This window comes from Silene latifolia, chromosome 1 (assembly GCF_048544455.1).
Source record: "Silene latifolia isolate original U9 population chromosome 1, ASM4854445v1, whole genome shotgun sequence".
Lineage (NCBI taxonomy): Eukaryota > Viridiplantae > Streptophyta > Magnoliopsida > Caryophyllales > Caryophyllaceae > Silene > Silene latifolia.
In genome coordinates, this window is record NC_133526.1 from 57,204,606 (window position 1) to 57,265,553 (window position 60,948).

General features: G+C 40.5%; 2 protein-coding genes and 1 non-coding gene across 4 annotated transcripts; 1 reads left to right on the forward strand and 2 right to left on the reverse strand.

Annotated features, from left to right (window-relative positions):
- Window positions 1-31,691: 31,691 nt before the first annotated feature.
- Window positions 31,692-31,800, reverse strand: LOC141620391 (small nucleolar RNA R71). The gene has a single exon (XR_012531953.1). It is a non-coding gene; the product is annotated as a small nucleolar RNA R71 (small nucleolar RNA).
- Window positions 31,801-42,173: 10,373 nt separating this feature from the next.
- LOC141605835 (small ribosomal subunit protein eS21-like) lies at window positions 42,174-44,248 on the forward strand. Of its 2 annotated transcripts, none has more exons than XM_074424747.1 (4): window positions 42,174-42,261; window positions 43,526-43,616; window positions 43,761-43,893; window positions 44,006-44,248. In XM_074424747.1, exons 2-4 carry the CDS (start codon window positions 43,567-43,569, stop codon window positions 44,066-44,068), a joined length of 246 nt encoding a protein of 81 aa, XP_074280848.1. In that variant the 5' UTR covers window positions 42,174-42,261; window positions 43,526-43,566; the 3' UTR covers window positions 44,069-44,248. The 2 variants fall into 2 exon arrangements, with proteins under 2 accessions (XP_074280848.1, XP_074280856.1); XM_074424755.1 differs by having other exon boundaries at window positions 42,208-42,637.
- A 940-nt stretch (window positions 44,249-45,188) lies between these two features.
- LOC141590241 (BTB/POZ domain-containing protein At3g56230) lies at window positions 45,189-48,176 on the reverse strand. The gene is made up of 3 exons (XM_074410863.1): window positions 47,861-48,176; window positions 45,928-46,110; window positions 45,189-45,840 (listed from the first exon to the last, which is right to left on the reverse strand). The coding sequence occupies exons 1-3, from the start codon at window positions 48,059-48,061 to the stop codon at window positions 45,382-45,384; spliced, it is 843 nt and encodes a 280-aa protein (XP_074266964.1). The 5' UTR covers window positions 48,062-48,176; the 3' UTR covers window positions 45,189-45,381.
- Window positions 48,177-60,948: the final 12,772 nt, after the last annotated feature.

Sequence of the window (60,948 nt, forward strand, 5' to 3'; positions counted from 1 at the left end):
GGTAAACCTTCAATCAAGAATCCCAATACCAAGCTCTAAACTCCAAGAGAAGGTTCCTCAAATATTCCACAAGGTTCTCATTTCAAAACAAGGTAGTATCATATCAACCCCAAAATCTGAAAAATCAATAGGATCTCAAGTTTCTCTATCCTTTTACTTATCAAGGATTCCAAAAAGCGGAACTACACTCAGCTACAACATCATCCCATCATCTCAAGTACTCAATGCGACCTCAAGGTCTATAAAACTATGGGGTTAACAAATTCTTCTCAATACTAAGACTCTCTCAACTCAAGAACTCTCAAGAGCCAACTAATACCAAATCACATCACCAATCCATTATGGTCATCAACATCCCAAGGAGTATTCTTTCAAATTTGACATCCTAAAACCGTAAATTGAAACTATGTTCTTTAACCTAACAATTGGTGTCAACCATACCGTTACCCTTTCTAGTTATTAAAACAAGTGCTAAAACTTCCCAATAATGTAGCTTACTCTCACTCGCATACCATACCTCAAGTAGTAATCAATATCACTCACTAAAACCAACTAATAATCCCACAATTAACATTTCTCCCACGGTAACTTATACATTATCAAACCCTCATATCCAAAGTGATTATGGAAGCCAATCACAAACTCGACTACTTAGTCAATCCTATATCCTCAAATTCACCATTCAGTTTCATCCATTTTAAGTCAAGCACTAAGCACTAGTATCCCAAACATAAACAACAATGCCATGTTCCATAACCTTAGTAACCAATGCAACTCACACTTGACACACAGAATCCACCAATCCAACGTACTCACTTTATCAAGGATCTATAGGTATAAGAACCATCAAGTATGTCTCATCACACTACCTAAGTCTTTCCAACATCAAATCTTCTCAAAACCAGGAAAGGGTCAAACACAAACAATCCCTTCAAAGGTCATAATTTCCAACCAAGGTCAACATTCCTCAAAAGAAAGAATACTGTCAAAAAGGCGTTAAGGAAGGATAAGCAAGGAACAAAGAACAAGTTAGGAGTACAAGAGTAGCTTTTAAAGTAAAACAGAAGGGAGTTTAGAAGGAGGATAAGCACCAAGAGATTAAGAATAAGGCGAGATAAAAAAAGAATGAGAAACATCTTCAAGGAAGTAGAAGCATTCTTCAAAGGTTGAACAAATCTTCAATCCTCAGCAATAGGCACTAAATCTTGATCTTCGTAAAATATAAGTGTCCTTTCAATGGAACGGAGATACTCTTGGCGATCACTCAAAAACATCAATATTCCAATTCAAAGACATAAAAATACATTTTTACACCAACAAATGATAAAACTAATTATCAGACGTCTCCAATAACAAGCTTTAACACTAATTGACGTTAAAACCAGTGAAAAACATTAAAATATTTTCAAAACCTTTAGTTCAAATTTTTTTTTTATAATAAGGGTAATAACTCCATTAGCTATAGATAAGCTCACGGTCATTGATCCAAGAACGCAACAATTATTAAATGACAATCAACAAACAGGTTAGTACCTAACAAAGAGCAAACACAAAGAGACTACAACATAAGGTCCTAAGTCTACCCATCTTACCCATCTCTCAAGTTTATTATTTTAAGGTCAAGTTATTTATATTGGGGTGCACAAACGTGCGTCGGGAGCAAATATGCTCCGATACCAACTGTGACACCCTCAATTATTGCGGAAAAGTAAACACGTAATTCTAGAATAAAACTGCATGGATATATTTGTAATAGGTTCATTATAGTAAAAACCTGTAATTTTTAAAACCTGAACCTGTTATAAAGATATCCAAAAGGAAAGGTGTCAAACATGCAAGGTCCAAAATAAACCTCATGAATGAAATATCGCTAAAGTCGCGAAACAAAGTCATACAAACCAAATATGAGAAAGGGAGTCATATGTCCCTAAAATGTATGTGACATAAAAAGGGTTAAGGGTCACAATAAAATAAAACCAGTCTAGGTCCCAAGGTTACTTTGCTCGCTAGCTCGTCCATGTACCCCATATATGCATCACCTACCTGTCATTCGCATTTTATACAAATACGAAAGCCACGGTCGGTGGGGAGTAACTCCGAGTTCTCCCGACCACGAAATGTCATAATTAATATAACATGTAAACATAAGAATATGAATATGAATAACACATAGCCTTAGCATATAGATGCTAGACAATCGTGCTTATCATGTGAACAACAATATAACAACACATAGTCCTAGCATGTGATTACTAGACCGACTCATACTACCCTATCATGTGAATCACATAACATCCAGGAATCCAAACTCTATCAACCATAGCCGGCTTGCATCTCACCTTCTATGATTCATAGAATCATCAAACAAGAAAGGGCAATATATCAAAGACAGGCATAAGTTCTTAGCACCGTCAATAGTCACTTTGTAACTCGAGTCTATACCACGAGGTAGGGAAGGTAATCGAACCGGTATCTTGGCTCGGATTACTATTAAGAAAACATGGCCAAGACACAACACAACCCTAGCCTAAAATCTGCAGAGACCTAGACATGCGGATACACACCACCGCACCCAAGACCCACAACTTTTTTAAAACAAAGTGAAGTGAGTACCCTAAGGACACCACCGAAGGGTTGGCTAGTACTTAAGCTGACCCCATACTATCAAAATAAGTACCTGAGGTCATGCCCCAACTTGGATATAAATCCACTAGTCAGGAACACAAAGGCTATCAAGCGGTGAACATATACTCGTCAGAGACTATAAAGACCTATCTATGATGAAGGCCGAAATACTCACCTAGGACCTAGTCCCACTAGTCCCACTTGAATACTTTAGCCCACACCACACAAGACAAGTAAGACACCCACTTAACCATAAGAGGGCAAAGAGTCCAACTAACCAAAGATAAATGCTAACATTCTATCATGTGAAAGGCTATATAAATGTCTATTCAAAGAGACAATCCAACAATATCCTCAATATCAATAATAATCCAAATTAACCGTTAATCTCATAATTCATGAGAACAAGCTAAAATGGCAAAGAGGCAACAAGACTGAAGTATAAGGCAACCAATTCATCCAACAACCAACATGTGAAATGATAATTACAAATATCAAGGCATAACATAAAACATCCAATCTCACCTCAAAGACAAACCCTCGACCCGAGTCCCGCGACGGGTCATCGGTTAAATCGAGGCTGACTGGTTTAAACCTAGCTTGACCAAACTCGTTCGGTCAATCTGGCCCAGCTCAGAGTCTTGGCCTACTTTGGCCCAAATTACAAAATTTATCGCAATATTATTCTCATGCTATTTTCAATTTCTATCATGTGAAAAACGAAAGTAACACATTATCAATCACCTAAACACTTAACAAACAACAAACACCACATCAACTACTAATGTGACATTAATTCGTCGAGTAACTCGGAATAGTTACCTTAAGCTAGAAAAAGGCAAGCAATAAGCTTGAGAAAGCTTCTAAAACCCAAAATTACTCTTCATCTTCAACCACATATGAGTCACCTAAAATAATTATGTGAAGGGACGATATTAACGAATTATCGTTATATAAAATATGAGACGGAAATTAATTTAAATCAAAACATGTAAACATATTCATTAGCTACTGTCTTATGTTCATAAACCATTATGACCCTCCCTTTTGACAGGCATACCAAGAAAATTGTCACAACTTTTACGCCCTAGAAACAGTCCCATAAAGCACCATTTTATCCGTCCCAAAACTGAGCCCAAACCAGCCTGTCACGGCTCCCAAAACCGAGGCCAAAACAGCCCACACGGCCTCCATTTCGATTTGTCCCAAAACAGTCAAGGTCGCACAAAACTGGTACCAAAACGAGTTCAATCAATCCTAAACCAGTCCTAAACCGAGTCAAAAACAGGATCCCAAAAATGTCCCAAAGTACTGCAAAGCGGACTCAAAAACAAATCCTAATTTCTTCGCACAATACCACAACTAAACAAGATCCCAAATAGCATCCCAAAACGATCTCTACAAGTCAGTATACACCGTCTCAAATATACCACTTACTAGCTAGCATCCCAAATGATCCCTAGAGGTCAGTATACACCGTCTCAATCATCTCCACATATCAGTATACACCGTCTCAACTATACAACTGACTAATTAACATCCATAATGATCCCTATATATAATTATACACCGTCTCAACTATAAAACAGACTAACCAGCTTTCAAAATACACATATTTAACAAGTAATATCGAGTAACCTATCATTATTACCTTTTTCCGATTGAACTAATCATTTATGACTAACAATTATTCTACCAGACTGTCTATTTTAGTACATACAACCGTCTTATAATAAATAAAGTTGAAAATATAAATGGGTTTGTAAAAATACATGACGAAAATGAATTTTACTTACAACGGATTGACAGAACGATGAAAGCGACTATGGAACAAAAATCATTGATAACGGATGACAAACGGAGTGGCAGGATCAATTTAAAACTTGATAAAAATTAGAACAGAACGCAAAGAAGAAAAAAAGAAGGAAGAAGAAGAAAAGAGGCGGGAGTTTGTGAAAATGAGACAAAGACACCTTAGCCTTGCTATTTATTATACGTACGTTTCTTCGTCGTTAAGAAACTTCGATCGTTATTAAAACCGTTTGAGTTAAATTTAACCGATTTAAGTAAAAGTTTCGAAATAAAACGGAATCAATAATAAATAAATTTAATGAGTGAAAATAAAATAAACTCAGCTAGTTAACGTAAATAATACAATATCAGCTTGAATCGGAATTATTAGCGATTTTTACAAAACTAACGGATATTAATAAAAATTGCTAATTTAGTGAAATAAGCTCAAAATAGCTAATTGGACGGTTTTGTTCCCAAAATCCATCTCGGGTTTACTTAAAACAACTTTCATAAGGACTCGTAAAGAAACGGAAATTATTAAATAAATAAACTCGAACTAATTTCAATAAACTCGAACTAACTTTAAATAAACTTATTAATGATTATTAAAATTAACGTATCGAATTATGATGAAATTAATTAATTAGCTAAGCATAAATATATAAATCGTTAAATGATGTAATTAAATTCAAAATAGCAATTAAAAGAATTTTATCCAACTTAATAAAATACGGGGTGTTACATTTTTGGTTCCCAATTGTTCTTCCTTGCAAGTTCCTAATTCAAGTTCCACTTCTATTTCGATAATTCTAAATTCTAGTTTATTTAGTTTGCATTTCTATTTTAGTTATCACATAGTTTTATCATTAGTATTTTAATTATATCACATAGTCCATTATCACATTTTATGATTCATCATTTAGTTTACATTATTTCTATAATCATGTCTAGCATTTCATACATCATAGTTGATAGTTTACGTTTCCATACGAGTAGCTAAATTTCCTTAGTCTAGGGATTATGGAAGCCATGCAATAACCAATATATGTAAAATGATAAATTAGATTGTTATAATATTGTCTAATTGTTTCTATCACATGTTTGTATCGTCACGATTAATCTTTGTTTAGAGACCTTATTCATTGATTAAGTTTGATAATTCGTTCTATAAGTCGAGAGGCACGGAATCGGATTAGACTAAACATGTGTTGTAGGAAGACCTAGTCATAAATAAGAGTTTCTCTAGGACCCGGTCTATGGTTGACACTAATATCGTGAGGTGGGTGTCTTTACGTCTAATCAATTGACAATGTTATCATTTCCAAGTTTAACATGAATATATTATACAATTGCATGTGTGACCCAATTCCCCTTTAATCATATATTGTTATATCATTTTATTTGTTAATCATCAACCCAAACAAACCAAACCAATCGTTATCGATCTTGATAGAGGTATATCCATAGCATTTAATAGCGCTGGGCAGCTTCTTCCAGACGCAGATTCCGAGCCACATCTGACTCGGCTTGGATCTTGAGCTTGTTGGGGTTGGTGTCCTTAACAGTTAGTGCAAGGACTTATAAATCTCTAAAAAAGATCAAAGGGTATACTTTGTATCATAATCAGTTGATCCACGTTTATCAATAACGGTTGGCTTGCTAGATAAGTTTGACGTTATTGTCATACAGATGACGGTGATCAACTGGTCCCTAAAAGTCACACCTATAGGATACGTTTTGAGTGATGTGACGGTATGAAAATACAATCATGTAGATGCCAAATTTGACTAACCGGTTAGTTCGAGTTATTTGACTAATAAATTAGTCAAAATGTGATGTTGAGATCTTATATTTAATACGGATTAAATATCATGGGCTAAAGGCGAATTAATCAGTTAATTCGTAATATTGAATATAAACGTTTTATATTTAATTAAATGTGTATTGAATATAATTATACAATACTGTTTTGTCGGACATGTATTAATAATTCAACTAACCCGTATTATTAGTTGATGCCTTAATTTCCGATAACCGATAACAGTTTATAATGAAACCGCGTCGTATACATTTAGTAAGCTATGGACCGGACCGCAAGTTTAAGTGAAGAGAAAATGAAAAGCCCATTTGGGCTCCTCTCACTCGGTTTGGCCGAGACACACAAGGACAAAAGGAGAGCTTCTCCTCTTTGTCTAAGCTAATATTCATTTGACAAAAATAATTAGGGTTTTGGGAATTGTGCCTCCCGAAACTCCGGATCTCTCATCCAACACAAACTCACAATACAATCCCCTCGATATTGCAAGGCAATTAGGGGATTATCTCTAGCACAAGGGCATTACTCGGACATCTTGGGTGCAACGATTAGGAGGAGATCTAACTTGATCTCTCATTGCCTTTTGCACTAGGACCGAAGGTTATTTCTACATCTTTATCGTTTTCATCATGTTTTTCGTTTTATGACTATAAACTACATATGAATTTTGCGTTATAATCCTACAATTAAAGGGTAGTATACGGATATTAACCCACAAGTGGTATCAGAGCGAGGCCACGCAAATTTTTCTATGTGATTTTCATCAAACGATATTTGAATCGATGATTTTGTTCAAAAAAAATTGTCTCGGCTGCAATTTTTTTCCTCTCGGCACATTTTTTTTGTGTTTTATCAAACCGTTTTGTTTTGATCTTGTATTGCTCACGTATTGAGCCGTGTAAAATTTTTTTTTTGCCTTTAGAGGCTCTCGGCATTTTTGCCCATTTAAAAAAAAAAAAAAAAAAAAAATTTTTGGCCCCTGGTACTGTTCACGTACAGCAGTACAGAAGAAAAAAAAAAAAAAATTTCTGTTTTTTTTCGGCCCTTTAATGCATAAAACGTTTTTTTTATGCTCTCGCTTGATTAGTGAAACGGTTCACCCACGTAAAATAAAGTTACTTTAAAACGATTTATTGTAACGGATTATCTCGGATTAAAATTAACTTGACTAAAGCGGTTTTGTCATGTAATTTTAATTATCTTTGGTGGTTTGGATAAAAATTTAACATAATTACGGAATTATGTCACGAATAAATTTAATTTAGTTGATGCATTTTATTTATCGTTAATTTTGAATGTTTTGAATGCCTTTTATTACGTATTTATTAAATTTTGCAAACGGTTGTAACTTAGTGTGGCCTTAGTAGAACGTGTTACCGAAATGATGGAACACGGTCTTGGTTGTATTTTGAGATCTCGCATCTCCATTTTATTTCTTTTAATTACAGTTTTTATTTAGAATGTAAATAGGTTTATATTTGTAAATTTTAATTGTAATTTTTGAGAAGACTAAAGATGGAGAACGGAGCTCACTCCCGCTACATGGACAAAGATGGAACACCAAGACAAGCTTTCGGGTCCAACGGTGGATTCCAAAGTTGTTTTATGTTTTACTTTACTAGGATAGGCCACACTAGGAATTTTATTTACGTATCGCATTCATTTATTTATTTTTCGTAACGATAACATGCATCATTTTCCGCCTAAAAACCAAACCACCTAATTATTGCATGAAAACTGACACATATAGAGGTCACGAGTTAGTTTTCATTGACATTCTCATGTCACACGATTTTAAGCCATCACCTAAATTGATTCATTCACGCAGACGCTAGTTATTCGTTCACTTAAAATGAATTATAATTAAGTTGATGGGATCTTCCTCGTATAAACAAAAATTGAGAACGGTCTTTATAGGTCAAACTCCAATGAGTCCCTTCTTCGTCGGTAGGCATACTATGACCCCTTCTACGTCGGGTAAATTGGAACCGATTGACTTATTTTATCTCAACACTATGGTCACTCGTACGATCCTGTGACTATGGTGGACTATAGATAGGATTTACGGAAATCTATCGACCAAGAGTTCTTCCGGAAGAATTAGCTAAACAGTTGGCTTATCAATTTACAGAAATTGAGTCTTGGGATCACTTGTATCATTCTTGAGGGAGATCAATTATGCAAGTGCAATGAGTCTACACGATTAAAATGTATTTTAATAGACTTAAATCACCTCGATGAGTTGCTTATTTCGTTTTGTTTTTCTTTCTTTTTCAGTGTAGATCACGAATTTTAAAACTGCTATAACAAATGGCTGGTCCAACTAACGACCCAATGCCAAGTGCCACATTGGACCGTGAGTCCTGGCTTCGGATCTTCATGAATCGGATGAATCATCCACTCGGCAAGAATGATGGATCCAACCGGAGACGGGAGGCGGCATTACGGAATGCTGCCGCTGCCGATGGGAAGCTCAAATATTTATTAGAGCCCCTCCCGGCAAACCCAGTCCCACGGCTAGAGTCAGCTTTGAAATCACCAAGTTTAATGATTTCCGTATGGAAGCGGGTGCGATTAAAAACGTACTCATTTTTGCAATGGAATCAAATTTGCGAAAACGCTTCATAGCCCATGGTGCGAACAAGATTTTCACCACGCTCACTAAGGAATTCTCGAAAGCACCGAGAATCGTGACTTATGAGCATACCACTCGCTTCTTTGATGCGAGACTCCGAAAGGGCCAACCGGTTAGCCCACACATTCTCAGCATGATTGAGAATGTCGAGAAGTTGGAGACCTTTGATTGTAACATCAGCGAGAACATTGTTATCGACCGCATGCTTCATTCACTCCACGATGGTTTTTCGCAATTCAGAGCGAATTACTATATGAATGATTTGAAGAAGACTCCCCATGAACCGCACTCCCTTCTCGTACAGACCGAGAAGGACATGAAGTTCAGTGGGAGCTTGAAACAAGATGTTCTCGTTGTGTCCAACAAAGGGAAAGGTAAGGGCAAAGCTCGAGCAAACCTAGCGAGGTAAACCCGAAGTTCAAGAAGTCGGGTTCGGGGTAAGAGTGGTCCTGGTGAGTCGAGCAACTCATCAGGCGCGACAAAGAGCAAGGATGGTAACATGGAGTGTCACCATTGCCACAAGACTGGGCATTGGAGGCGTACATGTCCCTTATACCATGAGGACTTAAAGGCGGTCGTGTTAAACCCGTTGGTATGTCTTCTTCCTCTTCTACTTTTATTCATATGATTGAGATTAACCACGCAAGTTACGGAACTTGGGTACTTGATACTGGTTGTGGTTCTCATCTGTGTAATCATGTGCGGGGGCTCAAAAACATCGAACCCCTCGTAAAGGGTGAGGTGGACCTGCGTGTTGGGAATGGAGCAAGAGTAGCCGCCATCTCAAAGGGGACATATGTGATCCAGACTTCCCGGTAGATTTGAGTTGTCATTATATGACTGCTATTATGTTCCTAGTCTTTCCAAAAACATTATTTCGGTTTACGCACTTGACAAACTTGGTTTTTCATTTGTAATAGAAAATAATGCTTGCATTTTCTCTTTACACGATATGATTTATGGCAAGGCGGTCTCCATGAACGGAATTTATGTTTTAGATCAGACCACGGAAATATTACACGTAATGAATAAAAAGTTAAAGGTTGGTGACAAAGATCAAACATATCTATGGCACTGTCGTATGGGACACATTAATGAGAAACGCGTAAAACAACTCATCAAAAATGGAGCTATCTCGGCCTTTGGTTTTCAATCATTTGGCACGTGTGAATCATGTCTCATCGGTAAAATGACTCGTATTTCCTTCAAAGGTGTTGGAATGCGCGCTGCTGACCTATTAGGACTCATACACACGGATGTATGTGGACCTATGTCAATCACCGCACGAGAAGGCTATAGGTATTTCATCACTTTCACGGACGATTTAAGTAGATATGGCTATGTCTACTTAATGAAGCATAAAAGTGAATCCTTTGAGAAATTCAAAGAATACCAGAATATGCGAACCTATTGGGTAGAAAGATTAAAACACTACGTTCGGATCGTGGTGGCGAGTATCTTTCTCACGAGTTTGATCATCACCTCAAAGACGTGGGATTGCCCTACGATTAACTCCACCGGAACACCTCAATTGAATGGTGTGTCCGAACGGAGAAATCGAACACTACTTGATATGGTTCGATCCATGATGAGTCACACGGTTTTACCCGATTCATTATGGGGTTATGCTCTTATGTCGGCCGCTCTAATACTTAACAAAGTCCGTCTAAAGATGTTGACAAGACTCCATATGAACTATGGAAGGGAACGGTCCCTAACTTGTCCTTTATACGGGTTTGGGGCTGCGAGGCTTATGTCAAGTGGAGACACGAGGATAAGCTCGGCCCGCGATCGGTCAAGACATTCTTTATAGGTTATCCTAAAGGAACCCTTGGTCATTACTTCTATTCGCCAACCGAACAACGTGTTTTTGTTGCGGCTAGTGCGACATTCTTAGAGAAGGAATTTCTCGAGAATGCAAAGAGTGATAGAACCTTCGAACTGTCGGAGATTCCAGAACCAAATACCGAGCAACTATTGGAGGAACCTATTCCTTCAATCCCGGCTGCATTAACATTCTGAGGAACCTAGGAGGTCGGGAAGAGTCTCTATTCCTCCGGACAGATACATCGGTATGGTCGAGGAACATGATATAGATGACGTTCTACTCTTAACGAGTAGTGAACCCGCAACCTATAAAGGTGCCATGACCAGTTCTGACTCAAAGCTATGGCTTGAGGCCATGCAATCCGAGATGGACTCCATGTATGAGAACAACGTGTGGGATCTTGTTGACTTACCTGCTAAGGTTCGTCCCCTTCAATGCAAATGGCTTTACAAGATAAAGCATTCCGTGGAAGGTCAACAAGATATCTACAAAGCACGACTAGTTGCTAAAGGTTTCACCCAAGTGCCAGGTTTGCACTACGATGAGATTTTTGCACCCGTAGTCATGCTGCGTTCCATTCGGATTATCTTAGCGATCGCCGCTTTTCATGACTATGAAATTTGGCAAATGGACGTGAAAACCGCCTTCTTAAACGGCTTTTTGGAGGAAGAGTTGTACATGGTACAACCCGAAGGTTTCATCGATCCAAAGACATCCTAAGAAAGTGTGCAAGCTTAAGCGTTCCATTTATGGACTTAAGCAAGCATCAAGGAGTTGGAATCATCGCTTCGACCAAGTGATAAAAGAGAATGGATTTACTCGATCGTCGAGGAACCATGTCTATATATCAAGTCGAGTGGGAGCAAGATTGTCTTCCTAATATTGTATGTTGACGACATACTCCGATTGGGAATGACATACCTCTCTTAACTTCGGTGAAAGTATGGTTGAAAAACCATTTCCGGATGAAAGATCCGGGTGAGGCACAAAGAATTCAGGCATCCGTATCTATCGAGATAGATCACGCCGGATGTTATCTCTCGATCAGAGTCTTACATAGACAAAGTCCTATAGAGATTCAGCATGACTAACTCCAAGAAGGGGTTCCTTCCTATGGCTCCGGGGTGCATTTGAGCGGTCTCGAGGCACCGGAGAGACACCGGAAGAGAAAGAGCGCATGGCACGGATTCCTTATGCCTCGGCAATAGGATCAATCATGTATGCCATGATTGTGGGTTAATATCCGTATACTACCCCTTTAATTGTAGGACTATAACGTAAAATTTACATGTGAATATCGTCATAAAACGAAAAACATAAAGAAACGATAAGGAACAAGAAATCAACCTCGGGTCCTTTAATTGCGGCGTAAAGAACAGAAATCAAAACAGATTTCCTCCTAATCGTTGCACCCAAGACTTTGTCCGAGATATGCCCTTGTGCTAGAACAGTGTTCTCCGATTGCCTTGCAATATAGGGAGAACTGTTGTGAGTTTTGTTGAGATGAGAGATCTCGGGTTTTTCGAGAAAGAATACTCTTAGAAACCCTAATTTTTGTTTCAAATGATGATTAGGTTTAACCGAAGGAGGAGGTCTCCTTTTGTTCTCCTATTTCGGCCAAAACCGTGACCCACAAGGGGAAGTGGGCTTCCACTTCCTCTTGGTTTTAACTCGAGGTCCGGTTCGTTAAATACTAAAATGTATATGACGGGTTTGTATTATAAACTGTTATCGGTTATCGGAAATTAAGGCATCAGCTAATAATACGGGTTAGCTGAATTATTAATACGTGTCCGACAAAACAGTATTGTATAATTATTTTTAATATACATTTAATTAAATATAAATCACGTATATTTAATTTTACGAATCAACTGGTTAATTCGCCTTAGCCCATGATATTTAATCCGTATTAAATATAATATCTCAACATCACATATTTGACTAATTACTAGTCAAATAACTCGGACTAACTGGTTAGTCAATTTTTGGCATCTACATGACAGTATTTTCATACCGTCACATCTCTCGAACGTATCCTATAGGTGTGACTTTTAGGGACCAGTTGATCACCGCCATCTGTATGACAATAACGTCAAACTTATCTAGCAAGCCAACCGTTATTGATAAACGTGGATCAACTGATAATAATACCAAAGTATGCCCTTTGATCCTTTTAGAGGTTTATAAGTCCTTGCACTATCTGTTAAGGACACCAACCCCAACAAGCTCCCACTTGTCCGTACAAGTGTATGTGCAATGACGTTATCCGCACTAACTGGAGGACACAAGCTCCAACAAACTCCCACTTGTCCGAACAAGTGTAGGTGCGATAACCGATTCTCATATTCATTTAAAATTTCTCCCACTCAATGTAAAACAATTTGCAGATCTGGATCCACAAAGGTCGTATTTTACAATCGATCTGTATCTAGAGTGGTTTCCCCGACTAGAGAGTAACTTAACCGATAAAACGAATCCGTATCCGAGCATGGCCATGCATTTCGATTCTGACTCCTCGAGTGGCCCCGAGAAATATCGAGTACCTGATAAAGGCTGAATATTTCCTTCAACTCGACTCCTTCCGATCTAAGCACAGCATGAAATGACCCAGAAAAAATCTACTTGGCCCCCTGTTACGGATGACCGTGAGAAAGAAACCAAAGTCACCCAAAATCTGCCGTAGTCTCAAGAGACAATCGATAGTCAAAGAATCGACTCTTAGGATCACCATGGCGAGTCCTATCCACGACAAGGCGTGAATGTTATAAAACATTTAGGACTCCACGTCGATGTCACAATTGTGTCCTACGAAATATCCGTATAAATCGCCTCTCGTGATTGGTCGTCAAACCGGTTGACTTATGGCTCGTTGAACCCACCATCAACCAACGTCACAAAATAATTGCCGAGTTATCGGCTCATGTGGGGCAATTAAGGACTAACAAAATATGATGTTTGTTCGATTCACTTTGTGGTGTTCAAAATTGTCGTACAATTCCACATGAAAAACAAAATATATAAAATATCAAAACGATGATGTCGTATAGAGTACAAAGGAGAATGAATCTGATCCATAAAAGAGTACTACAACTCAGGAACACGTTTAATTCCCATGGAATTAACGTGCCCTTCATGCTTATCTTGTCGTAATGCTTTAGTGAGAGGATCTGCTATGTTATCATCTGTAGCAATCTTTTCTATCACTACTGTCTTTTGCTCCACGTAATCCCGGATTAGATGAGCTTTCCGTTGTACATGTCTAGACTTGTTGCTAGACTTTGGCTCCTTAGCTTGGAAGATGGCACCACTATTGTCGCAATAGATGGTGATCGGGTCATTCGAACTAGGCACTACGATAGCCCATGTAAGAATTGACGCATCCATATCGCTTCCTTCGTAGCTTCGGACGCGGCATAGTACTCGGACTCGATCGTAGAATCTGCTTTAACAGTTTGTTTCGAACTCTTCCACTGATCAGCGCCATTAAGAGTAAAAACGAATCCAGACCGAGATTTCGAGTCATCTCGATCCGTTTGGAAGCTAGCATCTGCGAACCTTGTTGCGCATAGCGTTTGAGAGCCTCCATAAGTCAATGCCCAATCTTTAGTCCTCCGTAGGTACTTAAGAATGTTCTTGACAGCCAACCAATGTGGTTCACCTGGTTCTTTGTTGGAATCGACTTGTCATACTCAATGCATATGCCACGTCCGGACGTGTGCATATCATGGCATACATGATTGATCCTATAGCCGAAGCATAAGGAATCCGTGTCATGCGTTCTTTCTCTTCCGGTGTCTCTGGTGCCTGAGACTTGCTCAAATGCACCCCTGGAGCCATAGGAAGAAACCCCTTCTTGGAGTTAGTCATGCTTTGAATCTCTCTAGGACTTTGTCTATGTAAGACTCTGATCGAGAGATAGCATCCGTCGTGATCTATCTCGATAGATACGGATGCCTAGAATTCTTTGTGCCTCTCCCAGATCTTTCATCCGGAAATGGTTTTTCAACCATACTTTCACCGAAGTTAAGAGAGGTATGTCATTCCCAATCGGGAGTATGTCGTCAACATACAATATTAGGAAGACAATCTTGCTCCCACTCGACTTGATATATAGACATGGTTCCTCGACCGATCGAGTAAATCCATTTTCTTTTATCACTTGGTCGAAGCGATGATTCCAACTCCGTGATGCTTGCTTAAGTCCATAAATGGAACGCTTAAGCTTGCATACTTTCTTAGGATGTTCTAGATCGATGAAACCTTCGGGTTGTACCATGTACAACTCTTCCTCCAAAAAGCCGTTTAAGAAGGCGGTTTTCACATCCATTTGCCAAATTTCATAGTCATGAAAAGCGGCAATCGCTAAGATAATCCGAATGGAACGCAGCATAACTACGGGTGCAAAAATCTCATCGTAGTGCAAACCTGGCACTTGGGTGAAACCTTTAGCAACTAGTCGTGCTTTGTAGATATCTTGCTGACCTTCCACAGAATGCTTTATCTTGTAAAGCCATTTGCATTGAAGGGGACGAACCTTAGCAAGTAAGTCAACAAGATCCCACACGTTGTTCTCATACATGGAGTCCATCTCGGATTGCATGGCCTCAAGCCATAGCTTTGAGTCGAATCGGTCATGGCACCTTTATAGGTTGCGGGTTCACTACTCGTTAAGAGTAGAACGTCATCTATGTCATGTTCCTCGACCATACCAATGTATCTCATGTCGGAGGAATAGAGACTCTTCCCGACCTCCTAGGTTCCTCAGGAATATTCACCGCAGCCGGGATTGAAGGAACAGGTTCCTCCAATGGTTGCTCGGTGTTTGGTTCTGGAATCTCCGACAGGTCGAAGGTCCTATCACTCTTTGCATTCTCGAGAAATTCCTTCTCTAAGAATGTCGCACTGGCCGCAACAAAAACGCGTTGTTCGGTTGGCGAATAGAAGTAATGACCACGTGATCCTTTAGGATAACCTATAAAGTATGTCTTGACCGATCGCGGGCCGAGCTTATCTTCAGGTCTCCACTTGACATAAGCCTCGCAGCCCCAAACCCGTATAAAGGACAAGTTAGGGACCGTTCCCTTCCATAGTTCATATGGAGTCTTGTCAACAGCTTTAGACGGACTTCGGTTAAGTATTAGAGCGGCTGACAAAAGAGCATAACCCCATAATGAATCAGGTAAAACCGTGTGACTCATCATGGATCGAACCATATCAAGTAGTGTTCGATTTCTCCGTTCGGACACACCGTTCAGCTGAGGTGTTCCAGGTGGAGTTAACTGTAGGGCAATCCCACAGTCCTTTAGGTGTTGATCAAACTCGTGAGAAAGATACTCGCCACCACGATCCGAACGCAGTGTTTTTATCTTTCTACCCAACGGGTTACGTACCCTATTTTGGTATTCCTTGAATTTCTCAAAGGATTCACTTTTGTGCTTCATTAAGTAGACATAGCCATATCTACTCAAATCGTCCGTGAAAGTGATGAAATACCTATAGCCTTCTCGTGCGGTGATTGACATAGGGCCACATACATCCGTGTGTATGAGTCCTAATAGGTCAGCTGCGCGCATTCCAACACCTTTGAAGGAAATCCGAGTCATTTTACCGATGAGACATGATTCACACGTGCCAAATGATTGAAAATCAAAGGCCGAGATAGCTCCATGTTTGATGAGTCTGTTTCTACGCGTTTCTCATTAATGTGTCCCATACGGCAATGCCATAGATACGTTTGATCTTTGTCACCAACCTTTAACTTTTTATTCATTACGTGTAATATTTCCGTGGTCGATCTAAAACATAAATTCCGTTCATGGAGACGCCTTGCCAGTAAATCATATCGTGTAATGAGAAAATGCAAGCATTGTTTTCTATTACAAATGAAAAACCAAGTTTATCAAGCGCAAACCGAAATAATGTTTTTGGAAAGACTAGGAACATAATAGCGATCAAATAATGACAACTCAAATCCGCTAGGAAGCTGGATCACATATGTCCCCTTGGAGATGGCGGCTACTCTTGCTCCATTCCCGACACGCAGTCCACCTCACCCTTTACGAGGGGTTCGATGTTTCGGAGCCCCCGCACATGATTACACAGATGAGAACCACAACCAGTATCAAGTACCCAAGTTCCGTAACTTGCGTGGTTAATCTCAATCATATGAATAAAAGTAGAAGAGAGAGAAGACATACCAACAAAGTTTAACACGACCGCCTTTAAGTCCTCATGATAAACAGGACATGTGCGTCTCCAATGCCCAATCTTGTGGCAATGGTGGCATTCCATGTTTTCACTCTTGCTCTTTGTCATGCCTGATGAGTTACTCGACTCACCAGGACCACTCTTACCTGAACCTCGACTTCTTGAACTTCGCCTTACCTCTTTTGTTAGGTTTGCTTGAGCTTTGCCCTTACCTTTCCCTTTGTTTGACACAACGAGAACATCCTGTTTGAGCTCCCACTGCACTTCATGTCCTTCTCGGTCATACGAGGAGGGAGTGCAATTCATGGGGAGTTTTCTTCAAATCATTCATATAGTAATTCGCTCTAAATTGCGAAAAACCATCGTGGAGTGAGTGAAGCATACGGTCGATAACAATGTTCTCGCTGATGTTACAATTAAAGGTCTCCAGTTTCTCGACATTCTCAATCATGCTGAGAATGTGTGGGCTAACCGGTTGGCCCTTTCGAGTCTCGCATCGAAGAAGCGAGTGGTATGCTCATAGGTCACGATTCTCGGTGCTTTCGAGAATTCCTTAGTGAGCGTGGTGAAAATCTTGTTTGCACCTTGGGCTATGAAGCGTTTCTGCAAATTGGGTTCCATTGCAAAAATAAGTACGTTCTTTACCGCACCAGCTTCTAAAGCGAAATCGTTATACTTGTTGATTTCGTTAATTCCAACCGTGGGGCCTGGGTTTAACGGCATGGGCTCAAGCAGATATCCGAGCTTCCGTCGCGGCGGCGGCATTCCGTAATCTTTGCCTCCCGATCCAGCAGTTGGATCCGTCATTCTTGATCGAGTAGACGATTCATCCGACTCATGAAGATCCTAAGCCAGGACTCACGGTCCAATGTGGCACTTGGCATTGGGTTATCAGGAGAACCAGCCATTTGTTGTTTAGCAGTTAAAAACGTGATCTACACTGAAAAAGAAAGAAAATTAAAACGAAATAAGCAACTCATCGAGGTGATTTAAGTCTATTTTAAAATCCATTTTAAACATGTAGACTCTCGCACTTGCATAATTGATCTCCCTCAAGAATGATACAAGTGATCCCAAGACTCAATTTCAGTAAATTGATAAGCCAACTGTTTAGCTAATTCTTCCGGAAGAATTCTTGGTCGATAGATTTCCGTAAATCCTATCTATAGTCCACCATGATCACAGGATCGTACGAGTGACCATAGTGTTGAGATAAAATAGGTCAATCGGTTCCAACTTACCCGACGTAGAAGGGGTCATAGTATGCCTACCGACGAAGAAGGGACTCATTGGAGTTTGACCTATAAAGACCGTTCTCAATTTTGGTTTATACGAGGAAGATCCCATCAACTAAGTTTTAATTCATTTTAAGTGAACGAATAACTAGCGTCCTCGTGAATGAATTAATTTAGATGATGGCTTAAAACGTGTGACATGCGAATGTCAATGAAAACTAACTCGTGACCTCTATATGTGTCAGTTTTCATGCAATAATTAGGTGGTTTGGTTTTAGGCGGAAAATGATGCAAATTATCGTAACAATAAATAAATAAAGTAATGCAATACGTAAATAAAAATTTCCTAGTGTGGCCTATCCTAGTAAAAGAACATAATACAACTTTGGAATCCACCGTTGGACCCGAAAAGCTTGTCTTGATGTTCCATCTTGATCCAGGTAGCGGGAGTGAGCATCCGGTCTCCATCTTTGGTCTTCTCAAAAATTACAATTAAAATTACAAAATATAAACCTATTTACATTCTAATTAAAACTGTAATTACAAGTGAAAAATCCAAAACGGAGATACAAGATCTCAAAATACAACCAAGACCGTGTTCCATCATTACGGTAACACGTTCTACTAAGGCCACACTAAGTTACAACCGCTTGTAAAATTAAATACGTAATTAAAAGGCATTCACGGCATTCATAAATTACGATAAATAAAATTGCATCAACTAAAAAAAAACAAATTCATTCGTGACATAATTCCGTAATTATGTTAAATTTATCCAAACCACCTTTTAATGATTAAAATTCATGTGATAAAACCGCTTCTATCATTCAATTTTAATCCATTATAATCCGTCATTTTAAAGACGCTTTAAAACAACTATATGGTACGTGAGTGAACCGATTCACTATTAAGCGAGTGTACTATATCCGTATAAAGTACATATTGAAGCCAAATGAAAATTTAAATCAAAAGAAAACAAATTTTCAAAGCTGTTAAAGACGAAATCCCTCGATCCAGGGACATAAGTGCTCGATCGAGGGACAGGAGGGCTCGATCGACTGAACTGCAAGTCGATCGAGAGGTATGCTAATCTGGAGGTGCTCGATCGACTAAACTGGTGGTCGATCAAGTGCCTATATCAGCAAAACTACTCGATCGAATACGAGGACAACTCGATCGAGCAGAGGGGTTTTGAAAGCGTGTCGATCGAGTACAAAGAAGGACTCGATCGAGCAAAAAGTTTAGGAACAGGTCGATCGAGTCAAAGCGGGGACTCGATCGAGCAAAAATTTTACAGAAAAGCCACTCGATCGATTAAAAACATGGTCGATCGAGTGCAAAAGTCTCTGGAAAACGCAAAACCCTCGTGAAAACATATTTCGAGACAAAATCAATTGCAAATATGATCAAAAAACGCATTAAAACAAATTTGACAATTGACAAAACATGACATATTGTTATAATCTCTGTATAAAACAACAATATGCAAAAACCAAATCGAAAAAGATGAAATTACCGTGTAATACATGACACGGTTTTTAAAAATTTCTGCCGTGTATACAAGGCACGGAATTCGAAGCACAAAATCATCGTTTCAAAAACGTTTTATGAAAAACACATATAAAAATTTACGTGGCCTCGCTCTGATACCACTTGTGGGTTAATATCCGTATACTACCCCTTTAATTGTAGGACTATAACGTAAAATTTACATGTGAATATCGTCATAAAACGAAAAACATAAAGAAACGATAAGGAACAAGAAATCAACCTCGGGTCCTTTAATTGCGGCGTAAAGAACAGAAATCAAAACAGATTTCCTCCTAATCGTTGCACCCAAGACTTTGTCCGAGATATGCCCTTGTGCTAGAACAGTGTTCTCCGATTGCCTTGCAATATAGGGAGAACTGTTGTGAGTTTTGTTGAGATGAGAGATCTCAGGTTTTTCAGAGAAGAATACTCTTAGAAACCCTAATTTTTGTTTCAAATGATGATTAGGTTTAACAGAAGGAGGAGGTCTCCTTTTGTTCTCCTATTTCGGCCAAAACCGTGACCCACAAGGGGAAGTGGGCTTCCACTTCCTCTTGGTTTTAACTCGAGGTCCGGTTCGTTAAATACTAAAATGTATATGACGGGTTTGTATTATAAACTGTTATCGGTTATCGGAAATTAAGGCATCAGCTAATAATACGGGTTAGCTGAATTATTAATACGTGTCCGACAAAACAGTATTGTATAATTATTTTTAATATACATTTAATTAAATATAAATCACGTATATTTAATTTTACGAATCAACTGGTTAATTCGCCTTAGCCCATGATATTTAATCCGTATTAAATATAATATCTCAACATCACATATTTGACTAATTACTAGTCAAATAACTCGGACTAACTGGTTAGTCAATTTTTGGCATCTACATGACAGTATTTTCATACCGTCACATCTCTCGAACGTATCCTATAGGTGTGACTTTTAGGGACCAGTTGATCACCGCCATCTGTATGACAATAACGTCAAACTTATCTAGCAAGCCAACCGTTATTGATAAACGTGGATCAACTGATAATAATACCAAAGTATGCCCTTTGATCCTTTTAGAGGTTTATAAGTCCTTGCACTAACTGTTAAGGACACCAACCCCAACAATGATATGCACACGTCCGGACGTGGCATATGCATTGAGTATGACAAGTCGATTCCAACAGCATCCAGGTGAATCACACTGGTTAGCTGTCAAGAACATTCTTAAGTACCTCCGGAGGACTAAAGATTGGGCATTGACTTATGGAGGCTCTCAAAAGCTATGCGCAACCGGTTCTGCAGATGCTAGCTTCCAAACGGATCGAGATGACTCGAAATCTCGGTCTGGATTCGTTTTTACTCTTAATGGCGCTGATCAATCACCGAAGAGTTCCAAGCAAACGATTCTGAGCAGATTCTACGATCAATCCGAGTACTATGCCGCGTCTGAAGCTACAAAGGAAGCGATATGGATGCGTCAATTCTTACATGGACTATCCGTAGTGCCTAGTTCGAATGACCCGATCACCATCTATTGCGACAATAGTGGTGCCATCTTCCAAGCTAAGGAGCCCAAGTCTAGCAACAAGTCTAGACATGTACAACGGAAAGCTCATCTAATCCGAGATTACGTGGAGCAAAAGGAAGTAGTGATAGAAAAGATTGCTACTGATGATAACATAGCAGATCCTCTCACTAAACCATTACGACAAGATAAGCATGAAGGGCATGTTAATTCCATGGGAATTAAACGTGTTCCTGAGTTGTAGTACTCTTTTATGGATTAGATTCATTCGCTTTTGTACTCTATACGACGTCATCGTTTTGATATTTTATATATATATTTTGTTTTTCATGTGGATTTGTACGACAAATTTTGAACACCACAAAGTGAACTGAATGAACATTATATTTTTCAGTCCTTAATTGCCCACATGAGCTGATAACTCTGGCAATTATTTTGTGACGTTGGTTGATGGTGGGTTCAACGAGCCATAAGTCAACCAGTTGACTTGGTGACCAATCACGAGAGGCGATTTATACGGATATTTCGTAGGACACCATTGTGACATCGACGTGGAGTCCTAAATGTTCTATAACATTCGCTGCCCGGTCGTGGATAGGACTTCCATGGTGATCCTAAGAGTCGATTCTTTGACTATCGACTGTCTCTTGAGACTAAGGCAGATTTTGGGTGACTTTGGTTTCTTTCTCACGGTCATCCGTAACAGGGGGCCAAGTAGATTTTTTCTGGTCATTTCATGTCTGTGCTTAGTTCGGAAGGAGTCGAGTTGAAGGAAATATTCACCTTTATCGGTACTCGATATTTCTCGGGGCCACTCGAGGAGTCAGAATCGAAATGCATGGCCATGCTCGAATACGATTCGTCTTATCGGTTAAGTTACTCTCTAGTCGGGAAACCACTCTAGATACAGATCGATTGTAAAATACGACCTTTGCGGATCCGGATCCGCAAATTGTTTTACATTGAGTGGGAGAAATTTTAAATGAATATGAGAATCGGTTATCGCACATACACTTGTACGGACAAGTGGGAGTTTGTTGGAGCTTGTGTCCTCCAGTTAGTGCGGATAACGTCATTGCACATACACTTGTACGGACAAGTGGGAGCTTGTTGGGGTTGGTGTCCTTAACAGTTAGTGCAAGGACTTATAAATCTCTAAAAAGATCAAAGGGTATACTTTGTATCATAATCAGTTGATCCACGTTTATCAATAACGGTTGGCTTGCTAGATAAGTTTGACGTTATTGTCATACAGATGGCGGTGATCAACTGGTCCCTAAAAGTCACACCTATAGGATACGTCTTGAGTGATGTGACGGTATGAAAATACAATCATGTAGATGCCAAATTTGACTAACCGGTTAGTTCGAGTTATTTGACTAATAAATTAGTCAAAATGTGATGTTGAGATCTTATATTTAATACGGATTAAATATCATGGGCTAAAGGCGAATTAATCGATTAATTCGTAATATTGAATATAAACGTTTTATATTTAATTAAATGTGTATTGAATATAATTATACAATACTGTTTTGTCGGACATGTATTAATAATTCAACTAACCCGTATTATTAGTTGATGCCTTAATTTCCGATAACCGATAACAGTTTATAATGAAACCGCGTCGTATACATTTAGTAAGCTATGGACCGGACCGCAAGTTTAAGTGAAGAGAAAATGAAAAGCCCATTTGGGCTCCTCTCACTCGGTTTGGCCGAGACACACAAGGACAAAAGGAGAGCTTCTCCTCTTTGTCTAAGCTAATATTCATTTGACAAAAATAATTAGGGTTTTGGGAATTGTGCCTCCCGAAACTCCGGATCTCTCATCCAACACAAACTCACAATACAATCCCCTCGATATTGCAAGGCAATTAGGGGATTATCTCTAGCACAAGGGCATTACTCGGACATCTTGGGTGCAACGATTAGGAGGAGATCTAACTTGATCTCTCATTGCCTTTTGCACTAGGACCGAAGGTTATTTCTACATCTTTATCGTTTTCATCATGTTTTTCGTTTTATGACTATAAACTACATATGAATTTTGCGTTATAATCCTACAATTAAAGGGTAGTATACGGATATTAACCCACAGAGCTTGCCCTCCCTAGCTACATTCGCCTGCTCCAGAAGCTCAGCCTTTTCAGTTTGCAAATTTGCAGACGCTGCCTTCCAAGGAAGAAATCTTCTCCCGTAGGAACAGAGCCACCTGCAGAGACGGCCAATCACAAGCAAGGAAACTCAAAAAAAAAAAAGTTACCTCGAAGGTATGCTTGGCAGCACGGTCCACTAAGTCACTCAAAGGCCTTTTTTCCAATACAGACCTAGGAGCAGAAAACAACATCCAGCCAAGCAGACCCAGGTCTCGTGTAGATCTCGACCTGCCAAAATCTCCTGGGAATCTAAGTGCTACTTTAGAGAGACCCCCAGGAGTAGGGGACCTAGAAACAAGAGACTCAGAAGCAGGGTTGGACTCAGAAGCAGAGGTAAAGTCACGAGGAGGAACATATCCAGGGATATGAGGCTTCATAGAAAGAGGAGTGAACTCAATGGGAACTTGCTTCTTGACTGAACCAGAGGCAGATCTCCTTTTTGCACGGGTACCAGAAGCAGAGGCAGGGACAACTTTTCTCTTTCCGGCTGGCTTGGAAGCATCTCCGGCTCGTTTCTTCTCCCTTAGAGCCAGAACCGCAGCAAGTGTAGCCGTGGGTTTGCCAGAACCTGGGGGCAAAAGCTTGGTCAGAGGCAGAAAGTCCCAGCAGTAATTATGGGGAGTTGGGAACATAAAGTGATGGTAGGAGAAGATTAATTTAGGGGAAGTTCAAAGTCGGCAACACTGTCAAATCCCGTCAGTTTATCGCGTCTCGAAGCAGAAATTCCCGCCTAAAATATTTTGAGACGGAAATTTGGGGGCAATTGTTGGGGATAAAAATTACATGTTTTTATCATTAATGACGTGGCAAGCATCTATTGGTTGAAAGCAAGTGAGAGAGATCGATGACGTGGCAGACTAAGGACCATTGGATTAAAGCAACTAACAAACACACTTTTGTTTGTTTTCTCACGCAAAAGGGGATGGAAAAGTCAACTAACAACTTCCTATTATCAAGCAACTACCTCCTACTTTACAGGAGCAGATGCAGGAATCTAGCAGCAGAGGCAGGAAGAAGTTGTAAAGTCCAACCCTAGCAAAACAACAACTATATAAAAAGGAGCAAGTCACAATTAGAAGATCATTCCACACCAACACTCATACACTCGCAATTCCGTCGATCGTTTAGCAATATTCCAATAGCAAATTAACCCTTATATTTCCTTACTTGCATATCTCTGTCTCGATTATAGTGCCAAATTGGTGGGATTATGACTACCCCACGGTTGTTCCCGCATCGGGTTTTCCGCGTCACCAAAACTTCGCGTGTCAGTCTTTTGTTTCGTCGTTCTTACGTTCGATATACTCGTTGCATTCGTTCCGTCTTAGGCCATAGATTGGTTATTATTACCCACTAATTAAATTATTAATTCGGTAAATTATTACCAAAACAATTAGAATTGTGACAAATCTATACAATATTATTAAAAGGCTACTTAAAACATCAATTTTAATGTCACATAGACAATGCCACGTAGACACCGATAAATGTCACCTAACTTTTTCATAATGTCCACATCATCTCCTACACATATTGATATACTTTGCGCTCTATATTTGTGATTGATTATTTGGTTATTTTAGAGCTTTTCTTTTCCATTTATATTCTTTGTGAGAGTATTTAAATTAATGTAAAAAAAATAATTGGGACGGAGTGAGTATATAAATCTATATAATATAATTAAAAAGCTACTTAAAGCATCAAATTTTGTTATATATACCTATACATATAGTTAAAAGGCTACCTACTAAAGCATCAAATTTTATTATATATACCTATACATATAGTTAAAAGGCTACCTACTAAAGCATCAAATTTTATTTCATGTGTCATTTTTCCAACTAATTTATATATTTAGTCTTTGAATTATAATAAATAAATATAATTAAAAAAAGACTTTGAAGTATACTTGACATCTTAAGAAAATCATATTGTTTAGGTGGTAATCTATATAATCTATCTATAAAATAACATAAAAAGCCTAGATTGAGTAGTTAGTAGAATGACACGTGGCGCGCAACATTTACATGTTAGATCAATTTTTTATTTAAAAAAAAAGTAAAAATAGAAAATGGAAAGGCAAAGTAATAATCAATAGACTAATTACTCATCTTATTTAAACACTTTCATTTATCATGCATTATTCCACTTAATAAACATAGTGCTAATCTTTTTATATTCAATCGTTATGAAAAAATCACCTATAAAAGAAAATAAAATGATAAATATTCTAGCATATTCCTAGAAAAAAAATTAATGAAAGGTAACATAAAAAGCCTAGATTGAGTAGTTATTTTTTATTTAAAAAAAAAAAGTAAAAGTAGAAAATGAAAAGGTAAAGTAGTAATAATAGACTAGTTACTCATCTTATTTAAACACTTTCATTTATCATGCATTATTCTACTTAATAATAACAATAATAATAATAATAATAATAATAATAATAATAATAATAATAATAATAATAATAATAATAATAATAATAATGATGATGATGATGATAATAATAATAATAATAATAATAATAATAATAATAATAATAATAATTTAGTGCTAATCTTTTTATATTACCGTTATGGTAAAAGAAAATAAATTGATAAAAATTATAGCACATTCCTAGCAAAAACAAATTAATGAAAAAGTTTGTTTATTTTCACCTAGTTATTTTATTTGATTTATTTTTCAACAATTCTCATATCTTTACTTTGTGGTGTGTAGGAATAAAATGGACAAGAAATGAAGAGATAAGTATAAGAAAAGTGGAGAATTCGACAAGCATTTGCATTATATAGTTTGTTTTAGGCATTGTCGAATGTATATAAAGACACTTGAGATCGTCGACGATTGAATACATCAACGAATGGTGGTCAAACTTTGGTGAAGGAAATCATCAACGAATTACTGACGGAAAAGGCTATTAATGATGGATTTTGCCCGCCAGTAACCTGCGTTTTCGTAGTAATATAACTTGATTAAATTGTAACTTTAGTTTTTTTAATCTCTTTTCAATAGTGATAGATTGTTTTGCGGATTTTTTTAATATATTTATCATTGTTAATGTGTAATAAATTTATTAAGATTGATATTAACAACAAACTACAAATATGACTAAGGCAAGATAGTGTAAATATAGTATTTTCTATATATTTAATTAAGTTGGTTAGATGGGCAAATTTATATTTTCTTTATGATTTGAATACTAATGAGATGAGATAGGATACATTTGATTTTGTTGTCTTATTGTTGCTTTGATGATAAGATGGCAAAAGTACACTGTATATATCTATTTGCGATAATCTGTTTATATTAATTCTCTTAGTATAATTACTTACATTTTATCCCAAAACAACATAATACTAATGAGTAGAATATTTTTTTACTTTTAATTTTCAACATGACAATGGATGTTTTATCTATTTACCCACCTTATATAAATTATTTTCAGTTGATTAAACGTTACAATAGTGAACAGAAAATGAGTGAAGAATATTTTAAGTCTTAAATATCATCATTATATCCAAACTAAAAAAAAGAGATATATAAACTATGTTTAATACTACTTATTATTATTTTAATTAAAGTATCATCATTTTAATAAAGTTGACTTACAAAAATATCAAATTTGATGTTGAACAAAAATGATATCATTTGGTTACAAAAGTAATGAGAATGAGAATAACAAAATAATAGGTTACAATAAAAAAAAACAATACTTAAGAGTGACGTAAAATCGTAAATAACTGAATATCAAGCTACTACAAAAAGTAATAAAAAAAATTACGCCAACAAATTAATGAAATGTTAGAGCTTAACTCTTACACTTTCACAATAGGTTATCTCCTATTAAATAAACCACACCCACCCTTTTAATTTCTCTATCATAATATTGTAATAATTAGAACCCTACACAAATGCTTTGTGTGTCTTTCCATCTTTTCTAAATTTTAATTATTTCATTAATTTGTCATAAATTCAAATTTATCGTCCCCTTTAAAAGTCCAATATTTTACTTTCATAAAATATGAGTATAATAGTATGAGATATCGTGGAGGGTCTCATGTGTCAACTTTATTTTTGTTATCGATTCATAGAAACAACTCATTTTCTTGCTCAGTAAAACATACCTAAAATATGAACGCCTAAAATAATTAGAGAGATAGATCACGAATGAAAAATCGAAAAATCATCAAAAAAAACTGAAGGGGAAATGCATGAACGATCTCTAAACCGAATCCGTGAATTTCACGGGTCACAAAACTAGTTTTAATTAAAAACACATCATTGATATAATTTATAAGTTAATTAAAACTTAAGAAAATAAAATAAGAAAACAATAACTTACATAAACACTCTTGGATTCCTTGTCAACCATCCGTCGTTCTTATCATGTTTTCTTTAATATTGTACTATCTTGTCTAGGCTATATACATATGGGAAAAAATTGCTAGAAACTATTTAAATAAGTGAATCTATCTAAATCACTAATTTCCGTAGCAATATATATTTTTTGTCAGCACAGTGTTTAAATCTGTCACAAAAGCGACGATGCGACATTTTTATGCCCGTTACAAACGTTACAAATACTTCACTCGCTCGTTTCTTATAAGGTTGGTCTATCCTCTGTGCCCAACTTACGTGCCTAGAAGGATTATTACAGGATATTAGTACACCGACCAGTCCACCAGTCAGCCCATCCTCTGACTCACTTGCTCACTTGACCAACTCTCATCGCTCCCAAACAAGGGATTTAAGCTTATTGGCTGTCAACAATAGGCTCACTCCTATCCTCTCGCTCTTTCAAAATATAGGAGTTAGTGCTTTTACGCTTTATGAAAAGAGGAATCTTTCTAAGCATCTGGCTTCCCCCGTTTTTCCCCAGCTAAGCTTGTGAACTAATGTAATACCACAGGTTTCTGACCATGGGTACTCGGTCGAGTAGAGCTTACTCGACCGAGTAGGGTGTCTGGTGTCCTGATTTTGGGCTCTGATGCGTTGGAACTCGACCGAGCTTGTTGTTACTCGGTCGAGTAGGGTGTATTTGGTCGAGTACATCGAGTACTCGGTCGAGTAACCGGTCTGACGGGTTATTTTCATGGTCTTGTTTATAATAAGTGGAGAAGTATATAAATCGTTTGCTCAGTCTTTTATCATTTTATATTATTTCTAAAAACACTTTTCACAAAAAGAAAAACGATGTTCTACTACTTCTCTATTTTTGTAAGCAATTACAAGCTAGGGTTCTTCATTCCTTGAGTTTTTCGCATCTAGTCTCGTGTCAATCGTTGGTAAGCTTTATACCCTTGTTATTTTAGTATCTTGTGTAAGTTTTGGCAAACCCTAATTGGGTGATTTGGGGGGTTTTGGGTAGAAATCGGTTTATGATGTGTAGTTGTTGTTTATTAATGTAGGTGACGATGTGGTACTCTTGTACATTTGTATAATTGGCTGCAATTATAGCGGATTGCGAAAAGGTAGGGTTTTTCCTACTCAGTTGCCTGGTTAATTGGATAAAATATGATGATGGTTGATGTATTGGCATGATTACTATTATTATTGTGATTGTAATATATTAAATGATTTGGTTTAGTTGTTTGGTTTATTTGTGGTTATCGAGGTGCATCCTCAGCTTGGAGTCATCATCGGGAACGACTTCACGCCCTTGATTCGTCCCTTGTGGTTCCTGTCACTAGGGAGATGTGGACATTAATGGACATGGGATAATCGCTCTTGGAGTTGAGCGGGCTTAGGTGGTAAGGCTGCAGTCCCCACTGGCGGTGTGGATTACCTGTTGCAATGGGTAATCTGGCAGGACTACACACTTTAGTGTGTAGTCAATGATTGGAGAATATTGGAGTTGGAGGAATGTGTGATGAATTGCTTGGATGTTTGTTTTATGGCATTCTTATTTTGGTTAATCAGTTGAGTGACCGCGTTGTTATTTTACCAAACTGTGGTGATCCAGGGGATGGTGAGCAGTTGATAATCAGGTATGCAGTGATTAGCTCGTGGGTCAGGGCTGGGATGGAGTCATCACTTAGCTTTAGCATGTCTAGTTTCTGCTGACTTTTAATATAGTTGTTGATCACATTCTTTGACAGTTTTGTAGACCTTTCGGATTTTGGTTTCAGTTATACGCACTTTAAATTATAAACCTTAAGTTGTGTTTCTTTATGGTCACTTTTGATATATTGTACCTCGGGCAACCGAGATGGTAACACCCTGATATGTTAGGGTGGTCCTTGGTAAGACATCTTGATATATGGGGGTGTTACAACTAAGGCAACCAAGGTCATTTAGGGATGAGAAATAGGTTCAGTGGTAAAGGAAAGGCATTAAGAGAGTTCTTTTCATGGGGATCGGTTTAGAATCATGGGCAAAAGCAGAGTGAGGTCCTACCCTGCCTCGGGAAGAATTGTTTGCAGGATCGAGAGGCGCGAAGCCCTTTGATTTTCTTTTTTCAAGTAGATCGGAAGAATGTACAGGTGAAGTGATACGTGCATATTCTATACACTTTATTTGCAGTTTTGGCACGTATTTCCATGCATAATTGTTAGCTTAAGGCTGCTATTTCTCCCGAAACGGTTTACTTTGCAATTTCTATGATTTATTGTAGGAATGAGTGAAAGTGGGCTAAATCAAGCCTAAATCATCCTCCGGAGGCAACTTCAAGGAAGCCTGGAAGAAGGGAGTTCGTACTCACTTACCTCGGGATGCGTGCATAGAGCTTAGAGGCTGATTGGGAGAGGAAAGGAGGTTACTGCACAGCTCAGCTGGTCGATCGACCAGCATCACCAGTCGATCGACCATGGAACTTCAGCGGATGCAACTGTACTTCACTCACTAGTCGATCGACCATGCCCCCTAGTCGATCGACCAAGCTGCGCAGCTGAGATTTATTTTTCGTGTTAGACTTTTAAAAGCCCAACTTGTAATTAACTTTTTGGCATCGTTTATCAGTAGAACGCGGAATACTTTTAGGTTATGCTTTGATTATTCAAGAATTGAGTTTTAGATCTAGTCTAGAAGCAAGAAAGAGGGACGACGAATCCCGAATTCAATTACCTTGTTCATCATTTTAATTAGTAAGTTTTTATGCAAATTCTTTCTTCTTTAATTTCTTGTTATTTCAATTCTTGTTAGTACCAATTTAATTTCAGCAATTCAGTTCTTATCTTTTGTCATTAATTCAATCCAATCATGTCAAACATGTTCTTTGCTATCAATTTTGCAATTGTTATAGTTTTAATTATGAATAGCTAATTTTATTGATTGGGAACGAGGTGAGCCATGGCACAAATTAGGGTTGTTTTGTTAGTATGAATTCTTTCATATCGATCTTATTACCCTTTAATAAACCCGTCTTGCTAGATTGAAAGATTAGTAGGTTAGGTTTTCATTGGGTTTGGAATTTCCTTTGAGCGAAGGCTTTGAGAAATTCTTGGGAATTAGAAGACCGTAAGGTTATTGAGCATTGATCGAAGGACTTGCTTATATTCCCCGAGACCGTTTTACAGGACCTCTATTATCTTGTTGACCCGACCTTAGCCGTGGTGAGCCGAAGTTCCTAATCTCTATTTTATCTTATTTGCGAATTCTCTTGTTTTGTCATTTAGTTTTTAGAATCAAACAATTTCAAAACACCCACTTAATTGTTACTTTTATAGACTGGAAATAGCAAATAGAATTGACCTTGTCTCTCTGTGGTTCGACCCTTACTATCACTGGCTATAGTTTTAGTTTAGAATTATAAATTTAATTTTGATACAAAACGACGGTATCAAATTTTGGCGCCGTTGACGGGGAGACGGTGTAATTCTTTTTTCTTTATTTTTAGTTTATTTTTCTTGTCTCAAGGAACTTTGGTTCCTTGAGGCCGTTGCTTACCCTTGCTTCTAGTTTTGCCTTTGCACAGTTAGAAGACAGGTTTTTGAGAGGAAGACTTGAGTACTCTCAGTTTTGCGAATATGGCTACGATATATGACAATCTTCAGCCAAAAGAGCACCACCTTCCAAAGGGGCACGTGTTACCTACCCCTACTACCGGTAACTTCGAATTTTGTTCCTCTTATATCGATTTAGTGGAGCGAAATCAGTTTGCTGGTCTACCGGATGAGGATCCTTTGAAGCATATGGAAATTTTCACGGACTCATCATTTCCATACCTATACCTATATTTGGGTGACTCGGGATGAAGTAAAGGGGGTGATGTTCTTATACTCCTTGAAGGATTCGGCGCGAGATTGGTACTGCTACCTTGATAGGGTAGCAGCTGGAGTCACAGATTGGACATCTCTAGCATTAGCCTTCTACAAGAAATACTTCCCACTTGCAAAGACAGATGCCTTGAGAAGTAAAATTACAAATTTCCAGCAGGGACCTGATGAGGAATTTTGCGAAGCATGGGGACGTTTCAAGAGTTTGGTTAGGGCTGTCCCTCACCATGGTTTCCAGCAGTGGTACCTTTGCAACTTATTCTACAATTCCTTGTATAATGATTACAAGGTCATCCTGGATGCAGCCGCGAATGGTAGGTTCCAAAACAATACCGGTCAGAATAAAGGTTGGAACACTATTAAGGAGATGGCAGTCCATAGAGCTGAGTTTGGGAGTTCACGTGGAAAATCACGAAAGCAAAGTGATGAAATGAGTGCCGTTGTGACACTCATTACTTCTATTACTGCCCGTCTCGAGAAGCTCGAGGCCTTTGAAGATTCCAAGGAAAGAGTTGAAATTCCTGTCCATAATTCAGATGAGACCGCGGAATTGAGAGAAATGGTCCGAACTCTTTTGGTTCAAGTGGCGAAAATAAAAGCAGCCGGGATTGAGTCCACAAAGAATTTTGTGAAGCAGTTGGAGAATATAGAGGCTAAGCAAGTCGTCAATTCTTCAAGCAAATGTGAAGGGCCAATTGAAATGATTAATGCCATTAATCTCCGAAGTGGCTTTTCTTATGATGGTCCTGATAAGCCAAGAGAAGACTCGGGAAAGGATGAAAAGAAGAATTTAATTTCTAGTGCGAAAACGAACTCAATTGCCAGTACCAGCAGTCGATCGACTAACACTACCAGTCGATCGACCGGGTTGTCAGATGAAAAAGTTTCTGACCAGAAACTATTCATACCCAGCACAAGTGGTCGATCGACCAACACCATCAGTCGATCGACTGAAGTTTTTGACGAGGCAGTCTCTGTCCAGAAACTGTTCACACCAAGCATAAGCAGTCGATCGACCAACACTAATAGTCGATCGACTGAGACTCCTGACGAAGAAGTCTCTGTCCAGGAACTGTTCACGCCCAGCCAGATTGGTCGATCAACCGAGACCAATGGTCGATCGACCGGTCTCCATCGGGACGCAAATCCGTCAACTAGTTTGCATGATTCTACACTTATTGATGATTTGACGGAAGTTTTAAACTTACGGAAGCCGAAGGTCACTGATCCTACGGCCAGTGTTGCAGTTCCGTATCCGGAGCGTTTAAAGAATACTAAGCTGGAGCGCAAGTTTGGTAAGTTTTTGGAGATGGTCAAGAACCTCGAGGTAACCATTCCTTTCACTGACCTAATTACCCAGGTACCCTCTTACGCTAAATGTATGAAAGACATTTTGAATCGTAAGAGAAACTTTCGTGATGATGGTAATGTTGCTTTTGTGGAAGAATGCAATGCTCTTTCGCAAATTAATATACCACCCAAATTAAAGGACCCGGGTAGTTTTTCAATTCCTTGTACTATAGGTAACCACGAAATTGGGAAGGCCCTTTGTGATTTAGGGGCCAGTGTTAGTGTCATGCCATATTCTGTTTGCGAAAGGTTAAATATTGGTAGACTTAAGGTGACCGATATTACCGTTCAGATGGCAAATAGATCGACTCAGAGACCTATAGGAGTCTTAGAGGATGTACCCGTTCGAGTGGGTAAGTTTTTTATTCCTGTCGATTTCGTTGTTTTGGACATTGCAAAGAACAGTCAGATACCTATTATTTTAGAAAGACCATTTTTACATACAGCTGGGGCTGTAATAGATGTCAAATACGGAATCATAACCTTAGAGGTAGGGGATGACACCATTGAGTTCAGTCTTGCTCGTAAGGCCACTGAACCTGCTGATGATGATACGTGTTATTCCACTGATATTGTTGACAGGGTTGTTAATTATAATTGGAGGGAATCCTCAGCCAAGGATCCTTTAGCTGATCTAACCAGCTTAGATGAGTGTGCAGGTAATACAGCGGAGAATGCTGAGGAGCCAGATGCTTTGGTAGCCTCAATGGAAAGCTGCGAGCTCACAGAGGAAGAAGATGAGATGCTCCTGAGCCTAGCCAACGAGAATTTGGTAAACACTTGCTATACCATTGAAGCTGATTCTGTCTGTGCTGTAGAGGTAAAGGTGCCTGAGCGTAAGCCACTTCCTCCTAATCTTAAGTATGTTTTCCTAGATGATACGGAGCGACACTCCCGGCTATTGTTAGTGCTAAGCTTAATGATGACCACTGTATGCTGCTTTGATGTGTGTGCTTAAGAAAAACAGGAAGGCTTTAGGTTACTCTTTGGATGATATTAAGGGCATCACCACGATATTTGCATGCACATGATAGAGCCGGAGGAAGGCCACAAGCCTTACGAGGCGGGGTCAACGCAAGTTGAACCCGAAGATGCAGGAAGTTGTTATGGCTGAGGTGATGAAACTACTCGATGCAGGTATTATTTATACAGTTGGCAACTCCAAGTGGGTTAGCCCAGTTCAGGTAGTTCCAAAGAAAGGAGGGACTACCGTGGTTAAAAACGAGAAAAATGAATTAATACCAACTCGAGTAGTGACAGGGTGGCGAATGTGCATTGATTATAGACAGTTGAATGCCGCCACCAAGAAAGACCACTTCCCCCTCCCTTTTGTTGACCAAATGACTGAAAGACTTGCTTCTAACAAATTTTTCTATTTTCTAGACGGATATTCAGGATTCTTTCAGATCCCTATTCATCCGGATGATCAGAGTAAGACCACTTTTACCTGTTCGTAGAGGGTTTTTGCGTACCGCAGGATGCCCTTCGGATTGTGTAACGCCCCAGCTACCTTTCAGAGGTGCATGATGGGGATTTTTTCTGATTATATAGAGAACATTATGGAGGTATTTATGGATGATTTCTCAGTTTATGGTAATGACTTTGATCGTTGTTTAGCTAACCTTGATAAAGTCATGCAGCGTTGTATTGATGTTAATCTTGTTTTAAACTGGGAAAAGTGTCAGTTTATGGTCAATGAGGGAGTTGTGTTAGGGCATCTGATTTCTGATAAAGGTATACATGTTGATAAAGCAAAAGTGCAGGTGATTGAGCAATTGCCTCCTCCCGTGAATATTAAAGGAGTGAGGAGTTTCCTTGGTCACGCTGGTTTTTATCGGCGTTTCATTAAGGATTTTTCAAAAATTGCTAAACCACTTACACAATTGCTCCTTAAGGATGCTGTCTTTGAGTTTACTGATGAGTGCCTTTTAGCTTTTAACAGGTTGAAGGAAGCTCTAGTTTCTGCACCAATCATTAAGCCGCCTGATTGGGATCTCCCATTTGAGATTATGTGTGATGCCAGCGAATATGCAATCGGTGCAGTTTTGGGACAGCGGAAGAACAAAGCTTTGAATGCCATATACTATGCGAGCCGAACTCTGGATGAGGCTCAAGTCAATTATTATACCACTGAGAAGGAGTTTTTAGCTGTAGTTTTTGCCTTAGATAAATTTCGATCTTATTTGTTAGGTTCTAAGGTTGTTGTTTATACTGACCATGCAGCGTTGAAGACTCTCTTTCTTAAGAAGGATGCGAAGCCGAGGCTTTTGAGGTGGATACTCCTTTTGCAGAAGTTTGATTTGGAGATCAGAGATAAGAAAGGAGCGAGAGAATGTGGTGGTGACCATTTATCTCGTCTGCAACGAAAGGAGGATTCATTACCTATTAATGATTCTTTTCCTGATGAGAGTCTGTTAGCTATTACTACTTCAGGGTCTTATTTGCCTTCGTGGTTTGCTGATTTTGCTAACTTTGCTGTGACAGGTAGGATACCACCCGAGCTTTCATGGCAGCAGAAGAAGCGGTTCGCTTATGATGCTAGACAATACTTTTGGGATGATCCTTATGTTTTCAAGGAATGCGCAGACGCTCTTATCCGGAGATGTGTGCCTCAATGGGAAGTGAAGGATATCCTAGAAGCTTGCCACTCTTCTGCCTATGGTGGTCACCATGGTCCGTCCCGGACTGTGGCAAAGGTACTCCAATCTAGTTTCTATTGGCCAACTTTGCATGCAGATAGTCGCAATTTTGTTGCTGAGTGCGATGCTTGTCAAAGATCGGGGAATATTTCCAAGAGACATGAGATGCCACAGGTAGGCATTCTTGAGGTTGAGATTTTCGATGTCTGGGACATTGATTATCAAGGACCTTTTCCGAGCAGTCAAGGTAATAAATATATCCTCGTAGCTGTAGATTATGTGTCCAAATGGGTAGAAGCTATCGTTACTCCCCATTGCGACGCAAAGGATTAAACTGTTTAAAAAGATTATTTTCCCTCGTTTTGGTGTCCCTAGGGTTGTCATTAGCGATGGGGGAATGAATTTTAAAGAGAAACAACTTAGTGCTTTATTGACTAAATTCGGTGTCCAACATCGTAGAGGTTTGGGGTATCATCCCCAAACTAGTGGTCAGGTTGAGATTTCTAACAGAGAATTGAAAGAAGTCTTAGCTAAAGTTGTTTCTAAATCACGGAAATATTGGAGTCTTAAGTTAGATGATGTCTTATGGGCTTATAGAACCGCGTTTAAGACGCCAATCGGGATGTCACCATACCGATTGATTTATGGTAAGACATGTCATTTACCTGTTGAGTTGGAGCGTAAGTCTTGGTGGGCTATATGTGAATTGAATTTGGATCCTAACCTCTCTCGTGAGAAACGCATGACACAGCTGAATGAGCTGGAGGAATTTAGGCTGCTGGCCTATGACAATGCTAGGATCTACAAAGAGAAAACAAAGCGCTGGCACGACAAGAGAATCATCAAGCGCGAGTTCCATATTGGCGATAAGGTACTTTTTTTTAACGCACGTATCCGTTTATTTCCTGGTAAGCTGAAATCCAGGTGGACTGGCCCCTATACGGTCACAGCAGTTACAAAATTCAGATCAGTTGAATTGGAGACCTCTGCTGGAGAAAGGTTCAAAGTTAATGGCCAATATGTGAAACATTATCACGGCGCAAACGATTTCGTTGGGCAGGCCGAAGTACTATACTTTGACCCAATTTTAGAAGCTGCAAACTGAGGTAAAAAGGTCGTGCGGGACCTCTTAAACCAGCGCTAACCGGGAGGCAACCCGACTTGTAAATTTTTGTAATTAGGATCTTAATGGTTTTATTTCATTTGTTTTGCATTAGGAGCTTTAGTTATTTCCTTTTAATTAGCAATTTCTTGGTTCGGAGAATATGCGCCTTTGAAAATTTTGCAGGTGATTATTTTATGCAAAGTGCGTAAGGTGATTTACTGAATGTTTGTGAGAGAAAGACGGAAAAAGTATGTTGGCAAAGCAATTTTAACGTAAAAAAGGATTTGTTGCCAGTACCTGCAGTCGATCGACCAGGTTCATCAGTCGATCGACTGAGAAACAAAGGGGCAGAAGCTGTTTCACAGGGATATTGGTCGATCGACTGGGTAGAGTAGTCGATCGACCACTACGCGAAAAGGCAGAAGGGCTGTATGAGGAAGACTGGTAGATCGACCGAGTCAAGTGGTCGATCGACCACAACGCGAGTTCAGAACGCAAGTTAATAGGGAATTGTTACTTCATTCTTCATTCATTCTTTCACTTTCATAAAATCAGAAAAATCAAAAGCAAACCCTATTTTCTTCCCCTTTTTCGCGATTTTCTTTCTAATCCATCTCTTCATCTCGATTTTTCTTGCTTAAATCTTCAAGTTCTCGTCAAAGGTATGTCTCTAATCTTATTCCCATCCTTTATATTCGATTTTCACTGAACATTCATGCCCAAATTTCGAGCATTGCTACATTGAGACGGAAAAATCGAATTGGGGAAAATCGATTTCAGGCCATTGTCTTTCGATTTTTATGCTTTAATTACCTTCGCTATCTTATTCCTTTGATTTTCAAGTCATATTAGCAATTGTAGGATGCTTAAATCAATTTCCCCCAAATTTTGGAAACCCTAATTTCGGTTTCAATTTCTGAATTTTAGTTAGGGTTTCATAACTTGTTAATGCTAAAGGTTAGGGGAGGCTTGTTGCTAATTTGATTGTTTGCAGGTAGCAAAGATGACAAAAGGAAAGCAGCAAATGTACGAAGGGCAGTCCAGCCAGGGAGCTGCCAAACGACCGCGGGGTCCGCCGCTCATGATTGAGGACACCACGAATAGTCTACCTGACTATCCGCAGGTTACTTTTTCTTCTTCAACTCAGCGTGCTAAGTTCGCTAACTTCTGATGTTCACCGAGTCATGTGGTCTTGCATTAGTGATTGGAACGGGCCTAGGAGGACGAGCACTTCCGTCCACTTGCCCCCTTTTCGTTATTTTCTACGGCTAATGGGTAATACCATTTTCGGCCGTAAAGAGTCAAATAATGTGAATAACATTGAACTGTCTATCTTGGCGGGCTATCTGAACATTGAAAGTCGGGTAGCCCGTATCTATAACATCGCTTTTTTGACTGCCGCTCACTTTCAAACTATAAGTGAGGGCACTTTGGCCACTATTACTTGTGGTGGGTTGGTGACACGTATCGCCAACCGCCTAGTTCTTCTTTTCCCTCGAGAGGAGGCCTCTATTGACCCTGAGCTACGCTTCATAGATCTTGCCTACGCGAGGTCTGTGAAGTGGGTCGATAGTCGGAGTCGATGGAAGATTGACTCTTTCATCTGCGGCCCCATCCCTGTCCTTGGCCTCCCTCCTATCCTGCCCCTTACCACTGTCCAGGGGGCAGCTCACCCGCCCTTGCCTAGCTACAGGCTCCTTATTGGGGCGGGCACCGCTACTGCTAGTACCTCGAGGCGGGCTCATGCCTCATTTTCACGAGCCTCCTCCTCTTCTACTCCTGCTCCCACGGGTTACCCGGACACTTTCCGCCCCCCTACACCTTTGGTTATCCCCCCGGTCATGGACCAAAGGGGGATGTCACGTGTGTTGAGTGACTTGTACAGGAGCTTTGATCAGCACCGACTAGACACGGCCCTGGCCCTGTACCCAATTTACGAGGAGTACGCTCGTGGGGGGATGCTCCCACAGGGTGCCTGGACTCACCCGTCCTTCTTTGTCCCTCCGGTGGGCGGTTACCCTCAGCCTGCCAGGAGACCTCCTCTCACGACTACTACTACTGCCGCTGCTGCTGAGGCGGAAGAGGAGGATGACTCAGGGTCGGACGAGTCTAGTGGTTCCGAGTACGACGGTGGCGATTAGATGCTTGTGACCTCCCCGTTTTTGGTTGGTTTGGGGAGGTATTCTTTTGTGAGTTTCCAATCCCTCTTTATTAGTTTCCTTTTATTTTGTTGTACTTTTATTCTTCCCTATTTCTGCTGGTGATTTGCTGCTGAGCACAATGAGGGCATTGTGCGTTTTGGTTTGGGGAGGGTATTTGCATATGTCTTCTACATCTGCATTTGTTTTTTATTGCATTTCAGTCACACGTTTAGTGCATTTCAGCTTGTATCTGTTTTTCAATTCAAAATTTTTTTTTTACAAAAACAAAGAAAAAATCGAAAAATTCACATAAAAATCAATAAAATATCACGTTTACTTTTGCATATAGTCGAGTCGGATTGGAATTTATTAATGATGATATTGCCCTATTAGTCAAATATGCCATTCCTTGCCTTTTCACAGCTGCTTAGCGAGAATTAAAAGTGATTTCTCAAATGTTGTTATGGAATTCACTTCGGGTAATTAGACTTGACTCATTACTTTTGGCAAACTACTTATACTTTCTGAGATATAGAGCCTATAACTGGTGACGTTCATAACCGGTTAATTTAGGATTGAGAGTAGTACTCCCGTCATTTCATGTTTTGCACGTGTATGAGTTTTGATTGCTTATTGCCTATACGCATTGGTTTGTGGTCGGTATTACATGTTTTGAGAACTATTGCATCTTCCCCTTTCTCATTTTTGCCCCATTTAACTCCACTATAAGCCATATCTGCCAGTTGCCCTCAACTACATCCCATACTTAGCCTACCATTATGCCGAGCTGGGTAGTAGTAGAGGAATTTGTCGAATTATAGCAGTTTTGGTTCGTTTCTGCACTGTTGGAGTGGGTATTCATGAGAATTGCTGGTAATGTGTCGGCCCTGAAAAAGGAGAAAATCAGGAGAGAAAAAGTAAGAAAGAAAAACTCAGAAGAAATGAAAAAAAAATAAGAGAAGAAGCTGATCTGGGCAGAGGGCACTGGAATTGCAGGGGTGGTCGATCGACTGCTGTTTCTGGTCAATCGACTGCCCATTCCAGAAAAAGAAAAAAAACAGAAAGAAAAAAAAAAAAGAAAAAAAGGGGGAATTTGAAAAAAATTCGGCTGAGTTAAGAATACGCCTCATGTGCTCATCTTGTGAAATGGAGGTGTCGGTTTTTGGGATAGTGTGTTGCCTAGACTTTTAAAGGCATTGTTTATTTTTCGAATTGGAGGAACGGGATACGGTTTCTGATGGTTTGTTAGGTACTAGCTTGGCTCTTACCTTCACATTTCCATACTTGTTTTTGCCCTTTCTTTCCCACTTAGCCTCACATATCCAAATTTTGCAATAGTTCGGCATGTAATAGTCCTTGACGGTGGTTATGCGTGTGTATAGTAGCTATAATAATTATTCATACTAGTCAAGCATACATGTTTTGTCGGTCGCAGTCTAGGTGAGAGTCTGTAATTTTCTTCCCTCTCTTCTACATATATTCTTACCATTTGCCTTGCTGAGGGAAGAGTGACCCGGGAGAGTCCGAATTTATGAGTCTTGCAAGGTCGAACGCCCGATTTAATTCCATGATATGCATAAATTTGTTCACTTGATTTGAGCTTTGCAGTAGTTGGTTATGTGCATTAAACGGTTTGGCATTGACTTGTAGCTAGCTCTGAGATATACTCCTTTCCATTAGGTTTTTATTTGGGTCATAGTGCTTGCTTGGGGACAAACAATGTTTGGTTTGGGGAGATTTGATACGTGCATATTCTATACACTTTATTTGCAGTTTTGGCACGTATTTCCATGCATAATTGTTAGCTTAAGGCTACTATTTCTCCCGAAACGGTTTACTTTGCAATTTCTATGATTTATTGTAGGAATGAGTGAAAGTGGGCTAAATCAAGCCTAAATCGTCCTCCGGAGGCAACTTCAGGGAAGCCTGGAAGAAGGGAGTTCGTACTCACTCACCTCGGGATGCGTGCATGGAGCTTAGAGGCTGATTGGGAGAGGAAAGGAGGTTACTGCACAGCTCAGCTGGTCGATCGACCAGCATCACCAGTCGATCGACCATGGAACTTCAGCGGATGCAACTGTACTTCACTCACCAGTCGATCGACCATGCCCCCTAGTCGATCGACCAAGCCGCGCAGCTGAGATTTATTTTTCGTGTTAGACTTTTAAAAGCCCAACTTGTAATTAACTTTTTGGCATCGTTTATCAGTAGAACGCAGAATACTTTTAGGTTATGCTTTGATTATTCAAGAATTGAGTTTTAGATCTAGTCTAGAAGCAAGAAAGAGGGACGACGAATCCCGAATTCAATTACCTTGTTCATCATTTTAATTAGTAAGTTTTTATGCAAATTCTTTCTTCTTTAATTTCTTGTTATTTCAATTCTTGTTAGTACCAATTTAATTTCAGCAATTCAGTTCTTATCTTTTGTCATTAATTCAATCCAATCATGTCAAACCTGTTCTTTGCTATCAATTTTGCAATTGTTATAGTTTTAATTATGAATAGCTAATTTTATTGATTGGGAACGAGGTGAGCCATGGCACAAATTAGGGTTGTTTTGTTAGTATGAATTCTTTCATATCGATCTTATTACCCTTTGATAAACCCGTCTTGCTAGATTGAAAGATTAGTAGGTTAGGTTTTCATTGGGTTTGGAATTTCCTTTGAGCGAAGGCTTTGAGAAATTCTTGGGAATTAGAAGACCGTAAGGTTATTGAGCATTGATCGAAGGACTTGCTCATGTTCCCCGAGACCGTTTTACAGGACCTCTATTATCTTCTTGACCCGACCTTAGCCGTGGTGAGCTGAAGTTCCTAATCTCTATTTTATCTTATTTGCGAATTCTCTTGTTTTGTCATTTAGTTTTTAGAATCAAACAATTTCAAAACCCCCACTTAATTGTTACTTTTATAGACTGGAAATAGCAAATATAATTGATCTTGTCTCTCTGTGGTTCGACCTTTACTATCACTGGCTATAGTTTTAATTTGGAATTATAAATTTAATTTTGATACAAAACGACGGTATCATGAAGTGCGTGTCTAGTTTGGTATGAGAATAATTATTAACCCCAAAATCTATTAACTTAATGAAAAGGTAATACACCACCTTAGTCACTCCTCGAATAATAATGATTAATAATGAGGTAAAAGGTTACCCTTATTAGTTAAACCTATGAACTCATTACCAAATAATTAATTTTTCTAGTAAATGTGTGACATATAACACACACACACCCACGATGTTTACGGGCCAACATTAACATAGCCCCAACTGAATCGGCAAAACCCAAACATAATTTTCAAGTCCAGAATCGAACAAAATGAAGATAAAAACGACATCGTTTGACGTATTAGGGTTTACATCTGATATAACCCCTTCGAAACCCTCTTTCATCTCCCTTCACAAATCCCTCGACTTGCTCAGCGCCGTTCTCTCTCCTCTCACATTTTCACAAGGTTTCTCTCTCCTTCATCATGCATTTTTTTGTTTTAAAATGTTGATGAACTGTGTAATAATTGAAGTAGTTTTGTTGATACCATGGTGGATTTTGATTGGTAGTGTTTTTCTCTCTCTTAATCTTACTGTTTTTTGTTGTTTTCTGCTTATGTTTTGCTAATCCATGTATTGAATTTCACTATTTTGATTAAAATATTAAGACTTCAATTGTTTTTCTGGGTTAAGTTTGAATATTTGTATATTTTTCTCTTATTTCTTATTCTTTTGTGTTTTTGTGTGTGTGTGTGTCTGTTTTGTTGTTTTAAGGTTTTTGGGATTGTGGGTTTAGGCTGCGTTCATCCGACTCTCCTTTGCGGGAGCCATTGAGACACTAGGGTAATGTCGTTATTGAAGAACTACTGTTTGTCTGTAAATTTTTGTGTGGAAATACAGGCCTGGGTTTATGAAAATGTGATTTTGCTTGATTATGCTATATTAGCATGGTTGGTATTATTTGAGTTTGGAAAAAGAGGTGAGTTTCAGATTTTAGATTATAGTAATGTCAATCATGTGTCTAATATAGAAGTGTGATTAATTGCGTTAGTTGTTAAATATCAATAGGGTTAGTTGAGTGATTGCTTTCTGCTCGGAATTTTACCCTCAATGAGGCTTATTTATGAACTAGAGTTGGATTTGTTGTGAACTAGAGTTTTCCACACACAATTGAAGTAGTTTTGTTGATATCATTTATCTTAAAGTGTATAAGCTCTACATTTAGTACCTGAATCAACAGGTTCTTGTTAAAATACTTGGCACAAAAGAATGAAAAAACGTAAAGAACTTGTTGATTGGGAGGCGTAATGAAGAAATATGATACATTTGCTATTGTCCTTAGTTAAGTACCTACTACTCCAGTAGTCCTTTATCAGTAAACATGCAGTCGGATGCATGATCAACAGCTCAAGGGTCCTACAATATTATTTGTTTTCAAATAGAAATGGTTAATGGATCTCCATTTTTTTCTATGGAAGTGAGAAAATAAACTCCCGTTTTGCTGTAAAATTGCTGGATCCTGCTCCCATTCTATAGCTATCCCCGCATCCCAAGAAATGTGCAACATAGCTTGTGTATAGACATCCCTTCTTTGACTAGGAAACCTAATACTTCCTATGACACTGCGTAATTAGCTTTGTTCATATGCAATTGTTGCTGTTAGTTTATTTGTTTTAGTGGAAAGAGTTGATCGCATTTGGAAATGATTGTGTTTCTCCTTATAACAACCAGGTAATTGTCTTGCTGTGTGATCAACCCAAGCCTCTCTCAAGATGCAGAACGAAGAGGGACAAGTTGTGGATCTTTACGTTCCAAGGAAATGGTATATAATTTTTTTTTATATTTTTTTTTGCGGCTTTCGAGTATCTGATCCATTTACGTGTCTATTATGTGTGTGCCTTGACTGCCTTCGCGAAAGTTGATATGTTTGGTCATTAAATATCTATTGTGTTTTGTTTGTATTCAGCTCGGCCACCAACAGGCTGATCACTTCCAAGGATCACGCCTCAGTGCAACTTAACATCGGCCACTTGGATAACAGCGGTGTGTACAATGGTACATTCACCACCTTTGCCCTCTCCGGGAACATTCGTGCTCAGGTGACTTGTTGTCTTATTGACAATTAACATTACCATTTTTTCTGAAACCATCCAAATGGCATTTGCTGGTTAAACCCAACTTGACAAATGTTTCTCTATTTGGTGTATGCAGGGTGACGCTGACAGTGCTCTTGACCGTCTCTGGCACAAGAAGAAGCAAGAACTCGGACAGTGATCACTTGTTGTTTGTTATTGCCCTCTTGGTTGGAAACATGGATCAATTGTTGGTTAGCTATTACTGATGAGAATTTCTTTTTAGTTTCATCCATTTTGAATTTCATGAGTTGTCTTTTTGTCAAAAGAAATGGTGATATGTCTGACAATATGGATTTTATGAGAATTTAGATTTGTTTTAGATTCTCTCTCTTTATTGCATTCTGTGCTAGCTTCTCTTTTGAATCGGATTTTATGAGTTGTCTTTTAGATTTGTTTTAGTGTATCGTGATTTGTGATGAATCGGCTTATCTACTGCGTCAATGCCGTTCTTCTCTGATGTTGAACTCTTCATGTTGTTGATTTTCTGATATCCAACTCTTCATGTTAGCTTGATTCAAAGTAGCACCTCTGATTTGTTACGAGGGAAGGTATTAAAAAAAGCGATGGGTCATCAGATTTGTCAGCCATGGTGCCATCTGCGGACATGTTTAAGATATATAGTCTATGTTTGTTTTCTTAGTAGTATGTAGGGAGTAACAAAATATTTGAAATTGCAAGAGCGTCTTGATGAATGAATTGTATAAAATCCCATGCTAGTGGTTGTTTTTTTTTTGGTCGTTGAAAATAAATTCGGGGACAGCCACAAATCATGACTTAAGGTCGGTGTTTGTCATGTCGATCTCAAAGGTAATGAGTAGTGACAATGAAATCAAGAATCTTCAAATGCCAGATATGTATGTAGGCTTGTTTAGCTATATTTGCCAACCTATAAGACTTGTTCAGAATGAATAGTTATCATTCTATCCCTTTCTATTCCTCCAATTTGTCACTGCGATGGTCAGCTTTCGTAAGACTCATCTCATAATGGATACTCCAATCTGTTCCTCCTAATAATGTGTTAAAAGTTTGGTGAAGCGGATATTAGTGAAGCTTGTTATTGAGACACCTAAACTCCGTACTTATTTATTTGGTTTTCGTGAGCCTTTTATTGTTGATCGTTGCATAGTAATTTCGTTCCTCATTACATAATAAATGTACCTACTTTACTACCACTGGCTCTAGTACACCATTTTTTCTTAAAATTGTAAAATAGTCTTTCAATAAACTTATTGTGAAATCGTCTCTCAGGAGACTTGCAAAAAAGAAAGCGTAATGCTATGTGATTTATTCTGTTGTGAATTAACATGAGTCCGGTTAAGGTTAAGACGGTCATGAAATTAGAAATTAACGTACAAAGTTTCAAAGGTATTATGCTTCGTTGTCTGTTGATTAACTCTCAACGGAAGAAGCTACAGAATGTTGTCATCTACACCAGTAAAATCTAAGACGGTCTTATATTATAAGATTCACTTTCTTGAGATCCAACAATAACGCCCTAGTGATCTGTACACTCAAGTGTGCATTCTTTAAAGCAAAGGCCTCATACCTAGCCGAAAAAACTATATCCTCGTTGTTTTCCACAATGAAATTAAGGGCAGTAGTCTTTAACGTTATGTTAGAACAAACATCAGAAATCTCGAGGACATCTAATACATTCGATGAAGAAAGAGAAGTTTGCATATGTCGTTGGCAAAATTTCTGCAAGAATGGTATCATGTATTTATCAGCTGCAACTGATAGAGCGTAGACATGCCTTTCAACTTTGTCAGTTGGCAAGCTACCTTTGTATAGAAACTCAAGGAGCGATTCGAGCTCATCACGGTCGAGCTCAGGGAGTGTTATCGCATCAGTTGGTGCCTCTTTGCACCCATCTGAGTCTAACATGTTCTTGAATATCTCCGATTTTGCTGCCTGTATATAAGATGTCGGAACGTTTCAGACAAGAAGAGGGATGACACAAAAGGGTTGAAAGAGAAGGATAAATATAAAAAGACAAACCAAAAGTGCTCGATGTGCGGGTATAGGAGGAAGTCCATGGTGGTTGCCAGGCTTAACTAGGATATCAGTATGCATCTGTTCTCTGAATGCAACTTGAAGATCACCTAGAAACACCACTTTATCATTTACTTGTTCCTCCATCTCTTTCATTTCTTTCACCCATTTAACCACTTTTGCAAAACCCTGGAGATTATTAATTCACACATCAAATTGTAAATCACTACCAAAGAACAACCAGACAATTAGTAACCTAGTAGCTTTTGTATTTCTTATATATCCAATCAAAGTAAGAGGGTATGTATGTAATTAATGGCTTAACGGAAATACGCGTTGTAAACAACAGTTTAGAGGGTAACTTAATTCTTTTGGGTTACTTAAATATGTTGTTAAATTTTTAAAGAACATACTATAAAATATCATTTGAGCCATCTTAATTAAGCGTATAATGACTTATAATATCCAGGTTACGTAATTCCACTTTATCACCCACAAGATTGTCAAATAAATTTGATAGTCGTTATTACTGATTTAGATAGCTTCTAAAGCTAAATTTTGACGGATCAAAAATAGATGGTAATAAAGCTGCTCTAGGATATTCTATAAGAGATTATAATGGTAAAGTCGTTTTGCTAGGAGCAAAAAAGTGCGGATCTAATAATATTCTTGTTGCTGAAGCTCTCGCTTTAAAAGAAGGCATTTTAGTAGCTAAATACTTAGGAATCTCGAAGTTAATTGTAGAAGGTGATAATTTATGTGTTATCAACTCAATACGTAGTACTTGACAAATTTCTTGGGAAATTTCTAGTATTATGATGTAAAATTAGATCTTCAGTTCTTTGATAAAGTGATAATTAAACATTGCTTTCGTGAAGCTAACAAAGTTGCCGATTTTATAACTTCTATTGGACACTCATGTCCAAACCTCTTGAGGTGATTTGAAAGCCGGTGGCTTTAACCTACCTCTATCATTTGAAAGGATGAGATAGGTTGGTCCTACCCTAGAGGATCAATCTAGTTTTATTACCTAAAAAAAAAAAAAAAAAAAAAAAGCTTCTTGAGCCTTCGAAACTTGGTGCCTGGTTTTGAGAATTTTTTGAACTGCCTAATCAACGGCCCCATCAGTTATCACCAAAAAATTTGTATAAATCATATGGAGTACATACTTCATACTAAAAAAAGGACGTGTAGCCCATAGGTAGAGGTGGTAATCGGGTCAGTCGGGTCGGGTTTGGGTCGGGTCACGTCGGGTCAGGTCATATCGGGTTCGGGTCATATTGGGTCAGTATACCCTTTCGGGTCGAGTCGGGTCGGGTTCGGATCGTTATCGGGTCGGGTCATTTCGGGTCGAATAATGTATCGGGTCGGGTCGGGTTTGGGTCGGGTCACTATCGGGTCCGGTAACTTAATCGCATTACTATAATTTTTTACCATTAAATTTATTTTTTAACCTATTATTTGGTTTAATTAATTCATTACTAAGTCAAATATATCAATCTACACACAAAATCACTTACATTTTTATCAAAACTTACATTTTGATCAATTTAATCGGGTCAGTATCGGGTCGGGTCAATATCGGGTCGGGTCTGGGTCGGGTTCGGGTCACTGATAATCGGGTCGTGTCGGGTTACGGGTCGTCGTCGGGTCGGGTCGGTTCCGGGTCACAATATTTTCGAGTCGGGTCGGGTTGGGTTTGCTCGGGTTCGGGTCGTATCAGACTTGCCAGCTCTACCCATAGGCACAGACATTACAGGATTATTTACCAAAATACCTAGATTTCACATTCAAGTAATCAATTAGTATATCATATGGAGTACATACTTCATGATCATGTTTATTTATGTGGTAAAAATTGAATTTAAATTTTCCAACTTAGCATGCGAAAGCAAACGTAAATTATTTGATCATGCATAGAAAATAATGAAGAACGTACCTTAGATGAATTTGAAAGCGTCACAATACTATTTCCGACGTTAGACTTGTCATCAGCAGTTTTATTATCATTAGGACTACTTAAACTGTTAACCAAGGAAATCAAGCTACGAGCACCATCATAACAAGCTGCACAAATAGTATTCCTCGGAGGTCGTAGAAACGAAGGCATTGTTGTACATATTGAGCAATCCATCAGCATTATTGATTGATTGATACCTACAAAACAAGACGACAACAACAACAACAACGTAACTTATGGTTGAGAGTTACTTGTAAGCTTTGTTTTTGGTTGTTTATTGAGGTCAACTCTTAGACAAAATGGGTGTATATAATCTACATGTATATATATGTACTCTTTTAAGGAAATTCTTTGATTGATTTTAATAAACATTAATGATTACTTGAAATATTTGGTGCTCTTTTTTATAATAATCAAAGTTGTTTACCAAATTAATAATTGAACCTTTGTTGTTGTTGCGTTTGTGTTGGTCTTTATGGGCTTTATTACTTAATTATCATGGTTAGAAGTAGCAAGTTACCACATTACCCTTGTATGCTTAACACCTTTTTTTTTGTGTCCAATATAAGTCTGATACATAACCCAAATATTCCCTCCGTGCTCTATCCAAATCATTCATTCATATAAATAATTATGACATAGACAACATTTAATCTAATTAAATGTTTGAAATTGGCTTGAACAGAGGGCGTAGTAAAATATACGTGATTCTCGAACATTATAGTAAAGACTTAGCATAGATACATGCATGGTATGAAGAAGGGGGGCATAATGGTCAGAAAGGTAGGTTGGTGTTGGTAAAGCATGTATTTAAAAACCAAAAGGATGATCGAAGTTTGGAAGAAGAAAGTGACTTTCCAACCTTACAAACAGCAGATGTGAGTTAAGGATGGCACGTCTAATTAGACTCCCAAACTGCAACTTAATTAATCATTTATCTCCAAACCCAAAACTAACTTCATATCATAAATTTATTTATACACCATTTATTCTTCTTCTATTATGATTTTATCTTACCGTAAACAACAATGCAGATGTCGGCTAGTATAACTGCTAAAGTTTCATGAAAAGTGGTACTCATAACCGGGGTTCAAATTTCGTCAGCAACAAATTAGCCCTCGTGGCACCCTGACCAAAAATAAAATGTACAATAATAGGATTCTCATACATTGTTTGACACAATATTTCACTTATATTATCCTTATAATGTGATCTAAATATCTCAATAGTTGGATACTAGTTTTCTTGCCCGTGCGTTGCACAGATATTAAAATAATGTGTGATAAATCAATCAATCAATACATATATATAAAGCAGAAACTTTTCGAGCGATATTAGAGAGTCCAAGTTTTTTGAAATCCTAACAAGAGTAGATTTCGAAAAAAATTTGATAGTCCAACTTTTTTAGAAATCCTAGTAAGAGTAGATTTCGAAAAAAATTTGATAAATAAAATAAAAAATTTAATGAATTGAAATCCTAACAAGTGTAGATTTCAAAAAAACAATTAATAAATAAAATTATCCTAAGAAAAGTAGATTTCTTAATATTGAAAACAAATCTTAATAAAATTATTTTAATATAAGTAGATTAAAAGTATAAAATAAATAATGGACATTCGTAATAGTTCAAGTTATCATTTTTATTTTTGCCCCACTTATGGTATCATACATTTGTAGTTTGTATTCTAACATTAAAATAAATTTAAGAAGCTGGCGGATAAATAATGAATTTATTTGATTAAAGTGTCATGTTAATATGATGTTATGTAATCTTACGTAGTCACTAAATAATCATTGGGGCGTGTATATAAATCGTAAAGGTCTCCATATACATTCAAGTGATCAATGCATATAAAACAATGCACCGAGCTATATAAGTTATTATTTTTGTTTCATCAATTTACTCTCTATAAGAATGTTGAGATTATTAGGTGAAGAAATGAAACCAAAAATAATTGAAGTAGAATTTGACAGTTTGGACAACTCAAAGCTTTTTTGTAACTGATGGGGCATATTCTGCACCGCTGACCAAGTCAACACACTGAGCAAGGTCAAAGATATCCACAGCAAGTCAACGACTTAGACTGCCTAGCCGATCAGACTCATCGGCTCGCTAGCTAGGTGTCGGCATGGCAACCCGCCAGCCGGGGCACATATCCGCGTACTCACATCCAAGACCCTCGGCCGGCCTGCCGTAGGTCCATCGGCCGAGGGTAGAACGGTCTTTCCACCTGATAAGCCACTTGGCCACTTGGCCACTACGTGACAAAAGGTGAAAGCCTATAAATACTCCTCAACCTTCATTGAGAAAAGGATCTCACAACTTAACCTAAATACACTATTCATCTGGTAATATCTCCCTTATCTCTCTACAATACACCTCTAGCCAAGTATCACAGCTTAATCCTTTAAGTTTACTGACTTGGGCGTCGGAGTGAGTACGCTTGGCACAAAGCCAAGCCCTCAGTTCGTTCATTGTTGCAGGAAAGGCCGCGAGGAACGTTAAGGACGAGAAGAATCCAACCAAAGACATTATTCTACAAGCCACGGGTGGTAACGATACTTGCTCTGGAATTACACCCGGAACAATTGGCGCCGTCTGTGGGGAAGACACTAGAAGCTAGTCACATTCATTCCCAAACAAAAAAAAAAAACCAACAAAAACCCACCCAAAAAGCTAAGAAAATGTCGAAACAACAAGATGCGATCGTAAATCGACGAAACGCATTTTACCAAGATGATACTTTCAACAATTCTCGAGTCATACGACCCTCCACCGGCGGTGTAGTCCAACCGGAGTTCGGGATGCCATCAATACCCGACACGCCCGCTGCCCGATCCCACCAGGTCACCATCATGGGACGTGTGGTTGACATAGCAAAACGAAAATGCTCCTGACCTAATTAGTAGTACGCCCGCTCACACACATCACGCCGACAAGAGCGGCGGAAATCCGTCCGGAGACCAGGGCCCAAAATATGACTCCGAGAAATTTGAACGGAGCACTAGGAGAAGCCGACCCGGCCAAGTCGCCGGGAGCCCAAAGTGGACGCGGTAGACCTAAGTCCTTCCCGCACTCGTGGGAGGACAGGCGTCCCCCGCCGCACGAACGAGGTTCACCCCGAAGGAGCCGAGGAGTCCGACTCGGCGAGTTGGAGAAGAAGTCCGAGTCGAAGAAGGAGCCCCTCTCGCTACGGGGAGGAGCCGAGGTTAGGGACGCAAGGAGCCGATCGCCGCGTGTCGTCCGACACGTGGTCGGCACCCCTCAACGCCTACGTCCTCGAAGTCCCGGTGCCGAATAAACTCAAGTCGCCACCTCTGTCATACAAGGGAGATGGTGATCCGATCGACCACGCCGAGGCCTTCGAGTCTTACATGTCGGTATGGGAGCACCCGATGAGGTCTCAGTGCCGAATTTTCCCAACAACCTTGCATGGGATGGCTCGGAGCCGGTACAAAGGGCTTCCCGATGGCTCGGTGTACTATTACGCCGACCGAAGGGAAGGCGCTTTCCTAGCCCAATACTCCCGCATAAGAGAAGGGCCGTAGAGACATCCGACCTCCCGACTATCGACGGGAGGGGGAGTCTCTCCGAGCTATGTGAAGAGGTTCGATGGAAAGGTCCAGCAGATTCGAGAAATTAACCCCGAGCCGGCGGCCTTCGCATCGATGAAGGGCCTCCCAAGGGGAGCCTTAAAAACGAGCTCATCAAGAGCGGAGGCCCGGGCCTCGGACGCCGCCAAAGTTGGCCGACCAAGCCATCAAGGTGGAAGACTACCACAAGACCAGGGAAGATCCCCGCGAAGCCGAGCAATCGAAAAGAAGAGTCACAGCGGGACGGTCGGGACGAAGGACGCCGCGACAACAACGGCTCGCGGTCCGACGATCGACGCCGTGAGAATAACGATCACGATCGGACGATCCGACCGGAAGCAAGACTCGGCAGTGCGGGTGGAATTCAGAACGTACCACCGGAGGCGGTATAGTGAAAAAACCCCTCTCGTCGTATCGCCCGCCGAAGTCTTCGCCCGAGCAAAACGAGGGCCGAAGTGGGAGAGACCCCCAAGCCCAAAAGTGACGGTGATACGAGCCAAGATCGTGAGTACCACGGCCACACCGCCATTTAACCAACGACCGCCGCCACCCGAAGAATGCTATAGAGGAGCGATCCGGAAGGGAAGCCTTGCAAGTACGTTGCAAAAGGCCAAAAGACCGACGCCCGGCGATTCAGATAGGAAGTCCGTCTTCGAGCGGATAGGCGTGATTCATGTTGTCATCGGGGGCAACGAGAACGGAGGGTCCGCTCATGGGCACAAGCGGCACCTAAACGAGCTATATCAGGCCATCAACTTTGTGCCCAACTCGAGGATCCCCTCTGCAAGCATCCCCGATATAACTATCGGAAGAAAGGACTACGAAGGGGTCATCGCCCCTCACAGCGACCCGCTTGTAGTCAATTTGGACATATCCAACCACCTGGTCAAGAGGTGCCCGATTGACACAGTGCATACACGAACATCATGTTTAGAGAGTGCTTTCTCGGCCTCGGCCAAGATCAAGGACTTAAGCCCCCGCACCAACCCCTATCTGACTTCTGCGGGGCCGGCCGGTACCGGGGGATCAATTAAACTCCCGGTGACGTTCGGCGAGAAGAACGCGGCTAAAAACATCCTAGCTGAGTTCGTCGTCATTGACGGCTCGTCCGCCTACAACGTTCTCATAGGCCGAGTCACCCTGAGCGAGGCTGACGCAGTGATGTCCATCCGGGCCCTAACACTGATGTATGTCTCGGACCGGGGGGAAGCGCATAAGCTCGTCTCCAAAGACGAGAAGGATGAGGTGGTCAACGTCCAGATAGCTGCCCGAGGCTGCAACATGCAATCCCTCAAAGAGGCGAAGAAGTCCGAAAAGGAAAAAGCCCGTCCTTACGCAGGAGGCGACCTCATGGATACGACTAGTGGGCGATTGGGGGGATGTGCCTGGGATGAGCCGTTAGGGCATTGGTAATCTTGTAAGATTTATGTAGCTACGGAGGTGTCCAAGATAGTCATGGACACCCCAACGCATGTTTTTACCTAGTGAAAAACCACCCGCGCCTTCCATCAAAACAAAATTTTCCCATCGCTTATTTTTCAAGAAATAGACGCCGCTCACACACGTCATACCGACAAGAGCGGCGGTCTATATCAAGAAACAGACGCCGGCTCACACCGTCATACCGACAAGAGCGGCAGTCTCCATCAAGAGTCTAGCGCTGTCGTCGCAGTCACCCCAAGTAGTAGACGCCACGCAGATCACCCCAAGAGGTTTGATGCCGTCGCATCACTCCAAGTGGTAGACGCCACGTAACACGCTATCAAGAAATGTACGCGCTCACACTTTGTCATACCGACAAGAGCGGCGGCTCCATCAAGAGTCTAGCGCCGTCGCAGTCACCCCAAGTAGTAGACGCCACGGCAATCACCCCAAGAGGTTTGATGCCGTCGCAGTCACTCCAAGTGGTAGACGCCACGTAACACGCTATCGAGAAACGTACGCCGCCACACCGTCATACCGACAAGAGCGGCAGTCTCCATCAAGAGTCTAGCGCCGTCGCAGTCACCCCAAGTAGTAGACGCCACGGCAGTCACCCCAAGAGGTTTGATGCCGTCGCAGTCACTCCAAGTGGTAGACGCCACGTAACACGCTATCGAGAAACAGACGCCGGCTCACACTGTCATACCGACAAGAGCGGCAGTCTCCATCAAGAGTCTAGCGCCGTCGCAGTCACCCCAAGTAGTAGACGCCACTAGCACCCCCAAGAGGTTTGATGCCGTCGCAGTCACTCCAAGTGGTAGACGCCACGTAACACGCTATCGAGAAATGTACGCCGCTCACACTGTCATACCGACAAGAGCGGCGCTCCATCAAGAGTCTAGCGCCGTCGCAGCCACCCTGGGCAAGTAGTAGACGCCACTAGCAGTCACCCCAAGAGGTTTGATGCCGTCGCAGCCACTCCAAGTGGTAGACGCCACGTAACACGCTATCGAGAAATGTACGCCGCTCACACCACAACCCGACAAGAGCGGCAGTCACCCTCGTAAGGCGGATACCACGACAGTAGCGGTCATCGCACACTACACTCGCAAAAACAGACGAAGTGTCTTGGAAGCGTTGAAACACAGTTGAGATACGCACTCTAAAACGGCCCCAGCCAAGCCAATCCAAAAAAAAAAAAAAAAGGAGGGGACTCAATTAGGAATACAGGAAGACAACTCTGACGAAGATGAGACAAAGACCTCGGCCACGCCGAGGGCGAGGGAAACGAATTATTATTAGAAGTTACAAAATTACAAGTGAAAAGAATACAGACGACGGCCGTCCCCATAGGGACACGCCGAAACATAATCTACCGAGGTTGTACAAAAAGAGGCAAAAAACTAGCGCTATGTTCATGTATCAAGAGACAGCGGGGAGGAAGGGCTGAGTAATTGGCCCCGGACACCAAGCGGATCTGCAGAAACTTGTTCTCATCAAGCAGCACGTGGTAGCATGTGAGGAGCTGAAACAGATCTGCTGTAAACTTGTTCTCATCAAGCCGCATCTTCTTCAGCAGGCAACCCAGCAGCTTTTCTAGCAGCCTCAGCCTTGGCCTCAGCATCCTCAGCTGCCCTCATCCTTTCGGCTTCTTCTTTAGCTACCCTAGCCTTCTCAGCAAGAGCTGCCTTTTCCGCGGCCGCCTCCCTCTCCATCTTCGCCTTCACCGCCTCCTTGGCCTTCTCCGCCGCGGCATTCACCTTAGCCTCAAGCTTGTCATCAAGCAGCACGTCGAACCTGCCCCACGGGAAGGAACCATCAAGAGGGAAAAGCTCCCCGATAACTTCCCTAGCAGCATCTTCGGCCAAATCCCGGAACTCGGCGCACAGCTTGGGAAGCAGGTCGGTTTGCAGCATCTCGATGTCCGCCTCCTTTTGCTTGATGATGGCATCTCTGCCCCGAACCACCTCCGCCTGAGCCTTAAACAGTCCGGGACTCGTTCCTGCTTGAGGTAGAGGTCGGCGCGCCCCGAGCGAGCTCACATTTCCTCAGCCTTCGCAGCTTGGCGGCCAGCCTCGGCTTTAGCCCTCTCGGCAAGACCTCCTTTTCAGCGTCCTCCCTGAGTTTTCTCTCTGCCAAGAGCGCCTTCTCAGCTTCTTCCCTAAGCCTCTGCTCATTGAGGAGACCCAGCTTCGCCGATGCAGCCACCTGCTTAGTGGCATTACGCTCATGAACAGCCCGAGCCACGGCCTTCTCTTGCTCCCTGAGACGAGCAGCGGTAGCCACGTTCCACCTCGCCAGCTCCCTAATAAGCTTCGTACCCTCCTCTATAAGCTCGGAGACGGAAGCCTTCTGGGATGAAGGGACGGTGGTGGCAATCTGGCCACTAGCCTGCGGCTGGGAGACGAAAGCCTTCTGGGATGAAGGGTTGACGGTGGTGCCTTGACCACCAACCTGTGCAGAGGACCCCACCGCCTGCTGCCCAACGTGAGCAATAGCCGACTGCGGCTGATCTGCAGAAATTCAGTTAAAACATCAGTATCAGTATCGACCCATCAGAAATACCTAGTGGCACGGCTGAACTTAAGCCACGAGCTAGATAGGTACCATGTTTGGCCTTCTTGACCGGAGAAGGCACTTCCTTGCCAGCGGTAGAAGCTGTCCCTTTCCTCTTACGGATAAGGGGAGATCCCTCTGCGTCAGAATCCCCCTCATCGGGAATCTCAACAATCTCCATCTTTTTAAGGGAGGGGATGGGAGTTGAAACCGGTGTCGACGCCGTTGCCACCAAGGGCCTTGTTTTCCGCGTCCGACGCACCACGCCGCTAACAACCCTCGCCTGCGCCTCCTCTTTGCTCAAGACCTTCACCATTTCCCATGAGATCGTTCGGCGACATCCTGCATGGTCATGGGCTGCGGCCTTGGGATGCAAGTCGAAACGGTTTTATCTTTGTGCAGCCCCATTCTCCGAAGAAGATCCTCGGATAGGTCCGGTCCAAAGTGGTCTCAAAGAAAACAAAGCAAGAGTCAAGAAGAAGAAATGAATCGAAATTCGAAGACAAAGAAACATTGAGAGCGGCGGAGGGCCTCACACCGACCCCACTCACCCCGTGCTAGGGCTTCTATGAGGGCCGACATAGCAAAGCGGCTCATCCCGAGAATGATCTGCGTCGGGGGAATCCATCTTTTCGGCATCCCACGCTTGTCCACCTCAAAGAGCCTCATTGCCGACCTCTCATCCTCCGTAAGAGGGACCCCCGCTAGCATCCATTTTAAGATGCTTCCGAGTGACCCATCTGTCATGCTCCGCCCTAGTCTCACACCGCAAATTAACCTGGTCTTTGGAAGGAACGGGCGTGGATAGTCATTCGGCACTTTAACATACACCCACCGACCTTGCCGGTCCTTGCAAGAAGAAGGTTTGTCGTGAGAGACATAACCACCGCTCCGTCTCAGACACCGTACCATCCAACACGGCCAGAAAGTGACGGTTTGAGATGATGAAGCCGGCGGAATAAATCCACCGTCGAGCTTCTCCCTTAAAAAGACAAAGCCGAGACAAAACCAATTATGGTCCTCATGGCGGCGGGTGTGCGGTTAACAAAGAACGTTCATGGCTCTAATTATGGCCACAACGTACCCATTCAGGCGAAACCGGAGCCCGTACTCCAAATGCCGGAGGTATACGCCAGTACAGCCCGACGGAGGACAACATACGGCCTGACCCTCCTCAGGGATAACAATTTCGTACCCCCTACCAAAGAAAAAATGATCCTCGAGAAGTTTCCCGCCGGAACAACGGGCAAGCTTACGGGACCAAGCATGATCAAGGTGGATCTTACAGACATAGCCGTGATCCATGACGTACTGTCTCCCCTCACTAGGACGAGACCTTTCCGCATCATCACCAAAATCATCACCAAGATCACCAAAAGAGTCGAATCCTCCCATTCCTCCGCACTTGAGGATCAACTTCGAGAGAAGGAGACCTAGGGCCCCGACGCAGTTTACTAGGTCCAGCATCAGCAGAAGACATGATTCACAACAAATTATTAGCAAGGAAAATGAAAGGTTTGCTTGTTTACCTTGAAGAAAAATACTCGCCGGATCAAATACTCCGAAGATTAAGAAGAAGAAAACCCTTGAAAGTTTGGAGAGATGAAGATTTTAGAGAAAAATTTTCGAAAATAAAATGGAGGCCAAAATCACGGAATAACTACCCTATTTATAGAGAAAAGCCCATGAAGAAGGACCAATCAGGGCACACCCATGAAGCGTCGACCAATCGGCGAACACACACGTGTCAAGCATGCAACCGCGGAATGTCAATCGTCGCAACAGTTGAATGTCAATCAATGCAACAATGACCAAACGTCTTCAACACGCCTATTCACATCTCTTCGATTGTTCATCTCCTCAAACAAATTCCTAGGTATCTAGTCTCCGCCGCTACCGATCAACCAAGCCGGAAGCACGGCGGGGCAATCCAAGTCAACCTAAGACTCTCACCCTGGTCTCGACCAGCGTCATGTTCTTTTCCACATCGGATACCCTTTACGCATTCATGTGGAGGGGGGATATGGTATATGGAGCGGCCTAGCAAGAGCCACGCTGGTACACAAGAAGACACCGATACAGAAAGATTTTCGAAATTTACTCTGCAGAATATACGCTCGGCATACATCGGAGCCCATACCACGGCATAGACTACGGCGGGGCAAATTGATGGGGCATATTCTCGCACCGTGACCAAGTCAACACACCGAGCAAGGTCAAAGATATCCACAAAGAAGTCAACGACTTAGACTGCCTAGCCGATGCAGCTCATCGGCCTGCTAGCCAGGGTGTCGGCATGGCAACCCGCCAGCCGGGGCACATATCCGCGTACTCACATCCAAGACCCTCGGCCGGCCTGCCGTAGGTCCATCGGCCGAGGGTAGAACGGTCTTTCCACCTGATAAGCCACTTGGCCACTTGGCCACTACGTGACAAAAGGTGAAAGCCTATAAATACTCCTCAACCTTCATTGAGAAAAGGATCTCACAACTTAACCTAAATACACTATTCATCCGTAATATCTCCTTATCTCTCTACAATACACCTCTAGCCAAGTATCACGGCTTAATCCTTTAAGTTTACCGACTTGGCGTCGGAGTGAGTACGCTTGCACAAAGCCAAGCCCTCAGTTCGTTCATTGTTGCAGGAAAGGCCGCGAGGAACGTTAAGGACGAGAAGAATCCAACCAAAGACATTATTCTACAAGCCACGGGTGGTAACGATACTTGCTCTGGAATTACACCCGGAACAGTAACAATGGAGCAACTCATAGTATTATTCATATGATGAGTTGCTGATCATTTCTAAACTCACGCATTAGTCTAGATTTCAAATAAGAGTAAGTTTAAAAGAGTCTTAATAATTTAGACTACTAATTAGTAAAGGTCTCAAGAGTGAACAAATGTTATGGTCATTAATTAATTAAATAAAAAAAATGCGCATTATGTTTTAATTTAACCAAATCTTGCTTGTGCACTACGTAGTATTTACTCAACCATGTATCTTTGGGTTTTAGTATTGGTTTTACATACTAAGTAGAATTCTATTTATGTACCCAAAAAAAAAGTAGAATTCTATTTTATACATTAAATTTATATTTACTTAGATTTCTATGTATATAGGGGTAAAATTTGAGATAGATGATCAAAGATTACGAGGCTTTGAAAGTTTTTAAAGTATATTGATTTTTTGAATTTTTGATGTATGTCTATATTTTACTAATTAACTGAAAGGTAGCTGATATTTTGGTAGAACGACATACTAAGTACTCCATATTTTAATATTACTAATAGAAGGGTTAAAAAAATTGGTAGCTTCCTCATATGTTACTCTTATTTTGGTAAATAATTTATCTACCAAATATTTATAAAAAACTAAGATAAATAAAATTTTGGTCAAATAAGCTTAGCTTATTTCTTGGAAACATGGCCTAAATATGAGATTTTTCATGATCTCCGAGCCATCTGTAATACTCCGTATTTATAAGTCTTGGGGTACTCTATCGAGTAGCCCTTACTCTGTCGAGTAAGGGTAAGTTGCGAGATAAAATAGTTTCTGACCTGTTGGGTACTCGATCGAGTAGCTGGGGTACTCGATCGAGTAAGTGGGTACTCGATCGAGTACCTTGGGTACTCGATCGAGTGTCCGGTTTTACGGGGAGTTTTCTCGGGTTTTGTTAATTATGCGATTAAGGTATTTAAACATAATCGTCGTTGTTTTAAAACACTTTTACCAAAACCTAAAACCTGTTTAAGAGAGAAAGCAGTCAGTTCATCTTCCTAATCGCATCCTTAACAATTCCCGGAGTTCAGACGGTCGGTTCTTGCCGTTTGTCGTGTCGTTGGATTCCTTGCGTCGAGGGTAAGCTTTTAATATAGTTTTTATAATGTTTAGTTAAGTTTGGTTAAACCCTAATTTAGGAATTGGGGGTTTTTATGTGTAGTATGTGATGTATGGCCTATGTGTGTTATATGATAGGAGGAGGGTTCGTAGAAGAGGCGTTTTGATACAGCTGTAGATACCGTCTGCTTGTTGTGCTTTCCAGGTAGGATTTCCTACTCAGTATTAGTCCCATAATGGGATATTGGTGATGTGCTGTAGTTAGTTGTTTGATATGATGATTGTGATTGTGATTGCGATTGTGGTTGTGTTTGTTGATGGTTCTTGAGATGCGTTCTCGGCTGAGTGGGGTCACTTGCGGGAGTGATCTCACGCCCTAGTTTCGCCCTTCGTGGAACCCGCCACGAAAGGGGATGTGCACATTAATGGACAGGGTTATCGCTCGTACGATGAGCGGGGCTTAGGTGGGAACGGCAGTGCGGTCCCCCATCGGGCGGTCCCGGTGGACAGTCAGTATGAGACGATGGGAGTTGGTGGTGGTGGTGTGTGTGTGTGTGTGTGTGTGACAGTTCGGCTGTCTGTTTATCTTATTGTTGATATATGTATTGAATTGTGTGATTAGTACTGACCCCGTTTAAATGTTTTAAAAATCGTGGTGATCCATTCGGGGTGGTGAGCGATTATTGAGCGGTGTGATATGACGCGTATGGGATAGCCGGATGAGTCATCACGTGGCGGTTAGAAGTCTTCCGCTATGTCGACGAAGTCTAGTAGCTTTGATAGTTTTAGTAGGCAGACCGTATGAGAACCTTGTAATTCCTTTTATTAGTTTTGGTTTGAACATGTAATCACTTAATCTATAATTACTTTAAAAGTACGTTTCTTTATTGTCTTATGATATTCATCATACCTCGCAACCGAGATGGTAGTATCCTTATACCGAGTGGTCCCGTAACACCCCGTACACCGAACGCCTTACCAAGGACCATTCCAAAGATATGACGGTGTCACCATCTCGGTTTCCCGAGGAGGTAGATCAAATTAGACAATACAAGAACACTATTATATCATTGGAATATCTATTACAATATCATGGTATACTAGTCTCCAAAATAAAGCTCAATTACAACGCTTGTGATTCTACAACTCTAGACCTGTAGCGTGATGACTCGATCCCTCCAATCCCAGCAGCAGTAATCAACAATACCTGCTAAACCAACTGCTCACCATCCCCGAATGGATCACCGCAGATACCACAAAACAACACGGGGTCAGTACTGACTAACCAAACATAAAACAAAACAATAAAGTAAATAGCTGATCATCACTATCCCGCACTCATCACCTCGGACCAACACTGACTACACACGAAGTGTGTAGCCCTGCCAGATTACCCATCGCAACAGGTAATCCTCGCCGCCAGTGGGTGGCCGCAGCCCATCCCCACCTAGTCCAGCTCCTCAACGAGCGACTAACAGTCCCTGTCCCTTAATGTGCACATCCCCTCCCGTGGCGGGTTCCACGGAGGGCGAACTAGGGTGTGGAGCCACTCCCGCAAGTGACTCCACCACAAACTCAATCACAACATCGCAGCTGTCACATGACAACGTCATCATTACCACAACCACTATACTCCGATGATCAGCGGATAGCCA

Excerpts from the sequence above, each read along its gene's own strand:
- LOC141590241 (XM_074410863.1), bottom strand. The coding sequence starts at position 48,061 with ATGCTGATGGATTGCTCAATATGTACAACAATGCCTTCGTTTCTACGA. Across the intron at positions 46,111-47,860 it reads CGCTTTCAAATTCATCTAAG|GGTTTTGCAAAAGTGGTTAA; the intron begins GTACGTTCTTCA and ends AATAATCTCCAG. Across the intron at positions 45,841-45,927 it reads CCGCACATCGAGCACTTTTG|GCAGCAAAATCGGAGATATT; the intron begins GTTTGTCTTTTT and ends TCTTATATACAG.
- LOC141605835 (XM_074424747.1), top strand. The coding sequence starts at position 43,567 with ATGCAGAACGAAGAGGGACAAGTTGTGGATCTTTACGTTCCAAGGAAA. Across the intron at positions 43,617-43,760 it reads CTTTACGTTCCAAGGAAATG|CTCGGCCACCAACAGGCTGA; the intron begins GTATATAATTTT and ends GTTTGTATTCAG. Across the intron at positions 43,894-44,005 it reads CCGGGAACATTCGTGCTCAG|GGTGACGCTGACAGTGCTCT; the intron begins GTGACTTGTTGT and ends TGGTGTATGCAG.